Raw genomic sequence first — 71,373 nt, 5'->3', positions numbered from 1 at the left:
ACGTGAGCCACACACTCCTGGGGCCGTGACCGGGGTGCGCAGGCGTGAGGCAGCGTGCTGGGACGCCGCTCCACCACTGCTCCCTGCTCAGCACCAGGAACCGGGGCTCCAGCCACGGCACCCGCTCCCGGCTCTGCCAGATCAGGCTCTCTCCGCCCGCTGCCCCTCACGCTTCCTGAAGGCCCTCCCCATCCCACCCCACCAATTCCACCCTCTCCCCGCCCCACTCCCAGGGCAGCGAGCTGTGCTGGCTGGTCCCTGGAGAAACCAACTCGGCCTCTGTGCCCCGCGATGGGCACGTCACCACACCCAACTACAGCTGCCTTCTCAGCGGCCTGGGACGCCTCAGCCACCCCCCCGAGCTTCCCAAGGCCAGGCTCGGGCCACATCCCTGACCCAGGCCCTAGCATCCCACACACACCCTGCAGAGCCTGAAAAAGCTCAGATCAAATGCCTGGGAAGAAGGCGACAGCGCGGTGCCCGGGGGGCCTGTCTGCGGGAGGCGCTGGGCTCATCTAAAGAGCAAATGGTGCTGCACACACATCACGCAGCCTGGCACTCAGCCCCCACCCCACAACGAGGCCTTCCAGTCACCCCAGAGCAGAAGCTGAACGTCACGGACGCTAGGGCCACATCTCCAGCTCAAGTGGTTCCCCAGGGAGCAGAGGAAGGGCTGGGGTGAGGGCTCCATGAGGGACACAGAGATTTCCTTGGGTGATTCGAGGTGAAAACCACCCAGGGTCGCCCCGGGGTCATCATTGCATCACCCACGCAGCCCGCAGCGGCCCAGCGCTGCCAGCCAGCCTCACTCAGCTTCGTGCACAGAGCGACAGTGGCCCACCCAGTCACAAGGCCTGTCCTCGGGTTCTTGCCAAGCCTGAGCCCACCACGTGACCACTCAGACCAACACCTGAGACACCCGCCGCAGAGGAGTGACAGGTCACGTCTCGGGGACAGAGAAAAGCTACCTGGTCTACAGAGATCACACCTCTGACGGGAAACTAAATGTCCCTGATGGCGGTAATGGATCCGCCAGCAATTCCCCAGTGCTGGTGTGTGCACCGTGCTCGCCAATCTTTGCAGAGACCTCCATGCGCTGGTGCAAACTGTCCTCTCTTGGGAAGGACAGGTCTTTATTCCAAGATTATGCAGCCTTTTTTTTTTCTTTTTTAAATATTCATGTATTTCCCATTCTCTTATGAGAGGACAGTGACCATACATGGTCATTAAAAAAAAGTCTTTGCTTGCTAAAATTAAAAGTTAGCAACCTACGTCTGGCACCGAGATTAAAAAAATAAATTAAAATTCCAGCTCCGTGAGATTCAAAAGTCTGGTACCCGCTGGGCTGCGCTTCCACTTCAGGACGAGCCCAGTGGGACAAAAACAGTTTCTCACGATGACTCAGTCCCAAGCGGAGCTTCCGTCCCCAACCCTCTCTCACTTGAAGGAACCTGTTCACTGGCAACTGCGTCTCCGGCTTGGTTCTCTGATTCCCCCAGGGGGAGGGAAGCCAGGTTAGGATAATTTCCGCTCCTTTTTCGGCAGCGACTCCTACCTGGCTGGTCTTGGAACCCCCTCCCATCCCCTTCTGCGTGTTAATTCTGACAAGAGAACAGATTTTCCTCCCTCCTTGGCATGCGGTGGGTCTGAAATGTAACTCCCACTCCCACACGCTCCCGGGCTTCGGGAGCGAGCGCTCAGCTGCATACACCAAGTCCAAGCGGGGAGGTGGAGGCGGAGCAGGACACAAACGCCGCCCGGAAGGGAGCCAGCTCTGAGACGAAGGCGCGTGTGCCTCCCGCCAGCCTACCGCACGTCGGCCACGGAGGAACCCCGAGTCTCACGGCAACCGAGGACTTCTCTGGACAGTGCTCGGCAGGGGCTCTGGGCAGCCAGCCCAGGGACCCACAGAGGCCCTCACCTTGGGGGTCGGCTTTCTTGAAGGCGTTGCCTGCGTCCACGAAGCAGGTGGCCGCGTCGTGCTTGCTCTGGAGCTGCAGGTGCAGCTGGGCCGCCTGGCAGAAAGCATTTCCGGCAGCTGCAACAGAAAAGAGGGACCCTGGCCTTAGCGTGGCTCCGTGCTTTGTAAGCCACTCAGACGCTGCCCTGGGAGCTGGCCGAGCTCTCAAGAATGTGGCAAGAGTCCCTGAGAGAGGAAGACACCGGCCTGGGTGAGCTGAGGTGGCGGCCTCGACCTCAGGCCTCCTGACCCCAGTGGTGCCCCCCCTGGGGAGCCTCGAACCACAGGGCTGGGAGCCACCACTCAGAGGCCGTGCAGGCTGAACCACGGGCTGGGGCCGGAGGGGGAGTGGGGAAGGGAGAGGCAATCAAGACCCAACTACACAGCACTTCCCCGTTTACCCCCCCTTTCCGAGTCTGATTTCTTTTCCCCACGACTCCCAGCTCCTCCTAACTCCCCTGACGCCTCTGCCTCTGTCCACAGTCTAGTTCTCGTGCAGTCACTACTAGTTGCGTAGGCAAGACACTATGCTAACCGTGAGGCACATGGGGGACACACAGGGCCCGCTCCCTCCAGGAGCTTCACGTCCAGAAAGGGAAGCAGGACGCGGACACCAAGAACTTGAGTGCGTGGGGACAAATGCCCAGGGAGAAAGCGGAGGGCAGTGGAGGCCACACTTGAAGCCCAGTCTGTCCTGTACTCGGCACACTGTCACCTTCCACGGGTCCCAAGCCATTCTGCTCACACACCTCCAATCCTGAACTGCCTTGCAGGAGACCACGGGTCTCTCCTCCTCTGGGTGGGGGGGGGCTGTGCTAACTGGGAGCTCCAACAGTCACCTCCAGCTCAGTTGTGAGGCTCCTTCCCTTCCTTCTCCTCCAGCTGAATCCATATCACAGATTCTGGAGCCGGAAGAGGACGAGAGGGCCCGTCCTGTAACTTGAGAGCAGCACGGTAAACAAGCCGCCCAGGTTTTCACTGTGCATGATTTCTTGATTATTTTTAAGGGCTCCAAACTTGAGTGCCATGTGCAGGAAAGGTAGTATCACTGCAGGAAAATGAAGAAATGGCCTAGGACTTTTATTTGAATAGTAGGGGGGAGGGGGTTAAGAAATTTCAGGGGAAAAGCAATATTTACATGATTGAAAAATAGGTATTCTTTCTCTAAAGGCACTTTATTAGTTTGGGAGCACAAAAATACACATAGCAGGGCCAGCCCGGTGGCGCAGTGGTTAAGTTCACGCGCTCTGCTTTGGCGGCCCAGGGTTCACAGGTTCGGATCCCAGGTGCGGACCTATGCACCGCTTATCAAGCCGTGCTGTGGCGGCGTTCCACATATAAAGTAGAGGAAGATGGGCACGGATATGAGCCCAGGGCCAATCTTCCTCAGCAAAAAGAGGAGGATTGGCAACAGATGTTAGCTCAGGGCTACTCTTTCTCACCAAAAAAAAAAAAACCCAAAAACAAAAACACGCAGCATCTAGCTTTATGCACAATATATTTCATGAAAGCTCAAACATTCTCAGAAAATGATGATAACTGATTTTACACTCTGCCTCCATGGTCCCATCCTAGGTTTCATCTCCTCCGTGGTCAGAAAGTTCGTCCCTGGGTTCCAAACTGTGTCTTTACTTGATTTCCTTGATCTAGTCTTGCTGACACTCAAAGCCACATTATGAAACCAGCGCCCAATGGGCTCACCACGCGGGCTTTTTGAACCTCTCCGCCAGGCCCTCAGGGCTCCCGAACAGAGCTCCCGCCTCTCTGACCTCAAGGAGCCCCTCCCTGCCCACCCACCTCTCCTCCGTCTGCCCACCAAGCTCCAGCCTTGCCTGAGTCTGACCACAACCTCAGAGCCGAGTCAGGAGAGCCACGACCCCGCTCACCACACAGGTCGTGGGCGTCTCAGGAGGCGCACGACCTGGGGCGCCCTCTTCCGGGGGGAGGCACCTCACGCACTGTATGACATTGTCAGTGTGAGTGTCTGTCTGCAGTTGGAGTGAGAGCACACGGAGGCCGGGCCGGGCACCCCGGGGCTGCTCCTCAAGCTGGCTATCTGCTGACTGGAGTCTCTAAGAGCTGTGTCTTCTACTCCAAATGGGAGGCGATGCCGCCACCAGGGGTAAGAATGTGGAGCTCACGGCCACCACCTTCACTGAGCGCCCACTGCTCTCCGTGGTGATGCCTGATCTCCACGAATCCCCGCTCCAGCCCCCCGGGGTCGGGACTATTACCTCCCCCGCTGTTGCACTGAGGAGGAAAGAGATTAGGAGAGGCCGAGTTCCCCAGGGTCACACGGCCAGTCTGAGCTGTGACACAACCCCAACTCGCTCTGGCTCCAAAGGTCGTGAAGCAGCCTAGGGGCACGTGGAGCACCCAGGTTCCGGAGTCAGGGTTCTAGTTTCTGAGTTCTGCTTCTGTCACTTCCTAGTCACGGCACCCTGGGCATGGGGCTAAGCCAAGCCTCAGTTTCTGAACTGACACAATGGGGACATTAATGGTACCGACCCTCACAGGGCTGCTGTGATGATTCAATTAAACAATGCATGCTGGGTGCTTAGTAGAGTGCTTAGCGCAGGGTAGCTGTGACCAATGTTATTATTGGAACCACTCGAATGCTGTCCCCAGCCCAGAATTCAGACTCTGATGGAAGCAGTAGGGAACAGCTTCCGGGGAAACCTGAGACTCTGAATTTAAGGAGAAACTCCTCAAAGAGCTCATCAATCCACGTGGGTCTATCTGGATTCAATAATCTATTTACCCTTATCCTTTACACCCTCTCTCCAAGGCCCTGTGACCCCAGTTGTAAAAGAACCCAGTGGGCTCAACACGACCAGACGCTGGGCCAGGGGGTTTGTGCTGTGGAAACGGTGTAAAAAGGGGGCTACAGGCTGGCCCCTCAGCCAGGCCTTGGGGAGGGACGCTGAGGGAAAGAGGAGAATGAGCTTGGAGGAGCTCCGGCAGGGACCACATACCACTCCAGTTTTTGGCCATTTTGAACATGTTTGCTGCTCTGGCGTAGATTTCGCATGCTTCCTCTACTTTGGACGAGCCCCTGGGGAAGAAAGGAAAGAGGAGGAAAAGATAAGGAGAGATCTAGTCTGGTGTCAAAGAGAAAGCAAGCATTCCGCCCCAGCACACACCCCCACGATTTCCCCGTGAGGCCAGCTTTCCGTGCCCAGCTGCCGCCCAGGCCTCTGCTCCGGGCTCAAGAGAGACCGAGCCCGTGGCCCCCAGCCCCTCACACGAAGGCACTGGATGCACGCTGCCTGGGCGCTCCCTGGGGAGGGCTGGGTGTCACTCAGTGGGGGACCTTTCTGGCCTCCCCACGCGCCCTGCCTCCAAGAGCCGCTTCCACTGCCCGCCCGGGATGCTCCGTGACCACTGGTTCCCGGGCTCTCTGCAAACCCCTTTCCCCAAGAGACTGCAAAACGTTCTGCGGGCAGAGCCCAGCATGGGACGCCTTGGCCCTTCCCCAATGCCTTAACCCTGTGCCTTGCACACTGCAGTTGTTCAAAGAAGATCTCTCAACACTAAAAGTGTGTCATTACCAATTCAAGACTGGACAGATACACTACAATACAGACATACAAAGAAACAGACTATTTTAAAATGTGTATATAAATAGTTTCCATTTGTGTTAAAACACAAAAAACGGTAAGAACAGAAACATATATGAAAATATAAACGTAGAATATTTCTGGAACAATACACAAAAAACTAGTTATAGCATTTTTCTCTACGGTAGGGTCTGCAGAACTGGGAGCCAGGTGTGGGAGATAGATTTATACCCCTTGTTTGTACAGTCTGGATTTTTTTAATCATTTGCGTGTTTTATCTACTCAAGAAAAAAACATATATATATTTTAAATATTAGGATTTACATTGGATCCTGTGGTCCAGCAATGAATTACACTTCTAGCAATTTATCTTAAGAAACTAATCAGAGAAGCTATACAGATGTTCAGCACAGCATTATTTAAAACGGCAAAACCACCCTTGAAACAATTACTGTGCAACAGTTGGGGTCTAAGAGATACAGAGTTGTTGTATATTTTAAAAAAACTAAAGAGCACTCTGTTTGGGCAGCTTTACCCTGGCTTCCCGACTCCCAAGCAGTGCATATGAACCTCCTCCAGAATGGGGGGACCCTTCATTATCACCTCACCCCTAAGTCCCTGCCACGTCCTTCTGTCCTTCCACCTCCAATAATCCAACCGGCTCAGCCCTCGAGCTCTGTGGTCTCTGTAACTGTTCAAACTCCCATCGCCCACACAACCAGCAGAATAAAATCCACACACTCAGGAGTGCCACCAAGATGATGGTCAGATTCCTCTCTCCACTCACACCAACGTGTGTTTTGTTTTGGAGGAAGAAAAAAAGGGGGTATTTTCCAATTACAAGCTGCACGAATCATCTTCACTGTCCCACCCCTCACCCTGGTGTCAGCTGGCCCTGGACACCTGCCAACAGCGGCCGCAGCTGCCGGGGGCCTCTGGTGTAATGTTGGGAGCTGTGTTCTGAGTGCTCCTTCACTCCACGCTGCGAGGGCAGCAGGTCAGGTGCTGGTTCTAATAACCAAACCGGAGCCCCACAGCAGCCCTCCCTGGAGACTCCACTCAGTAGTTCTGGGTGCGGCCTCGAGTCAGGATTCTTACCAACTGTTCCAGATGATTCAGAGGATCTGGTGAGTCTGGGAGGGAAAAAGCCGACCTAGACACGGCCCCTCTCCAACCCCTAGGCTGGCTGGCGGGGACTGGAATCCCAGGCTCCTGGATCCAGATCGCACCAGGTAAGGCTCTCCTTCTCTGCCTTCTGGGGCTGTACTGACGCTGTCTCCCCAGCCCTCTGCTGTCCCCAGGAAGTGCCCCTGAGCAATGCGCTCCTCCCGCACTTGCCCTGCTGGTCCCACTGTCTTCCCTCCACAGACCTCACCCTGGCTGGCACAATGCACCTCGGGCCTAGGGCCCCTGTTTGGAGTGACTTCTTCAGAACACACCCCTGGCCTTGGAGAGGGGAGGAACTGTCACAAGCTTCTGGCAGAAGAGATCTCAGAAGGCTCCCTTGGGGCCAGGCTTCAAAACCTCCCCCGTGGGCCTTCTCTGGACTGTTCTCTTAAAGGATGCTTTCATAGACCACAATCCCAGTTCTGCCCAGCCCCTGGATCCCCTAGCGCATCCTTCCCTTCTTTGCGGGTGTGAGTAAATCCTATCCAGAGCCAGACACTCTCTGAAACAGCTCAGGCTCCTGGATGAGCAGAAAGCCCATCTCACTGAGAGGCCCAAAGCTGGGTGATCAACAAGGCACAGTCAGCCCCAGCTGGCTCCTTTCTGCTCAGTGGGACAGAGTGGACACAGGACACAAAGCCTGTCAGCTGCCCAGCTGACATTCTACGACCCCAGACAAAGCTGGGCCAGCCTGCATGGGGTCAGCAATTATAACTGTGCGGTGGAAAAGCCAGAGAGATGAACGTCTGCCCAGGCCTCCAGGCCTGCCTCCTCCTTTGCTCAACACTTGGGTCCCGGCTGTTTCCACGGCTAGGCGATGACGGGGGAATCAATCTCCGGAGTTCCAGCCTCTCCTTTTAGAGATGGAAATGGAGTCCTCAAAGGGGGAAAGTGACTTGCCTAGGGTCACTGGCCAATCCTGAAGGAAAAGCCATTCGTACAGCCATTTATTCATCTGGGTAACAAATGTCTGAGTATTTATGATGTGCCAAGCACTGCAGATAACAGCAATAAACAAAGGAGAAGGACCTGGCCCATGGTAAATAGGAAATCAGCAAGCCTGGTTCAGAGTGATTAAGCACTAGATGGACTGGGGGCGGAGGGGCTTCTTAGAACGGGTAGGTTAGGGAAAGCCGCTGTGAGGATGTGACACCTCAGCTTAGTCCCCAGTGATGACTAAGGAGCCATCCACGAAAAGAGGCAAGAGCATTCCAGGCAGCAGTCACAGCATGTGCAAAGGTCCTGAGGCAGAAACAAGCTTGGCCAGTTCAAGGAAGCGAAGGGGGCCACGATGGCTCTGGTACAGGGAGTGGTAGGCAATGAGGCTGGACAGACAGGCAGGGGACCCCCATGCTGGAGGCCAGGAGAAGGATTTAGGCCCTATTCTAATATAATAGGACAGTTCTGGCAGGGAAAGAGTGACCGGAAGAAGTCCCCAGCTCCACTGCTCTCCCAAGCTGTCTCCCCACATGGTAAATCTGCCTGGTTACTACAGGACTTACCTCCCAGGTCAGATCAGCTCATGTCGCTCATCTAAGGGTGGCCTCTCTGAGACCAAAACCAGCAAACCCCCCCGAGGAGAAGAAACCAGGCCTTCTCCCTCTGACTCCGCATAAGATCCAGAAAAGCCAGCCTCTTCTCAAGAGCAGGGGTGGCAGCGTGAGCCACAGCTGGCTGTCCCTCCCCCAGGCTGCCTCTGCTCCCCTCTCCCCATCCCACGCTCTGAGCCATGCCGGGAATAGAGGGAACTGGTCTGGGCCGGCATGGAGCAGGGCTGTCTATAATTACCGCTCAGCTTTGCTCTCCCCCCTCCCAAGGCGGAGGAAGCGGTCTCAGGTCTCCCAGGCACAGCTACCAACCTCCAGTGACTGCCATATGGAGAGGAGAGCGGTGCCAGGAACGCACAGACGGCCCGGCGGGCCGCAGGCCAGGGGAGGTCTGCAGGGCAGAGTCGCAGCCTCCCTCCCTCCTCCCTCCATCCCCTGGGCACTTCCTGGCTCCCAAACACGTCACCCACCCCACCTGCAGTCTCCCAAGAACCTCAGAAGGCAGGGCAGATGGAGGAACTCCCATTTTAGGCCCTCAGCACTCCCTACCCCTCCCGTCCCTCCACGGTACCTCAGCCACTGGCCCTCGGTCCTCCCCTCAGACTTAAGGCCCTGCCCCGGGGGGGGGGGGGCGGGGGACGAACACCTGCTCGCAGACGCTGTGCTTCTTCATTACTCATTATAATGGCCGAGCAGGTGCTCCGCTTGAAGGAGCAGAGTCCCTAACAATATCCCCGTGGGTCTTACCCGGCTCTGCAGAGCAGGAAGCTGGGGCTCAGAGAGGTTAAGGGGCTTGCCCAAGCTCAGGCTGCCAGGAAGTGGCAGGGCCAGAAACAGGACTCCGGCCCTGGGGACCCAGCCCTGCCTTGCCTCTCACTCACTCAGTGATCTGGGAGGCTTCCTTCCCTGTGTCCAAGAGTCTCCTGGAAAAGGAGGTGGCGTACAAGGGTCCCTGCCTGCTCTCGCCTCTCCTGTAGGTTAAACAGCCAGTGCTGCTCGGGTTTCCCTTGTGGGAGATCAAGATTTGGCCACCCTGGGATATATCTCTTTACCTTGATTGTTTTCTCTGACGGACATTTGACCTCCCCCACTAACTGCCTAAAGAGTTTGACATAGAAGATCTGTTCCAGGAAAGAGTTACTATCTGATGGCTGTAATATAATGCAAAATAGATGTTACAATAGGAAAGGCACCAACAAGCCCATCTTAGCAAAAATTCTGTCTCTCTGGCCACATTCTCTGGATGGCCCTGCAAGGAGTTGCCAGACAAACACTTACATTTATAAGGGAAATCTCCACTTGTAAAGGTATCTCCCTCTCTGTATTGGGAAGCGGGGAGATGACCTCATTTCTAGAAATTTATCAATGTGGAAGGTGAGGCCTTAAATCTGCATAATAGCCTTACTCTTGTTTACTGTGCTTTAGTGGTAATCTCCTGTAACTGACTCCCCCCACCCCCAACATCCTCCTTTGTCTTTAGCTGAAGATGGTATTTAAGACGAGAATCTCTGCTGTTGTGTTGAGAAACTCAGTGTCCCTGGTTTCTCCCATGTATACATGTTATGAAACTTGGTATTGTTTTCTCCTAACCTGTCTTGTTAATGATTTGGCCAGCCATGAAAACCTTAAGGGAAAGGGCAGAGGGGGATTCTCCCTCTTCCCCCACACCCTCATCTGCTCTCTGCTGGAGCCACGCTGAGTGGCCTGGAGGCAAGGGAGGATTCCTTAAGCCAGCCCCCACAGCCCCAGCCTGCCTTACACTGCTGCAGGCAGAAGGCACAGCGAGCAGGCGGCCACCAGCCTCGCTCCTCTGTTGACTGCACCGAGCTGTAGGAGCCTTGGCGGTGGGATCCCTGGGCCTCTCTTCCCGCGTCACTTGCAAGCACTAAGCTACTCACTGCCTCCTACACGCCTAATGGGTACAGCTCCTGCAGGGCAGGGCCTGGGCCCCCACGGTGCTCACAGAGGCCCCTGAAACAACTGGAGAATCAAGTTTTACACACTCGCTGCCCAGCTCTGAAATCGTCCCAGGACACTCTCGTGACATGGCTGTACCGGCAAGGGGTGGAAAGAGAATGGACCTGGGGGCGAAGAGACCTCGGCTGAGACCAGTCTCAGGCACTGTGCGACCTTGAGCTAGCAATCCCTGAGCCTCGATTTCTTTATCTGGAAAATGGAGACGATGAACCTGCCCTGGGAGGAGTCCTTGTGAGGATCAGAGATGACGTATGTGCTATACCTGGCACAGAGCGCAGCGCGGAGCAGGTGCTCAAACGGCTGCTATTATAGGAAGGAGGAGAAACACTCTCCCAGGCTGCCGGCCACCTGGCGATGGGAATTCTCGAGTCGCCTGCGGCAGTGGGAAACCTCAGACTGTAGTCAGACAGGCCTGGATTCAGGCGCCGGCTCACGGCTCAGCAGCCCGGGTTCCTCATCTGTAACTGCGGAACAGACCCCGCAGCTGGCAGAGCTGCTGGAAGTGCCCGGGAGAGCGCCTGCCACATAGCAGGTGATTGGCAAACGAGAGCAGCCCTCTCATCAGGCTCGCAGGGAGAGCAGATTCTAGAAACGTTTACCTCCCTCAACACCTCAGCGTGGGCTTCAGCTCCCCGACCCCCAGATCAGCAAAGTGCCGCCCCTCCTCCGGTTTCCCAGAGCTCTGGGCCTCTCCCCTCCCCCACCCCTTGCCACATCGCGCTGACAGCTGCCAGCACTTATCTATGGGCCGTCGCCCTCCTGACTCCAAGCTCAGAGGCAGCCCGACTCTTTTGAGCCAGCTCCTGTGGCTCTTACACTGACTCCCTCTGCACCCCAACAGGATCACTTCATCCCAACCGAAGAGCTTAACGTTCCCCTTTCTTAAAAGATGTTTCAGAGAGACCCTTGCCTCTCAGTAGCCGCATCTCCAACGGGAGCGTTGAAACCTCTGTATGATCAGGCAGCGAAGCCCCATCCTTTGAGAAAGGCAGAACCCTCAGACTGCAGCGAAATGATGGCCGTGTTACCCAGAAACTTTGTGTCCCCTCAAAAAAGACTCCACTGAGACTGGGCAAGAGATGCCAGGTTTCCAGCTGTGTATCTTGGCAGCTGGCAGGGCACTGGGAATGGCCTCGGTGCCCCCTGGAACCGGCACCAGGGGTTTCTGCACGCTCTGCAGGTGGAAGGCGCTCTGGAAGCTGTCATTCCCACACCAGGCTCACGGAGGGCCCAGGTGGGACTGGTACAGGGGACACCCTCTCTGACCTTGGCACCAATTCTCCCTGCAGGAAAGCCAGCCTCCAGGCTCCTGGGGCTACAGGCCCCTACAGGTGGTTCAAACAGGAACTGATCTGTCAACATTTGATCTCTAGGACCGTGCTGTTCGTATACAGAACACCCTGGCATCTCTATTTCTCCAGAGCCTTCAGCTCAACTTCCAGTAACAACACCTAGTAATAATAATAATAGTAAGCACTTAATAAGCACTTACCAGGGTCAGGCACTGTGCTCACCACTTCACAAGCACAATCTTATTTACTCCTTAGAACAACCCCAGGAGGTAGGGATTACTATGATTTTCATTTCACAGATGAAGAAACTTCCTATACACGGTGGTATCCAAGTGGAAAGAAGTTTTTATTTTGGATTCAGGGGAGGGGGTAAGGGTGAGACGTCAGGGACGAGGAAAAGCCCCAGGGGGCTGTTCTGAATCTGTACTATCCCAAAGGGGCACCGCAGGGAAGTCTGGATCCATCAGGAGACTCGGAGCAGGAAGGAAGAAAAAGTGCCCCTCACCCCCCTCATCTCCTTTTGCCCAATTTCACTGTGCTTTACTCAGGAAGTCTCTATGTTTTTGCTTCCAGAGCAGAAGTTTCCAGTGCTGCCCATCGCCCCGCAGCCCCTCCTCAGGTGCCTGAGCACTGGCTGGGGAGCGGGGGGGGGGGGGGGGTGCAGAAGGAGCGCAGATCCAGTAACCGCCTGGCGCCGCCTCCCTCACAGGCTGCTGGCGCACCAAAGCCCCCTAGCGTCTGGCAGCCCAGAAAGAGGGAACAGCAAAGGCCCCCACATCCAAGGATAGGGGCTGCCCCAGATCCCACTGGGGGCTTTGGCCCTTTGGACATGAGCAGAGACCTGTCAATCTGGGACACTGTCATCGCTGAGGTTCCTAAAAGGGAAGGAGACGCTCGAGGAACAGGCCGAGCCACAACGCTCCATTCTCCAGTCCTCAGAAGCCAGGACGGCCTCGAGAAACGGTGGGCTGTGAAACGCTGAACACGGCGGCTCCCGAGGGGAGGACGCGCCGGGGGCGGTTCCCGCCCATGTCCTCGCGGTGCGCCGACCTCTCCATGTTCTCCCAGCTTTCACACAGACAGGCTCCCGTCAGGCCGCTCTCCCACCCGTGCCCCTGCCCTCTGCTCTGGCCTTGCTCACTCCCCTCTCAGCACCATCTCAGCTGCTCTTGGAGCTGGAAGGGACTGGAATAAACACACCTGCTCTTGCTTTCAAATGTCTGGAGAAAACTGCCATGTGGGCGAGGAGGAAGGGGGAACCAGAGGGAGGAAGTGCCCTAAGACACCCAGTCTGCCAACATGCTTCCTAAATGAAGTGCCCAGAAAGGGGCCCAGGCCTCAAGGAGAAACTAGTGTGGCAGCGAGACGGCCTTGGGATCAGACAGGCCTGGCTCTGGACACCGATCTCCCACTTACTGGGGGACTGGACAAACACACCAACTTCTCTAAACCCCCATCTGTCCACCTCCACGGGGATGCTGTGAGGATTAAATGTGAGCATGCGGGTAAAGGGTCTGGCCCAGGCCTGACTCAGGTGTTGTTGTTAGAGCTGTTGAGTGGATTCCGACTCCTAGCGTCCCTGTGGATGACAGAGCAGAACCCTGCCCAGTCTTCCTGCGCCATCCTCTTCCCTTCCGGCGCTCCATCAGACAGTGCTCCACTGCTATTCAGAGGGTTCTCAGGGCCAATTTTTCTGGAAGTGTGTGGCCAGATCCTTCTTCCTAGTCTGTCTAGTCTGGAAGCTCCGCTGAAACCTGTCCACCATGGCTGACCCTGCTGGTATTTGAAATACTGGTGGCATAGCATTCAGCATCACGGCAACACGCAGCCGCCACAGAATGACAACCCTCAGACAGATGGGTGGTGTGGTTCCCTGATGGGGAGACGAACTTGGGCCACAGCAGTAAGAGAGCTGAATCTTAACCACCAGACCACCAGGCTGGCTCAGAAAAGCACTTAATAAACATCATCTGCTATTATTACTGTCACTGCCTTCACTCTCCCCACCCAACCTCTTCCCCACACCAGCTGCTGTAGTCCTTCTAAGAGGCAAACATGAACCCTCCAGGACTGGACGAAATGCTTATGTCTCCCCAAAATTCATGTGTTGAAATCCTAACCGTCAATGTGATGGTATTAGGAGGTGGGGCCTTTGGGAGGTGATTAGATCACGAGGACAGAACCTTCATCATCGGGATTCATGCCTTTACGAAAAGAGACCCCAGAGAGCTAGTTCACCTCTTCCACAAAGCAAGGACACAGTGAAAAGCCAGCTATCTATGAGGAAGTGGGCTCTCACCAGACACCAAATCTACCCAGCAGCATGATCTTGCACGTCCCAGCCTCCAAAACTGTGACAAATAAACTTCTGTTGTTTATAAGCCACCCAGTCTACGGTATTTTGTTATAGCTGCCTGAACAGACTAAGACAGATCCCCATTAATATCCTCAATGCTCTCTACCACCTCCTCACATGCAAGCCCTTTCTCGAGACTGGGCCTCATCCCTGTTCAGCGTCACCTCCTCCTTCTGCCTGTTCTAACTACGTGCTGACACGGAACTCCCCATGTGAAGCGTGCACACACTGAGCTTCATGCATCTGGGCCTTGCTCAAGCTGGCCCTTCTGCCCAGAGAAGCGCTCCCCACCAGAGGGCACCCCCAGAACCCCTGTTCATGCTCCCAGATGGAGGCCTCTCCTCTGGGGAGCCATCCCTGGTCCATCTGGATCTCGGTTCCCCATCATTCAGGGTAGAACCTCCCCTCACGCTACACCTCTGTTCGCACAATTCCCGCTGCCGAGCACTCTCTCCCACGCCCTCACTCCACAGGACTAGGACTTGCTAGTTTTAGGGTTCCTCGGGGCCCAGCTCGCTCCTAAGAGCCTTCCTCCAGTTCAGGCCGCTTCCTCTCAACTCAGGAACTTCACACACATGATATAATATAAGCCTTAGTTACCTTACAATTTTGCTTTACTAGCGTTTGGCAAGTGTTACTCTCGCCTTCCCAACCAGATGGCATGTGTCTCGCGGGCTGACTTAGCTGCTCCCTCCAGCCACTGACCAACAGGACACTAATCCCCAGTCCAAAGGGACCCGACACCAAAAACCACCCAGGGAAACTATCACGGAAAACTGAGCTCTCGGCCCCACCCCAAAACACTGCACTTGAACTTCTCCCCTTGTGAGGGAAGAGGAAACACACACATACCCTCTCTCCACTCTCAGCCTCTAAAATAAAACACTCCCCACCTAATCAATACAATCCATGAGCCCCGGATGCCTCTCCAGACCAGATAACTCTCAGCCTTGTTATTCAAGTTCTTTTGCTAAACATCATCCAACATCAAATAACAGGCTGCTCCGTCTCCTCTCCTCTTCATTTCTCACCAATCTCCTAACACTGTCTCTCCGTGTCCTCAGGCCCTCCTCCCAGACCCCTTCCCTAGCCTTCTGGCAGATTCTCCCAGGCCGCAGCCTTCCCCAGTCTCTGCCTCTCTCTGTCGCCAGACTCCCTGCCCACCTCCACCACAGTTCTTCCTAACTCTCTACAGACCCACCAGTCCCTCTCCAGTTCTCCTCCCAGCCCCAAAGCAACACAACCCTCTCCAGTCCTCCCTTCCTCCCCTCTTCTCCCTCCGCCCCGAGCCTCAAGCCCCTTCCCCCAACTCTGCTAAGTCCCCATGGCCCAGAGTCCCTTTCCCACAACCTGTCAGCTCCCCCTTCCTCCTCGCACTCAGTCTCTCCCTCCTCTGACCCCTCTCAGACGTCCCCCTGGGCTCCCACCCTGATCCCCAACAGAAGCGTACAGGCTCCACACCTGCTGCCTTCCTGGAAGCGACGCTGATGACAGCTAAGACTCTCAGGGCGTTAACCATGTGCCAGACTCAGTTCTAAGCGCTTTGTGCGCACTCTTACTCAATACTAGCAGCAAATACCTGACATAGGTTTTACTAGTGATCCCCTTTAACAGGGAAATCAAACAACTTACCCAAGGGCATGAAGTCAGTGACAGAGCCACACTTCAAACCCAGGCTTCTGACACTCCTAAGCCACTAAAATTCCTCCGAGGACGGTCATCAGAACTAGTTTTACAGGCTAATGTGAGTCTGATGTGAAATGTCTACCAGACTGCAGGCGCTCGTTCTGTCTCCCAGCCCCGCTCGGGCCCCCCTCTCAGCACGCCAGTCATCCCGCGCACACGCCCCATCCCTACTCCATCCTTACACAGAAAGCCTTCCACTCCTTTGGCTTTCCCTCTCCCTCATCCCTCCCCTTTCTCCCTCCATTTCCTAAACCAAGCCGGCTTCACTCATCCCCCCACTCCACATCAGTCTCCAGCCCCGTAGCCCGGGCCTCCTCGGCGTTAACTCTGTCACCCCGGGGATTCATTCTTCTGCTCAGCTCTCACACGACTGTCAGGTCCTCTTACACCATCACCACCACCCAGGGCCCCACTTGTCCCGGGCACCTCCCACCCCCCAGGATCCCCTCACCCCACCACCCCGAGTTCACCCAAACCCCCCGCCCCAGGCCTTGGGAAGGCCGATCCCTGGGGCAGGTGTCCCCAGTCCCCGGCCCCACCACGGCCGTTTGGGACCCTTCAGACAGGCTCTCCCAGAGCTCCAAAGGCGACCCGGCTGCTCCCCCAGGCTCCCTCAAGCCCTCAGGCCGGGTCCCCGCCCAAGCCTCACAGTCCTCTGGCCCCTTGGCCCGTCTTCAGCCTGGGTCCCCTCTCCGTCCCAAGATGGTGTCGCCTCGGCCCGGGTGTCCTCAGCCCAAGGCCCTTCCGCCATCCCAGACCGTCTCTCCTCACACCGTGTCGCCACAGCCCGGCCCTCAGCCTGCGTCCCCTCCGCGGCCTTAGACCCTGTCACCAGGCCCCGGCATCCCCTCGTCCCGACCCGGCCGCCTTAGGCCACGACTCCTTCGTCCACTCAGCCTCGCTCCCGGCCGCCCCTCCGCGCGGCTCTCACCCGAAGAGGCCCGAGAAGAAGGACTGCGAGTTCTTCACTTTGCGCTCCGCCTCGGCCAGCAGCGCCATCGCCTCCGCCTCCTTCCCGGAGTTGTCCATGGCGGCCGCAGGAGTGCTCAGCAACCCGCCCGGGCACGGCCCTCCGAGGACTCCGCCGTCGCCGGGTCGCAGAGACGAGTCGGGGGAGCTCACAGGGCTGCGTTGACGTCGCACCGCCGCGCACCCCCAGCTGCCCCGCACCACGTGGCTCGCGCTGGCCAACCAGCGGCCTCGCAGCTCGGCGCGCGCCCCGCCGGCCCCGCCCCCCCGGCCAATGCACGCCGCCCCGTGACTCACGGCCTCCAATCGGCGACCCCGGGCTTTGACGCATGCGCACACGTCCGCATAGGGCGCCCCTCTCTCTTCCTAGTGCAGCGTACGACTGCCCACGTGACTCTGCATAAGCCAATGGTAGTCCCCACCGTCAAGGTCCCGCCCCGAAGTGCTACTTTTCTGGATCCGCCTCCACCAATCAGCAGCAGCCCTGGGTCGCGTCGTACCTCTGCGGAGAACTTGGGATCTAGTCAGCTGACCGCTGGCCCTCACGTGACAGTGCCCGGCCCCTGCCGGGAAACACGCCCCGCCTGGGTTTGACAGCTCTCTGGCGCAGCGTTTAGTCCCCGCCCCGGCTCCTGGTCGCGCGTCCTTCTCTTGAGAAGGCCTCTGTGGTAGGAAGGAAACCGTTCTGCCTTTTCTGGCGCCCTCTGCCGGCGGAGGCTGAAACTGGCTTGGGAAAGCCAGTGAAATACTTGAGAGACGGGGAACAAAACGGAGAGCGGAGGTTCTCCAACTGTGGTTTCATGAAAACATAGCCGGAGAGAGCCTGTTAAAAATTCAGGTTTGAGCATGCCTAGTGCCCACATCTTAGTTTTTAATACCCTTCTCCAATAAAAGGAACCAGGGATCCTTGGATAAATGGCTGGTTCTAGGACTGGGCAGGAAATTACACAAGATGAGCCTGGAGCATCTTGTAGCGCCAGAAAGAAAGCGTCGCGTGTGAGCGCTCTCTCACTCTCACACACACACACACACAAACACACACGACGAGGTATGTCAGAGAGACACAGGAGCCAACTGATACAGCTCCCAATGGCCAAAGCTGGAACAATTTGACCAACAAAATAAAGTAGTATGGGATTATAACCCAGTGTATAAAATACCCATGAGCCCATGCTGATATAAATGAATAAATAAATGAGGGAGAATAGACAAATATTCTGTGCAGAAGAATTCCAAATAGTTTATGTAAATACACCTTCAAGAAGGTGGAGCTGGGCCTGCCCCGCCCCGTGGCTTAGCGGTTAAGTGCGCGGGCTCCGCTACTGGCGGCCGGGGGTTCGGATCCCGGGCGCGCACCGACGCACCGCTTCTCCGGCCATGCTGAGGCCGCGTCCCACATACAGCAACTAGAAGGATGTGCAACTATGACGTACAACTATCTACTGGGGCCTTGGGGAGAAAAAGGAGGAGGATTGGCAATAGATGTTGCTCAGGGCCGGTCTTCCTCAGCAAAAAGAGGAGGATTGGCATGGATGTTAGCTCAGGGCTGATCTTCCTCACACACACACAAAAAAGGTGGAGCATAGCTCTTCATGTGTGCTAAGTGTGGCCTGTGCACAGTGATTTCCTTCCACCCAGTACAGTATGGGAAGGGAGGGGGGCGGGGACCAAGTTTACGGTGCAGAAACCTGATGAACACTGTCAGCCCTTGACTGAGGATAATGTCAGCGTGGTGAGTCACGTTGATAGTGTGAACCCTCAACAACATGTGGCAAAAAGGGCACTTCACCTCTGCGGTCTTCCTCCCAGCTTAATCGTGGGAAAAATATCAGACAAATCCCACACGAGACACATTCATCAAGATATCTAACCAGGACTCCTTAAAAGTCATCCAAAACAGGTAAAGTCTGAGGAACTGTCACAGCCAAGAGGAGCCTAAGGAGACATCACTACCAAATGTAATATGGTGTCCTAGGTGGGATCCTGGAACAGAAGAGGGGCATTAGGTAAAAACTAAGGAAATGTTAATAAAACATGGACTTTAGTTAATAATAATGTATCAATATTGGTTCATTAGTTGTAACAAATGTACCATACTAATGTAAGATGTTAATAGTAGGGGAAACTGGGTGCGGGGTATATGGGAATTCTATCATCTTCCCAATTTTTCTGTAAATCTGAAAACTATTCTAAGAAAGCTTCTTTAAAAAACTTCCAGTTCTAGGGCCCTACCCTCAATGATTCTGATTATAATAGTCCATGTCAGGGACTGGGTATGGTATATGAGCTTTTTTTAACAGGACCCCTAGATGATTAGGATGCAGATAATTCTGGGAACACCTGTTGAGAAAATGCTGTATCTGGGGATGGGGGCGGGGGTGGGCTGAGGGGGGCTAATTCACAAGAAACCTTCCCCCAACTCTCTTCTTACATTCAGAGACTCTCCTGGACCACCCACTTGTGGTTGCCACTGTATTCTGGCCACAGATCAGGTTGGGGGTGAGTCTGGATTACCACAAGCGGTTTCGGTTCCGTGTCCCTCTAAGCAGCACTATTATAAAAGCTTCCGTTTGTTTTAAGCTGTTAAATTTCAGGGTAATTTCTTATGCGGCAATAAACTAATATACCGCCTAACCCTTTAAGCCAGAGTCTTTCCTTTCCAGAGTCATCAAGCTTAACCTGTTATGCAGGGTGGGACCTAAACAATAACAGCGATAGCACGAGCGCTCATCACACAGTAGCTGCTACATTCATATGGTGCACCCTGCCAAACACGTAATTTACGTTTTCTCATTCCACAGATACGTGGGGGGTGGGCATTTTCCACCCCATTTTACAGAATGAGAAAACTGAGGCTCAAACAGGGAAAGTGACTTGCCCAAGGTCACAAAGGAAGAGGCACCAGAATGTAAATTCTGGTTCATCTGATGGCTGAGCCCTTTCTCTTAACCGCAATGCCCCAACTGCTTCAAACTCTGCTTCCTCCCCTGCCCCTCCCCCCTCCCGATCTTCAAGATTTACTGAGCTAAGTGTGGCCCCTCTGTGAAAGCTCCTGACACTACCCTCTCCCCGCTCCCCCGCCAGTCCATCAGAACACGGCACGCACTATTACAGACGCGGTCACACCTGGGTGCAACCAATCCTCTGACTGTCTCTCTTCCCCACCTGAGGTGATGGCATCTACTCAGCAGCTCAGACCCAAATCTACCCGTCCTTTTCCTTACCACCTCTCCCCGTGACGTGTGACCCGTCAACAAGTCCGAGTCTGCTTCTAAGATGCATCTCTCATCCTCGCATTTCCGTCCCTCTTCACTGCTACCCCAGGCCACCAGCACCTTACCTTAAAGCCTTCTATCTACCCTCCAGGCCAGTAATCTTGCCTCCTACAACCTCCACACAGCAGCCAGCCAGTTCTCTAACACCCTCTGCTAGTCCCCTCGGCAGAGTTGGCACTGTGCCGTGCCGTGGCCTGGAACCCAGGTCTCCTTCCCTGGCCGTCCACCTAACACCAGCTGCCACTCTCTGCTCACTCCCTGGGACTCGGCACCCTGCTTTACTTTCTTCACATCACGTTGTGGCAGTCACAAGGTCTGCCTCCCCAGGAGCCATTCCTGCCTCCTCTTCTCTTCCTGGCAAACGGAATTACAGTTTTGACCAGGTGGCATCAAACTTGAGGGAGCACATGGCTTTTTCCTAGTCCTGAAGACAAATCTTTTTTTTTAATTTTTTTTATTTCATCAGGGTTCCTCTTTTTTATTTATTTTTTTGGTGGGGAAGATTGGTCCTGAGCTAACATCCGTTGCCAATCCTCCTCTTTTTGCTTGAGGAGGATGGTCCCTGAGCTAACATCTGTGCCCATCTTCCTCTACTTTGTATACGGGGCACCGCCACAGCATGGCTTGATGAGCGGTGCATAGGTCTGCGCCTGGGATCTGAACCTGTGAACCCCAGGCTGCTGAAGCGGAGCATGCGAACTTAACCACTATGCCACTGGGCCAGCCCCGTGGAGGCAAATCTTGAATGTCTAGGGTAGCTGTGGCCATTTCCCTCCCCACTGCTGGGGATCAGTTTAGAAACAGCATGGCCTACGGTTCTGGCTGGTAAGACCTGAGGGGCCTTCTGCTGGCGGCTGCTACAGGCTTTCCTCATTCTTAAAGAGGGGCACAAGGAAGGGAGGGACGTGCTCTCCTCCCTGCACTCCCAAGGTTCGGATGCTGGTGAGGGAGGAGGTATTCTTGCTGCTGCCGCAGCCAACACACTGAGGCTGGCCGCTGCTGGGAGGCCTTGATTTCCTGGCTGAGCCGCTGCCCACCAGACGTCCTGATTGCTTAAACCTGCGCTGACTCTTCTGTTACTTGTGGCCAAAAGCATACCCACGATCAGTGTCTAAAATCACCTTCTCGCTGTATTTATTACTGCTACTTTCCCAGCCCCAAAATGTAAGCTCCGTGAGGACAGGGGCTTTGTCTCTCTGTCGTCACTGTGTCCCAGTCACGTGGATTGGGCACCGTCCAGCACGTCCGACAGCAGGCACTTGCTGAATGAACGAATGGCCCCCAGCTCCTCCAGGGCAGGGACTCGGCCTACTCTCTGTGGTTCCAGCGAGGGGCAGGCGCTCAAAAGCCTCTGCTGGATCAACGGGCCAGGGAAGCCAGAAGACAGCTGCTCAAGAACCCAATTTAATAAGATTTACAAGTCGACACGTACAAAAAAACCTAACAATGTACAAGTCACTGCAAGACCAGGGACGGAATCCGGAATGCAGAGAGACTCCCCGGCTGAAGGGGACCCAACAGGTCGGAGATCTGAAGGTATTTTCCCAGTGATTCTCTACGTCTTGGCCTTATCTAACAAATGTAACCAAACCCCCAAACTGAGGCTGAGATTTAAGAGCTACCCGGATCTAACTTGTTCCCTCCCTGAGCCTCCCTGCTGTGGGAGGAGTGGAATTAAAAGAAGGGGAGAGACTATTAGCCTAAAGAGGATGAAGCCTCCGGCACCAGCTGACGGGGACAGGGATGTCACAGTGCTCCGATGACCGGGCGCTTCTCCTATTTATGACCAATGCCCGTACTGTTTGCAGGCTGGGCTGCCCAGTGCGGGAGAGTGTGGGTGGGGGGAGGCAGAGGGGTGCCCTAACACCTTGGAGAGGCCGAAGAGAGACGTGAGGTGACGGGGCTGGAGGTCCCCTCCCCGACTTGCTGCCTCACCCCTGCGCCCAGCTAGAATCACCACTGCAGGGGGCCGATGCCAGCCCCTATCTCCTCCTCCTCCTCCTCCTCCTTCAGCTGGAAGGGCTTCACCGGCCACTTCACCCTGACGACAGGCTCCACGTGGTCCTGAAGCCGGTGTCGCTTCATGTGGGCATTTCGACTCTTGATCTTGTCAAACACCCTGTGGAGTCACCAGAGGACAGGGGTCAGAGCAGGGGGACCCAGGTCGCCCTGAGGCGGATCGCAGGGGGCTGAAGGCACCGGTACCTCTCACACTCCCTGCAGGGAAAAACGCCCTGGCCCTCCACGCTCCCTGGTGCCTCCGGGGTCCGCTTGGGGCCGGCGTTCGGGCTGGAGTTGAGGATGGACTCCCTCTTGTAACTCTTGGTCTTTATCTTTAACTCAGGGGTTGGACGGTGGCTGGGTCTCTCCCGGGGGCTGCAAGTGACCTGCAGAGGGGGCAAAAACAATGTTAAGGGCAAAAACTCTTCTAAGGGAGATGCTGGGATCCAGGGCACGAACGTCCTCTGCAGGAAAGCCCTTCCCACGGGGTGCCCTCCCCCACCCCCACTTGGAAGGGCAGTGGGCATCTGATGGGTGCTGGACTCCAGAGCCGCGGACTGTCTACCTTTGCTTCTGTCCTGTCCACCTCATCCGACTCTCTCTTGATCCTCTTTTCCAGCCCGGGGGCTCGGCTGCAGTCGAACTTGATCATTTTCTTCCAGATGTAATAATACTCAACACACTGGGCTACAGTCTTTGTCTGGATCTAGTGAAAGAACACAGAAGCCAGCTATAGGTAGCAGCTCACGAGCAGCTGCAAGAATTGCCATGAAGCCCCAAATCCTCGCCCCACGGGGCCAACCACTACTTTTTGAAAGCTGTCCCAAAATGTCTTTCCCCTTTGGCTTGGCATGCCCCTTGGCTACAAGGGGCAGAGAATCGCAAAGTCCTCCCGGGTGTCGAGGGTGTTCAGAGTGAAGCCACTATAGTCAACACCTCCTCAGCTCTGCACGCTCTGGGCAGCAAGTCCATCCCAGGAATCCTTCCCTATGGGAAGACGCACAAGAAGGTGCACCACAAGGGTGCTCACTGCGACATCATGCCTAATGGCCACAGGTTTACCAACGGGGCTAATGACAAGAGAATGCCCTCATGCACTGGACCACGCAGCCTTTGCAAGAACCAGGCAGAGCCCCACAGCACTGAGGAAAGGCACCCCCGAGAGAAGGAGGAGGGTTGAAGGGCATAGTTGGATCCCAGGGCATTCAGACCCCGCCATTTGCCCCTCTCTCCACTAAGAAGGGATCCCATTAACATCAACTTCTGCAAAACCAAGAAGGATGGAATAGTTTAATTGTTCTAGAAAGAATATTACTCAGGAAAATTAAATTGGCCCTTTGATATCGGGAGCTCATTTCAGAAAACATTTCTCCACGTGGATTTTCTTCAGCTTTGTGTGTATTCACAAACCAGGAGTCAAAACAGTACATCCTCTGCCTGCCTAAGAAATATCAGTAGGTTAAAAAAAAAAAAAAGTAGTTGGACTTCTGCTTCCAAACAATATGGAGCAACAGGAAGCAGACGTACCCTGCCACCCAAAACAATGAAGAGAAACAGTCAAAATACACGAAACAGTGGTTGGTAGGACGCTAGACATCAGTCAGAAATAGTCTTTTCTGAGAGACACAAAATAAACCACCACTGTCCCAACTTATTACCTGGAAGAGCTCCAGGCCGGGGCCTGGGGAGGGGGATCCAGGCAGAGCCCAGCGGACTCCCTGAGTTGAGATGGAGCAGAGTGTGCGCCTGGGGGGCCCGCAGGATGCAGTACAGCAGAGGAGAGAGCTGCACAGAGGAAGGACTCCAGAGATCTGGAGAGAGTCCCCTCCAGTATTCAGCCAAGTGCTGATCAGCACGTGCTTTGAGGAGACTGCCCAGACCTGGATAAAGAACCATCCAGAAGGATTAGAGGGAAAGGTGCCTGTCGCTCACACAGGCCAGGAATAGTGCCTGCTCCCCCCAGCCGGGGGGAACACCTCATAATTCATGGGGTGTTGGCAGAGTAATGAGAAGGGTTTTGCCTCAGTAATGAGGAATAATTAGACCTAGACAAAAAGCTGTTCTGGGCCCATCCAAAAAACTTAAAAGCAATACCCAAAAGGAACAAGTTGTTTTCAAGTAACTGTTCCAGAACATAGCTCAAGAATATTTATAAGAATGCAAAAATATCCAGTACCCAACAAGCTAAAATTCACAATGTCTGGAATCCTGTGAAAGATTACCAGGCATGCAAAGAAGCAGGAAAATATGACATATGATGGGGAGAAAAATCAACCTGTTGAAATCAACCCAGAACAGATATATATGTTAGAATTAGCAGAAAAGGACATTAAAAGTTATTATGACTGTATAATACATGTCAAAAAGTTAAGTAGGGACACGGAAGATATAAAACAGAACTTCTAGAGATGAAAACTACAATGTCTGAGATCAAAACTACACTGCATGAGATTAACGGCAGATCAGACATTGCAGAACGAAAGATTAGTGAACTTGAAGACACAGCAGTAGAAGCTACAGAAAATGAAACACAGGGAGAAAAAAATCCATAAAAATGAAAAGCATGTCAATGAGCTGTGGGACCATCACAAGAAGGCTGACACACATCTCCTCAAAGGAGAGACGAGCGACAGAAGAAACACGTGAAGACGTAAGGCTGATTTTCCCCAGATTTAATGTAAACTATAAACCCACAGATCTAAGAAGCTCAACCAACCCCAAGCACAAGAAAAAAAATGAAGAAAACCACATCAAAGCACCTCACAATAAAAATGCTCAAAACTAGTGATAAAGAGAAATTCCTACAAACAGCCAGCCAGAGAAAAAAGGCATGTTAAATACAGAGGAAAAAAGACAAGGAAATCAGTAGATTTCTTGTTGGAAACAATAAAAGCAAGAAGAATGTACAGTAACATCTTTAAATTACTGAAAGAAAAAAACCTGTCAAGCTAGAATTCTCTACTTAGCAAAGATCTTTCAAAAATGAACACAAAATAAAGACTCTTAATTTAAGACATACAAAAGTTGGAAAAATTCATTACTAGCAAACCTGCACTACAAGAAATGTTAAAGGATTTACACTTACTTCCTTCTGGAAAATGACACTAGATGGAAATATGGATCTACACAAAGAAATGCAGAGCAATGAAAATGGTAAGGATATGGGTAAGTATAGAAGACTCCTTATTATTTAAATCTGTCCAAAAAACAATTGACTGTTTAAACAAAAGTAGTAACAACATATTGTGGGGTTATAACATATGTAAAACAAAATGCATAACAACAACAGTGTAAAGGCCAGGAGGGGAGTGGAAACACGCTACCATAACGTTTCCGTTCTGCACATGGAGTAATATCAAATCACTTGAAGGTAGATTGTGATAAGTTAATGATGCTATAACTATAAATCCTGAAGCAACCACCAAAATAATAAAGAGTTATAGCCAGTAAGCCAACAAAGGAGACAAACCAGAATCCTAAAATTTACTACATTAATCCAAAAGAAGGCAGAAAAAGTGGGATGGGGAAACAAGGAGAGATGGCACAAATAGAAAACAAACAGCAAGACAATGGACTTCATCTAACCATCTCAACATCACATTCAATGTGAATGGTCTAAACACCCAGTTAAAAGGCTGAGTATCTCAGATGGAATGAAGAAACAATACACAACACATGTTCCTTATAAGAACACACTTTAAATTAAAAAACAAATAGGTTACAAGTAAGAGGATGAAAAAAGATACACATGCTAACACCCATCATAAGGAAGTTGGAGTGGTTGGCTACATTAATATCACAAAAAGTAGATTTTAGAGCAAAGAGTAATACCAGGGATAAAGAAAATCATTTTATAATGATAAAAGGGTAAATCAATCAAGAGGACATAAGAATCCTAAATGTTTATGCATCTAAATCAGAACTTCAAAATACGTGAAGCAAAAACTGATAGAAGTGCCGGGAAAAACAGATCCACAATTACAGCCAAATATTTTAATATCTCATTCTCAATAACTGCTAGAACAAGTAGACAGTAAATGTATGGAAGACCCAAACTACACTGTCAGCCATCTGGAACTGACATTTATAGAAAGAACTCACCACCAAGAGCAGAATACACCTTCCTCGAGTGTACTCAGATCATTTACCAAGACGTAGACTAGGTTCTGGGCCACGAACAAGGATCAATAAATTTAAAAGGATTCAAGTCATACAAAGTATTTCTCTGACCACAATGACATTAAATGAAAAATCAATAACAGAAAAGATCTGGAAAATCCTCAAATATTTGGAGACTAAATAACACACTTCTAAATAACTCATAAGTCAAAACAGAAATCAAAACGGAAATGAAAAAGTATTTTGAACTGAATAAAAAGGAAGACCCAACACACCAAAATTTATCAAAGCAGTACTTTGAGGGCAATTTCTAGCACTAAACACCCATATCAGGGAAGAAGAAAGGTCTCAAATCAATGACACCAGCTTCCACCTTCAGAAACTAGAAAAAGAGCAAATTAAACCCAAAGCAAGCAGAAGAAAGGAAATAATCAATATCAGAGCAGAAATCAATTAAATAGAAAAATCAACAAAACCAAAAGTTGGTTCTTTGAGAAAAACCAATAAAACTGATAAGCCTATAGCCAGACTGATCAAAATAAAGAGACAAATGACCAATCTCAGGAATTAGGTGACATCACTACAGTCTATAGATACAAAAATGATAATATGAGAATATTATGAACTTTATACTAATATATCAACTTAGAAGAAATGTACAAATTCCTTGAAAGGCAAAAACTACCAACAATCACTCAAGAAGACATCAATAACCTGAATAGCTCTATATCTGTTAATAAATTGAATTTGTAGTTCAAAACCTTCCCACAAAGAAAATCCAGGCCTAGGTGGCTTCACTATCAAATATTTAAGGAAGAAATAACCAATTCTAAACAAGCTCTTGCAAAAAATTGAAGAGGAGGGAATACCTCCCAACTCATTCTGTAGGGACAGCATTACCCTAATACCAAAGCCAGACGACGATATTACAAGGAAAGAAAACCACAGACCAATATCCCTCATCAACATGTTTAGGTGAAAAATCCTAAACAAAATTTTAACAAATAGAATCCAATAATATATATAAAAATACAATACACCGTGACCAAGTGGAGCTCATGGCAGAAATGCAAGGTTGGTTTAACATCGAAAATCAATGTAATCCATCATACTAAACTAAAAAAGAACAGCCATATGAGCATCTCAATGCATGCAGAAAAAGCATCTGATACAACGCAGGATCCACTGTTGATATAAACTCTCAGCAAACTAGGAATAAAAGGAACTTCTTCAACACAATAAATGATTTCTACAGTAAACCTACAGCTAACATCATACTTAAGAGGTGCAAGATGGAATGGCTTCCCTTCTAAGATGGGGAACAAGACAAGGATGTCCACTCTCACCATTTCTACTCAACAGTGTACTGGAGGTTCTACAGTGCAATAAGGTAATAAAAAAATTAAAGGCATCCAGATTGGAAAGGAAGAAATAAAACTGTCTTTACTTGCAGATGACATGATTTTCTATGTAGAAAATCCAATGGAATCTATAAAAAAGCTACAAAAACTAATAAGTGAGTTTAGCAAGGCTGCAGAACACAAGAGCGATATAAAAATCAATTTTATTTCTATACAAACAAGCTGCAAACTATTGGAAATCAAAATAAAAAGCATATAAATTATAACAGCATAAAAATTATAAATATTAGGAATAAATCTGACAAAAGATGTGCAACATCTGTGCACTAAAAACTTCAAAACATTGCTGAGAGAAATTAAAAATTTAAATAAATAGAAAGATATACCTTCTTCATGGGGTCAGAAGACTCAGCATTGTTAAGATGTCAGTTCTAATTGATCTACAGAGTCAACATAGTACCAATCAAAATCCCAGCAGGGTTTAAATATTTTTTAAAGAAATTGACAAGCTAGTTCTAAAATTCATATGGAAATGCAAAGGACCTAGAATAGAAAAAACAACTTTGAAAAAGAATAAAGCTGAAGTACTACATTTCCTGATTTCAGCACTTACTATAAAGCTACAGTAATAAAGACAGTGTGATAATAGCTTTTTAATAGACAAATAGATCAATGGAACAGAAGTGCCCAGAAACAGACCCATACGTATATGGCCAACTGATATTTAACAAAGGTACAAAGGCAACTCAGTGGAGAAAATGTGGTCTTTTCAACAAAAGGTACTGCAGCATGTTAAATATCCACACGCAAAAAATGAACTTCAATCCATTCCTTGCACCCCATACAAAAATTAACTCAGAATAGGCCGGCCCCGTGGCTTAGTGGTTAAGTGCGCGCGCTCCGCTGCTGGCGACCTGGGGTTCAGATCCCGGGTGCGCACCGACGCACCGCTTCTCCAGCCGTGCTGAGGTTGCGTCCCACAAACAGCAACTAGAAGGATGTGCAACTATGACATACAACTATCTACTGGGGCTTTGGGGGAAAAAATAAATAAATAAAAAATTATTAAAAAAAATTAACTCAATGGATCATAAATCTAAATATAAAATCTAAAACTATAAAACTTCTAGAAGAAAACATAGGAGAAATCTTTGTGACTTTGAGTCAGGCAAAGATTTCTTAGAAATAAACCAAAAGCGCAGTCCCTAAAAGAAAAACTAAGAAGTTGAATTTAATAAAAATTAAAATTTTTTCTTCAAAAGACACTGTTAAGGGGCCAGCCCCGTGGCCTAGTGGTTAAGTTCAGTGCACTACGCTTCAGCAGCCTGGGTTCTGTTCCTGGGTGTGGACCTACACCTCTCATTGGTGGTCATGCTGTGGCAGTGACCCACATATAAAATAGAGGAAGACTGGCATGGATGTTATTAGCTCAGGGCGAATCTGCCTCAAGGGGAAAATAAAAAAAAAAAACAGTGTTAAGAGACTGAAAAGCTGTAGATTTGGAGAAAATATTTGCAAAGCATATATCTGGATAAAGGACTTGTGTCCAGAACAAATAAAGACCTCCTACAACTCAATAAAAACACAAACATCCCAATAAAAACATAGGCAAAAGATATGAACCGACACCTCAGCAAAGAAGGTGCACAGAGAGCAAAGAAGCACATGAAAAGATGCTCAGCATCATCAGTAACTAGGGAAATGCAATGAGATACTGCCTCCAATTAGAATGGCTCAAATTAAAGAGACTGACCATATCAAGTGTCGGTGAGGGTGTGGAGTAACTGGAACTCTCGTCCCCGCTGGTGGAAACGGGAAATGGTACAACCCCTTTGGAAAACAGTTGGGCAGTTTCTTAAAAAGTTAAACATACACCTACCCTATGATCCACTCATTCCCCCGTAGGTATTTACCGCTGAAAAACAGTACACGTACATATAAAGACTTGTACATGAACGTTCACGGCAGCTTTATTTATAATTGCCGATAACTGGACACCACCCAGATAGCCATCAATAGGTAAATGAGTAGATAACCTGTGGTACATCCATACAACGGAATACTCTTCAGGAGTGAACTACTGGTACACAACAATATGGATGAACCTCAAAATCTCAAAATAATTATGCTGAGTGTAAGAAGCCAGACAATGCAAATTAATTTATAGTGACAGAAAGGAGATAAGGAGTTGACTAGGGACGGGGGTGGCAGGAAAGAGGGATTCCCAAGGGGCAGGAGGAAGCTTTTGGGGGTGATGGCTGTGTTCGCTATCTTGATTGTGACGATGGTCTTACAAGTGTACGAATATGTCAAAACAGCAAATCTTACCTTCCATCATGTACAGTTTTATGTATGTCACGTTAAAAAAAGAACAAACAAACCAGCAGGATATTAAGTGTAGTATGATCTCATCCTTTCTTAAGTACACGAATATATGTGTGTAGCCAGCCTTGGTGGTCTAGTGCTTAAGATTCGGCACTCTCGTGGCCTGGGCTCGTTTCCCGGTCAGGGAACCACACCACCCATCTGTCCTCGTCGTACTGGCAGGACAGTGGCAGCTGTGTGTTGCTGTGATGCTGAATGCTACGCCACCAGTATTTCTAATACCAGCAGGCTCACCCATGGTGCACAGGTTTCAGCCGAGCTTCCAGACTAAGACAGACTAGGAAGAAGGACCTGGCCACCCACTTCTGAAAAAATTGGCCATGAAAACCCTATGGATAGCAGCGGAGCACTGTCTGATAGAGTGCTGCAAGGGGAGAGGATGGTGCAAAAAAACCAGGCAGGGCTCCACTCTGCTGTCCACAAGGTCACTAGGAGTTGGAATCAACTCGATGGCACTAAGCAAAATATATGTGTGTGATACCTGTATGGGCAGAGAAATGCCTGAAGTGTACAAACCCAATAGTGAGAAGTCACTCAGAAGTGGGACTGCGGGGAAGGACGTGGAGGGCTTTATTTCGACCATGTGATGCATTTCTACTGTTGTTCACAACGATGGCTTTTCAAAATGATAAACTGCTTTACACTATGAGCAGAGTGTCACCCCTGAGGGGCCCTTCCCTCTAGCTCAGCTCAGCTGTGTGAGGTGAACCCTCGTCTACACCAGCCTGCCCAGGTTCGCCTTACCGTCTTGTGTATCAAGTAAAAGTCCTTCTTGTGGGCACAGAACGCCTTCTTAAAGAGCCTCTTCTCTACGGGGGTCCAGTTGTCCGAACCTGTCGGAGAAACAGCCAAGAGAGGGAAGGACGTTTCTCCTTCTGGGACCACAGCTGCAGCGGAAATGCAGACCACCCTTCTTTCTAAAGTGGCCATTACTGAGAGCCAATCATGCGCCAAGCATTCTGCGAAGCCCCTAAGTTGCTTTATTTCATACAACTCTCACAAAAACCTTAGCAGGTAGGGACCATTACTATCCTCACTTTACAGATATAGCAACTGAGGCTTCCATTGCTTGAAAGCCTTGCCAAGGGCAGGTGGGGGCCCCAGGCTGCCTGACTCCCGGGCTGGTGTGCTCGGCCGCTGACCCTGAGCCTGCCTCCACTTCTCCGGGGCCAGGAGCATCCCCCTCCTGGCTGGGCAGAGCCCACTAGGAAACCTCTGGAAAAGGGGAAGGTAGGATCCAACTAGAAGAGAACAGCGCCCACTGAGTTGCCCTGGAGAGGATAAGCCCTTCTGGAAAGGCTAGCGAAGCCCCCACGAGAACTCCAAGAGGCTTAGGCAGAGCTGGCCACTGAAACTGGTGGGTCACGGGGGCTCAGCCGGGCAAAACCACGCCAGCAGCCTTGCTCCAGTCACCTGTGTAGCGGTAGTCGGTGAGCGGGTGAGTCCGCGGCTTCTGGGGTCCTCTCAGTAAGAGGGTCTCCAGGGCAACCTGGAACAAGAGGAGCGTCAGCCTACTAACTAAGGGAGGGAAGGGGAGGTCGAGGCCCGCCCTCATGCTCTCATCATTCAAAAACCACTTACAGCCCTCGCTAAAGCCTGCCTACCCCAGGGCTACTCACAGTGCCCGTGAACTGTCTGTGGCACATCGACTACGTCACTCAGCACGCTGCTGAGAGCAGCTGACGTCATTAGTTTCAGAGCAAGATTTTCTGGATGGAGGAAGCAGTGCGTGGACTTTTTCTGGCACGAGCTCCTCGCTTCATCAAGGACCAGTGCCTGGAGCAGCACCACCCTTGCCCACTGCCCCATCTTCACAGCATTAATCACTATCTAACAGTTTTTTAAAACATATTTCCTGTTTGGCTCTCCTAAAACGTAAGCCCCATGGAGACAGGCATTTTGTCTTGCTCGCCTGTGTAACCCATCAGGACCGGCTATGTAATTTGCAGGGCCCCTTGTTCAATCATGAATAATCTCAAGACGGCAGCAGCAGAGCATTAAGCCAAGAGCGGGCCCCTCAGCTGGCCCTGGCCCCGCTGCCTTCAACATTACCAGGCACTCACTAGTGTGTGCCAGTGAACAGGTGCCGATCACTCTGCTGAGCACCCGGCCTCTCAGCTTGAGGAAAAGTGCGACCGTGGCACTGACTCTCGGGTCCCCAACTCGGGTGACGTGACTTTTCCCCTCCCACTACTCAGAGTCAGAATTTTATTTCCTAAACGTCAGGACTGTGAGAAGGGTCCCTGGAGTAGGCAGAGGCATTTCTGGTGCATCACGCATTTTCACATGTGGGTTTTTAATCAAAAAGATAAAGGTCAGTAGATAAACTAGATTAATGCAGGAGCTGGGTTGGGTCTACTAGGCTCCTCCTCCCCAGAGCCCCTGAGATAACTGCTCTGTTGTTGCCCCAGACAGATAACTAACTGGTTGACTGAGCCCACATCTGTGCATTTCCCCTACAGTTCACAGGGACCACACCAATCCCAAAGCCCCGGGCAGAAGGACAGGGGCCTCCCTTCAGTTTTCATTAACTGCAAACCCCCAAGCAGAGGGCATATGGCATGCACCTGGGGCCCCCAGCCCCAGAAGAGCAGGGAGCTTCCCAAGGCCCCTCTGAGCCCTGCCCCAGCCTCCGCCTCACCTTAACATTGCCGTGGGCTTCGTGCAGGCAGTGCAGAGCAAGCTCCAGGTTGGTGCCCCCGCCCGGCATCGCGCTGGAGCAGGCCACGTTACAGAGCTCAGTCACTGTGTTTCCAGCAAGCGGCCCCAGCGGAGTGTGAGGGAGAGGAGACACAGGGAGTCAGCGAAGGCCAGGAGGAGACTTCCCCAACAGCACAGGGTTGGGGGGGGTGCTCCTTGTCACCATCTCCCTCACATCTTGTTGAGGGCAGGCAGAGGGAAGGGAGGGACAAGGAGGAAGGCAGAAACTCTGCTCCTGGCACCTGCTCTGGACGGCCTGGCCAGCTACTGTGTGAGAAGAGGTGGGGGCGGGAGAAGGCAGCACAGGAGAAGCAATATTGGGCCGAGGACTAGCTCGGTTTCATTGACAAGTGCCCCCCGAGGGACAGTGCTTCCTGGTCAAGGCGAGAACTGGGAGGAGAAACTACTTGGAGATGGAGGAGGAAGGAGGGGCCTTGGGAACTTGGCCTCAGCCACCTCTATCCTGCGTTTCCGGGTTGGTCATCACATCTCCCCACGGCTTCCAGACCAGAGAAGCTACGTGCTCATCAATCCCAGCCAGCGATCTCTCCTGGAGCTCCGGGATCTCAGCCTGAAACCGGCTTCCTATGTTGATGTGTCTGAAAGGAGACCACATACACACAGACACGCAAGGCATACAAACGTGACTAAGACAGGAAATAAAACAGAGATGTGTGGTGTGCCCTGCTCTCTGGACACAGCCCTGCTCTACGGAAATGCATCTCTCAAACGCACTGGGTGTTCATCACCCTGACAGACACATGCAGGCATTCCAGAAACTTCTCCAGGAATACTTCCTTCCTTCCTCCAGTTTTCTTTATCACCAGATTTTTGGCCTCAGGTGTCTCTCTTGGGGTCTAGGACAGGGGAGGTAATTGCCGATACCTGGCGTGCTTCTACATCCACAGCCACATCCCTCTAACCACGTTCTATGGATACTCACGAGTCTCTCACTGTGTTATCGATTCCACCTGGAACCCCAGGGTCCTGGGCAGTCTGCCCCCATGGGCCCAACTACAGTATATCTGGACAGAAGGAATATTGAGGGAACTTCCCACATATACCTGGAGAAACCCACCACGTCTCTCCTAGGAAGGCTCAGTAACTAGACGTCATCCCCCTGCGATGAAGGAGCCCTTTGGAAAACCGACACTGGACTGCAAGGAGGGTAAACGCACCCCACTTTGGAAGGACCCTCAGGTTCTAAGTCTTTTCCAACTCACGGTTCAATGCTGATCTTGGTGTCGTCCTTCACCACACAGATGCCAAAAGGGCCATCCACTTGATCTAGAAAACACAGTGAAAAGCCTCAAGAAGACTGACTAGAAGGGATCCACAGGGCCCCTTCTGCCTGCCTTTGCAGGGCAGCTGAAAGCAGGCTCCGTAAGGTCATCTGGTACGGAGGTTCCTCAAAAAATTAAAAATAGAACTACTAAATGATCCAGCAATCCCATTTCTGGGTATTTATCCAAAAGAACAGAAATCAGGATCTTGAAGAGATAGCTGCACTCCGATGTTCATTGTAGCATTATTCACAATAGCCAAGACATGGAAACAACCTAAGTGGGACAGGTTTTGGGACAGGTTTCATTGACAAGTGAACAGATAAAGAAAATGTGATATATAAATACAATGTAGGGGCCGGCCCCATGGCATAGCGGTTAATTGTGCATGCTCCGCTGCTGGCAGCCCAGGTTCGGATCCCAGGCGCGCACCGAGGCACCGCTTGTCAGGCCATGCTGTGGCGGCGTCCCATATAAAGTGGAGGAAGATGGGCACAGATGTTAGCCCAGGGCCAGTCTTCCTCAGCAACAAGAGGAGGATTGGCATGGATGTTAGGTCAGGGCTGATCTTCCTCACAAAACAAAACAAAAACAAATAAATACAATGTAATAGTACTTAGTCTTAAAAAAGGAAATTTTGGAATATGCAACAGCATGGATGAACCTTGAGGACATTATGCTAAGTGAAACAAGCTAAGCACAGAAAGAGAAATACTGCATAATTCCACTTATATGAAATATCTAAAATAGTCAAATTCATATAATCAAAGAATGGAATGATGGTTTCCAGGGGCTGGGGGAGTGGAAAATAGGGAGTCACTTACCAATGGACATAAAGTCTCAGTTAAGCAAGATGAATAAGCTCTAGAGATCTGCTGTATGACATTGTACTTGTAGTCACAACACTGTATTGCACACTGAAACATTTGCCAAGAGGATAGATCTCACATTAACTGTTCTTATAACAATAAAATAAAATTTAAAAAAAAGACTGCATGGAAGGAGGATAGGACTTCTGAAAAGGTAGAGTAAGGAACTGAGCAAAACAACAAATTAACTGAGGAAAATTATTTTAAAAGACAGTAAGTTAAAGTGTCTGGAAGTTGTCCTAAAGGCATACAGCATTTTAAGAAATAGTCATTCAAGAAAATCAACTAAATCTTGGTAAGAACAGTGAGAGTCCATGGCATCTGCACTGTGACCTGCTCCCTCATCCAGGCAGCCCCCAGCTCTGTGCAACAGCTCTACCCAGTGCTCCACTCCCGGTAGGTGCAGCCAAGAAGATGGGGGTGCCCCACCTCCCAGCTCTCATGGTTAAAGAATTACAGGAAGGTATAATAAAATTTCTCATCAAAGAGAGAATACCATTAAGAGACAAATTATAAAAAGAGAACCAAATGGAAACTCTGGGGTTAAAAAAGTACAATAACCAAAACGAGGCTCAACAGTAGATCTGGGGTGGCAGGAGAAATGATCAGCAAACCTGAAGACAGATTATGGAGTCTGAAGAATAGAGAGAAAAAATAATGAAGGAAAATGAAGAGACCATCAGAAAAACGTGGGACATCATGAAGTGCATCAACATACATGTAATGGGAGTACCAGAAGGAAAGGAGAAAGAGACAGAAAAATATTAAAGGATTAATGGCTGAAAACTTCCCAAATTTGATGAAGAACAATATACACATCCAAGAAGCTCAAGAACTCCAAGTATGATAAACACAAAGAGCTCTACATCCTGAAACATCAGAGGCAAAATGTCAAAATCCAAGAATGAAGATAAGATCTTGAAAGCAAAAAGAAAAAAACAACTCATCACATACAAGGGCACCACCCCCCACACAATGAGATTAACAGCTGACTTCTCGTCAGACATGATGGAAGTCAGAAGGCAGTGGGATAACATATTCAAAATGCTGAAAGCCAAAACCTGTCGACCAAGAATCTTATATCCAGTAAAGTACCTTTCAAAGATGAAACTGAAATAAAGACATTCCCAAATTTAAAAAGTTGAGAAAATTTGTTGCTGGCAGACCTTACAAGAAATATTAAAAGTAGAATATTATTCAGCCAGAAAAAGGGATGAAGTATTGATATATACTGCAACGTGGATGAAACTTGAAAACATCATGCTGACTGAAGGAAAGCAGTCATGAAGGACCACATATCGTAGGATTCCACTTATATGAAATATCCAGAATAGCCAGAAGGAAACAGAAAGTAGATTAGTGGTTACCCAGGGCTGGGTGGGGGGAAGGAGTGACTGCTAATGAGTATGGGGTTTCTTTTTGAGATGATGAAAACACTTAAAAATTTACTGTAGTAATGGTTGTACAGCTCTGTGAACATACTAAAAACCACTGCATTATATACTTTAAAGAGATGAATTGTATGGTATGTGAATTATATCTCAATAAGGCTGTTATTTAAAAATAAATTCTAAAGAAAATTCTTCAGACTGAAAGCAAATGACATCAGATAGTATTCTGAAGCCAAACAAAAAAACAAAGAGTACTAGTAAAGGTAATCATAAAAGTCAGTACAGTTGCACATTTTCCTCTTTTCTCAATTGACTTAAAAAGTAATGGCATAAAACAATTACGTATTGAGGGTCTATAACACATAGAAATGTAAAATATGTGACAATAACAGCACAAAAGAGCAGAGCTGTATTGAAGTAAAGAAATAACACCATAAAAGGGGCTGGCCCCGTGGTGTAGTGGCTAAGTGCGCGCACTCCGCTGCTGGCAGCCCGGGTTTGGATCCTGGGTGCGCACCGACGCACCACTTGTCAGGCCATGCTGTGATGGCGTCCCATATAAAGTGGAAGAAGATAGGCACAGATGCTAGCCCAGGGCCAGTCTTCCTCAGCAAAAAGAGGAGGATTGGCATGGATGTTAGCTCAGGGCTGATCTTCCTCACAAAAAAAAAAAAAAGAAATAACACCATACAGTATCTCAAATCCACAGGAATAAACAAAGAGATCAGAAGTAGTAAATAAGAAGGTTAGTATAACAAACTTTCTAAGTAATACTTGCTTTCCTTTATTCTCTTGGTTTTTTTATATGATATAAAATTATATAAAGTCATAATTATGACAATGTATTGCTGTGTTTCTAATATATATATATGTAATATATATATAACAATAATAGCAAAATGGTTACAGGGAATAGGGCTGGATAAAAGCAATGTTTCGGTATTTCATTAAAATTAATTATTACACAACAGAACAGATTCTGGTAGTTAAAATGTATACATTGTAAGTTTTAAGCAACCACTAAAAAAACTGATTAAGAAAAAGTGAAAAGTTAAAGGAATTAAAATGTTACACTAGATAATATTCACTTAATACAAAAAAAGCAGGAGAGGAGGAACAGAAGGAGAAAAAGATATGAGACTTTTAGAAAATAAAAAGCAAAATGGCAGAGGTAAATCCAAGCATATCAATAATAACATTAAATGGGAAAGGAGTAAACAATCCAATCAAAAGGCACAGTTTATCAGACTGGATAAAAAACATGATCCAACCATTGCTGTCTACAAGAGACAGGCTTTACTTCCAAAGACACAAACAGGGTGAAAGTAAAAGAACAGAAAAATATACACCAAGCAAACAACCACCATAAAAGAGATGGAATGTCTATACCAAAGTCAGATAAATTAGACTATAAAACAAAAAATATTACTAGTGATAATGATAAAATTATCATGATGATGATAAATGATATCATAATATCATAATGATACAAGGTCAAGCCATCAGGAAATGTGACAATTATAAACACATACGCACCTAAAAACAGAGTCCTAAAATACATAAGGCAAAAAACGGCAGAGGTGAAGGATGAAATAAACAATTTAAAAATAATAGTTGGAGATTTCAATACTTTCAATAATGGCAGATAGTAACTAGGCAAAGATCAACAAGGAAACAGCAGAGTTGAACAACACTCTAAACTAAGTAGACATAACAGACATAGAGAGCACTCCACCCAACATCAGTAGAATACATTCTTCTCAAGTGCACAGGGAACATTCTCCAGGACAGAAGATATTCTAGCCCATAAAACACGCCTCAATAAATTTAAAAGGACTGAATTAATACAAAGTATGTTCTCTAACCACAAAAACATTAAATTACAAATCAATAAAAGAAGTAATTTGGAAAATCCATGAATACGTGGAAATTGAACAACACACCCCTTAATAATCAATGTGTCAAAGGAGAAATCTAAAGAGAAATTAACAGAAATCAGTTGCATTTCTATACACTAACAATGAAGTAGCAGAAAGAGAAATTAAGAATACCATCCCATTTACAATTGCAACAAAAGAAATAAAATACCTAGGAATAAACTTAACCAAAGAGGTGAAAGATCTGTACACCGAAAACTATAAAACATTGCTGAAAGAAATTGAAGACGACACAAAGAAATGGAAAGATATTCCGTGCTCTTGGATTGGAAGAATTAACATAGTTAAGATGTCCATACTTCCTAAAGCAATCTATAGATTCAATGCAATCCCTATCAAAGTTCCAACAACATTTTTCACAGAAACAGAACAAAGAATCACAAAATTTATATGGAACAACAAAAGACCCCGAATAGCTAAAGGAATCCTGAGAAAAAAGAACAAAGCTGGAGGTATCACACTCCCTGATTTCAAAATATACTACAAAGCTATAGTAACCAAAACAGCATGGTACTGGCACAAAAACAGACACACAGATCAATGGAATAGAATCGAAAACCCAGAAATAAACCCACACATCTATGGACAGCTAATCTTTGACAAAGGAGCCAAGAACATACAATGGGGAAAACAAAGTCTCTTTAACAAATGGTGTTGGGAAAACTGGATAGCCATATGCAAAAAAATGAAAGTAGACCCTTAGCTTACACCATACACAAAAATTAACTCCAAATGGATTAAAGACTTGAATGTAAGACCTGAAACTGTGAAACTTCTAGAAGAAAACACAGGCAGTATGCTCTTCGACATCGTTCTTAGCAACATATTTTCAAGCACCGTGTCTGACCGGGCAAGAGAAACAATAGAAAAAATAAACAAATGGGACTACATCAAACTAAAAAGCTTCTGCACAGCAAAGGAAACCATCAACAAAACGAAAAGACAACCTAACAATTGGGAGAAGATATTTGCAAACCATACATCTGATAAGGGCTTAATCTCCAAAATATATAAAGAACTCATGCATCTCAACAACAAAAAAACTAACAACCCAATTAAAAAATGGGCAAAAGACCTGAACAGACATTTCTCCAAAGAAGATATACAGATGGCCAACAGACACATGAAAAGATGGTCAAAATCACTAACTATCAGGGAAATGCAAATCAAAACTACAATGAGATATCACCTCACGCCCGTCAGAATGGCTATAATTAACAAGACAGGAAACAACATGTGTTGGAGAGGATGTGGAGAGAAGGGAACTCTCATACACTGCTGGTGGGAGTGCAAACTGGTGCAGCCACTATGGAAAACAGTATGGAGATTCCTCAAAAAATCAAGGATAGAACTACCATATGATCCAGCTATTCCACTGCTGGGTATTTATCCAAAGAACTTGAAAACACCAACGCGTAAAGATACATGCACCCCTGTGTTCCTTGCAGCGTTAGTCACAATAGCCAAGACTTGGAAGCAACCTAAGTGCCCATCAAGGGACGAATGGATAAAGAAGATGTGGTATATATACACAATGGAATACTACTCAGCCATAAGAAACGATGAAATCCAGCCCTTTGTGACAACATGGATGGACACTTCGGGTATTATGCAAAGTGAAATAAGTCAGAGGGAGAAGGTCAAATACCGTATGATTTCCTTCATTAAGTAGTAGATAATAACAACAATAAACAAACACATAGAGTCAGAGATTGGATTGGTGGTTACCAGAGGGGAAGGGGGGAGGGGGGAGGGCGAAAGCGATAATTCAGCACATGTGTGTGGTGATGGGTTGTGATTGGTATTTGGGTGGTGAACATGATGTAATCTATGCAGAAATAGAAGTATAATGATGTACCCCTGAAATTTATACAATGTTATAAACCAATGTTACTGCAATAAATAAAAATAGAGAAATTAGAAAATACTTTGAAATGAATGAAAACAAGAACACAACATATTAAAACTTATGAAATGTAGCTAAAGCAACACTCAAAGGGAAATTTGTTGCTGTAAACGTCTGTATTCACCAGATTGAGAAAAATCTCAAATCATTTATGTTCAACTGATTTTCCACAAGGGTGCCAAGACAATTCAATGAGAAAAGAATGGTCTTTTCAACAAATGGTGCTAGAACAACCGGACACACACATGCAAGAGAATGAATTTGGACCCCTACCTCATACAATACATAAAAAGTTAACTTAAAATGGATTAAAGACCTAAACGTAAGAGTTAAAATTATAAAACTCTTGGAAGGAAACATAGGAGTAAATCTTTGTGACCTTTGGTCAGGCAAAACCTTAGATACAAGACCAAAAGCACAGATGACAAAAGAAAAAATAAATCGAACTTCGTCAAAACTAAAAACTTTTATACTACAAACAATACCATAAACAAACTGAAAAGACAACCCACAAAATGGGAGAGAATGTTTATAAATCATATAACTGATAACTTACTCCAGAATATATAAGAAACTCTTACAGCTCAATAATAAAAAGATAATAACTCAGTTTTAAAAATAGGCAAAGGATCTGATACACACTTCTAAGAAGATATATAAATGGACAATACACACGTGGCAAGATGCTCAACATCATTAGCCATCAAGGAAATGCAAATCAAAACCACAGTCAGATACCACTTCACACTCACTGGGATGATTATAACAAAAAAGACAGACGATAAAAAGTATTGGCAAGGACATGGAGATATTGGAACTTTTATACAATGCTGGTGAAATTTAAAATGGCTCAGCCATTTTGGAAAACAGTCTGGCAGCCCCTTAAGTGGTTAAACACAGAGTTACCCTATGACCCAGCAACTCCACTCCTAGGCATACACCCAAGAGAAACGAAAACACTGTCCAACAAAAACTTGTACCTGAATGTTCACGACAGCATTATTCATATTAGCCAAAAAGTGGAAACAACCCAATACCCATCAACTGATGAATGGAGAAATCAAATGCGGTACATCCACACAATGGAATATTATTCGGGCATAAAAAGGAATGAAGCACGGATACTTGCTACAACATGGATGAATCTTGAAAACATTATGCTAAATGAATAAACTAGACACAAAATGGCACACATTATATGATTCCAGTTGCATGAAATGCCTAGAATAGGCAGATCCATAAAGACAAAAAGTAGATTAGTGGTTGCCCGGGGCTAGGGAGATGGGGGCTGTGGTCTGTGTGTCGTCTGCTAATGGATACACTGCTTCTAGTGGGGGTGATGGAAGTGCTCTAAAATTAGATTATGTGAGGGGTGCACAACCCTGTGAATATAATTTACAAAATGTATACTTTAAATGCGTGATTCATATGGTACGTGAATTATATCTCAATACAGTTATTTTAAAAACTACTCAAAAGGGCAGGCAGAGGGTGGTCAGGCTAAACGGCCTCAATGTTTTCTTTCCGGCTGTACAATTCTAAGCACCTAGAAAGCTGCTGGTCCCAGAGGGTCTGGGGTACTTCTGAACAGCGATGGGACCCACAGACCAGACACAGCCATGGGCCCGAGAGAAGCGCTGGACCAGATGCTGCACGAGGGAGGGGAGCTGGCCCACAGGAGGCCCACCGTGTGGTGACCAGAGATGGCCAGCCCCAGCCTCACTCACCACGCACGGTGCTGATGAGCTTGTCGGGACTGGCATGAGCGGACGTGGAACAGAGAGTGTTGAAATACAGCCCAGACCCCTCCCGGATGGGGCTGAGCATCGGGGGCGGTGTGTAGGGAGAGCACTGGAATAACCCCTTCAGGAGGCAGTCCACCAGGAACACCGGAGACCGCAGGCAGCTCTGGTGGCCTCCTCCTGGGCCTGGCTCCCCAAACGTGGGGGGAGCAGGAGGGAGGAACGGCGCCTTGGGCTGCGGGCGCTTCTTCCGCTTCCTATGCTGGCTGCTCTCCTGGCCGTCTCTGTCTTCCCCGTCTTTTTCTTGTCCCTGGAGGAGAAGAGAGTTCAGAAGCACAGGGGCTCACTTGAGGCCGCCTACCACACAGCGTTCTTCAAGATGGACCAGAAGAGGAGAAGGGTACTGGTCATGGGGACAGAGGGAATTATGACAGGCACACAGCACACGCTCCGCGTGTCCACGCCGAGCAGGGCCACCACGCCTGAGCCAGACCCCAGCTCCTAAGCCGGGCGACATTCTCATGCACCCACACCCCCAAGGAGAGGCCCTGACTCGGAGGATTTGGAAATGCGGGAGGCTAGTTTCGGTAATTGACTATTAGAGAGTGGCGGCCAGAGACGCGGTGTAACAGTGTGACAAAATGAAAAACTGTCCCCCTCAAAATGACAACAGCTCCTGTGAGATGAACGGGATCCAATCACTGAATGGGGGGACCTTTGGGTCGCGCACCCTGTCCCTGAGCACGGCATGAGCTTCTCTGGGTGGGATCCTCCAGTAGAGGCTGGAGAGAGTGATGGCTTGAACTTACAAAGCTCGCTCTCACCTTCACAGGGTCTCGCTCCTGCCAGTCTTACTCCTCCTCATCCTCCAGCTCTCAGCTCCAATATCCCCTCCTCCAGGAAGCCCCCCGACCTCCTCAGGCTGGGTCTCAGGCACCCCCTCGGGGCTCCTACAGCTCCTCTGCTCCCCCTCCCAGCCCTGCCCACCCTGGGCCGTCACTGTCTGGGGACGCGTCTGTCTACCCCACTGGTCTGTGAGCCCCAGCAGGACGGAGCTGGGGCTGTTGTGGTCACTGCAGAGTTCCTAGCGCTGCCCAGCATAGGACTGGGCACAGAGGACGCTCAGCGAATGACTAAATGAACGTGCAAACCGAGCTCTTCTGGAGTCAGGACTTTGTGCGGCATCAGGTGGGGACAGTGGCAGGAAAGAAGGGGACTGAGAAGCACCCACCCTGGCTGTGCTCCCAGGGGGTCGGTTCGCAGGAGCCACAGGCACCGACACAGGGGTCACCAAAGAGGCTGCAGCCGTGTGGTCCAAGGACTTCCTGGCTCCTGGGGGACTCTGCCCGTCCCCCTCTGGCCTCAGCACCTGTCTTGGTGGCTTGCAAAACTCCGTACCAAACAGCTAAATGTGGAGAAGAGACGGCTCTTTAAGAGAAACAGTGGGAAAGAGGAGCTGCCTCGGGGCCCGTGAGGCTGGGGGCGGGACGAGTGGAAGGCTGCCCCCTCCAGGGTGGCACAGCCCTGACTCCTGGCCCCCACCCAGGCTTCCCCCAGGAGGACGTCTCCATCTGAGATAGATGACGCCCAGCCACTTATCCCCCAAAGCCTGTCCCACACCCTGTAAGCGCAGAGCCTACGGCGCGCGCCCCTTCACCTGCCGCTCCTGCTTCCCTCGAGGTGACGGCCACTGGTCACTGTGAAAACACATGTGGCTGCTCAGCCCCTTCTCTGTGTAAAACATCTGGCTGCAGTTCTTGCAGACGTAAGTGCTCCTTGGCTCCGCCCAGTCCGCACGGCCCCCATTTTGCTGGTTACTGTGGGCAGACACGCAGGAGGGAAAATGGGAGAATGGGACTCGGTTTTTGTTTTTAGGTCCGATCCACCGAGGAACCCTAAGAAATGGAGACAGTGCCCCAATTCTTCATGGGCTGGTGCACGCCTCTCCAGGACTGGACCCTCCAGAGCTCGCTCACCCAGGCCAGCACGTAAGAACCGGACCCCTGAGGGGGGCTCCCCCAGGCGGGGTGGGGAAGGGCTTCTGAACTTACCATCCACCCGCCGTGTTCTCCTCCTTCATTGGATGGGGGAGCCGGAAGATATTTCCACCCTGAAGATGAAAACACATCTGAGCCACCACATCAGAACTGACGTATGCAAGAGCTAAAATTCTAAGACTCTCAGAAGAAAACAGAGGCGCAGTTCTCTGTGACCTTGGATTAGGAAATGGTTCCCCAGATGACACCAAAACGAAAGACAGAACAAAGTGGATTTCAACAAAACTTCAAACTTCCATGCCTCAAAGGACACCATCAAGAAGTAAAAAGAGAGGCCGGCCTGGTGGCGCAAGCAGTTAAGTGCGCATGCTCCGCTGCAGTGGCCCGGGGTTCGCCGGTTCGGATCCTGGGCGCACACCGACGCACCGCATGTCAGGCCATGCTGTGGTGGTGTCCCACATAAAGTGGAGGAAGATGAGCACAGATGTTAGCTCAGAGCCGGTCTTCCTCAGCAAAAAGAGGAGGATTGGCAGATGTTAGCACAGGGCTGATCTTCCTCACACACACAAAAAAGTGAAAAGACAAAGCACAGAAGGGGAGGAAAAAGTTGCCAGTCACATATCTGAGAGGGACTCGTATCTATTACATAAAGAACTCTTACAGCTCAATAACAAAGAGATAAGTAACCCAATTTAAAAACAGGCAAAGGATCTGAACAGACACGTATCCAAAGAGGATACAGAAATGGCCTACATCATCAGCCACCAGGAAAATGCAAATCAAACCACAAGGAGACACCACTCACACCCACGCAGGTGGCTATCGTGAAAAGAAACAACTGGACCATAACGAGCTGGTGAGGACGTGGAGGAACTGGAGCCCTCATACACTGCGGGTGGGAATGTAAGACGGTGCCACTGCCTTGGAAAAGTCTGGCACTTCCTCAAACGGTTAAACATGGAGTTACCCTACGACCCAGCAATTCCACTCCTATGTACCTCCCAAGAGAAATGAAATCATACGTCTACACAGAAACTTGTGCACAAATGTTCACAGTGACGTTATTCACAACGACCAAGAAGTGGAAACAACCCAAATGTCCATCAACGGACAAGTGGATAAACAAAATGTGGTATCTTCACACAATGGAATATTATGCAGCAATGAAAAGGAATGAAATACTGATGCAAGCTACAACATGGATGAACTCTGAGTGAAAGAAGCCAGACACAAAAGGCCACGTAGTGCATGATTCTAATTATATGAGATGTCCAGAATAGGAAGATCCATAAAGACTGAAGGTAGGGCCGGCCCCATGGCTTAGTGGTTAAGTACGCACGCTCCGCTACTGGCGGCCTGGGTTCAGATCCGGGCGCGCACCGACGCACCGCTTCTCCAGCCATGCTGAGACTGCGCCCCACATACAGCAACTAGAAGGATGTGCAGCTATGACATACAACTATCTACTAGGGCTTTGGGGAAAAAAAAAGGAGGAGGATTGGCAATAGATGTTAGCTCAGAGCCGGTCTTCCTCAGCACAAGAGGAGGATTAGCACGGATGTTAGCTCAGGGCTGATCTTTCTCAGAAAAAAAAAAAAAGACCGAAGGTAGATTCACGGTTTCCAGGGGCTGTGAGGGCTGGAGAGATTGGGGGTGACAACTAAGGGTATGGGGTTTCTTTTTGGAGTGATAAAAATGTTCTGGTAAAGAGGGGATGCATACCCAACCTTGTGAATATACTAAAAGATACCGGATAGTACACTTTAAAGTGGTGAATTAGATGGTAGTCAGTACTAAAGCTGTTAAAAGAAAAAAAAAAAACAGGTAGCTGTGGTGTCACAGGAAGGATGCTGGACCTTAGTATGTCACAAAGAGAAGTGGCCACCTGTCCGTGCCCAGGACCTCGTGGGCACCAGGTGGGGAGGAACTAAGCTAACGTTCCCCGAGCACCCACCAGCACTGGGACCTGTGACTCACAACTAGAAACGACTTGGTGTTTCACGTGGGAATATTTAAGGGAGAAGGAACTCTACCTTCATATCCTCTGAAGAATTTAAGGAGGCAAATCTACAAGGAAGCGAAAGGCAAAAAGCAAGCACAAGAAGCTTAGTGAGAAAGCAACACGTCGCAGGGCGTCTCTGACAACTCGTGCAGTCCCCGTTCTGTTTTTTTTTGGGGGGTGGGGTGGGGTGTTGATGGGAGGAACCACAATCTCTCTGAACCTCATTTCCCCCTCTGTAAAATTCCTTCTGAGGATTCACTGAGGTTAAATAAAACGCCTGAACAAGTTAACAAACGTGAAAACATCTAACAAAGGAGACTTGCCTCACGTGAGGTCAGGTCACGGGAGATGGGCCGCGGTACCTGGATTCTGTTGAGTATCGTCAGCTTGGACTTCGGGTCCCGGGGGGCATCCACCGGAGGCCCGGCCAAGGAAAAGGAGGCCATGGCTACCTGGCTCGGAGACGCCGCACAGCACACATCCATTTTCACCTTCTCCTTCCGGAAGCCCGCGAAGCGCTGGGCCCTGGCGTTGCTGGAGAAGAGCCTGTAGCCTCCGGCCCGGGAGCAGGCTGGGCCCTTTTCAAGTTTCGCGGCCCCCAAAGCTGCGCCATTCTTGGCCTGGGCCTGCCTCCCGGGGAGCTGGGCTCTGGGCGGCTCATCCCCACCTAACCGGGTCTGCCGTGGGCCCCCGGGGGAGAAGATGTCCCCCAGGTCCAAGGTCCCTTTCGAAGATCTCAACTGCTTGGCCAGAGAGACGTCTGGATTCCCGGGAGGGTCCAGAGCCGATGCTGTGAGGGACGGCGGAGCGGTGGCCGCTTTTGGTCCTCCCTTGGCATCCCGTCTCCCGCCGCCGGGGGAGGCCTCTCTGGCGCAGGCGGGCACGGTTTTCCTCCTGCGGGCTGGGGATCCCTCTGGCTCCGGGTTTCCGGGGCCAGCACGGAGAGAGTCCACAGTGGGGGCCAGTGGCTGCTGTGGCCACGGCCCCTGCAGCGGCTTCGGGGCGGCCTGCTTGCCCTCAGGCACAGGGAGCTGGGAGGAGGCGGCCGCCACCTGGGCGTGGGACAGGAGCCGCTGGGACTCGGTGATCATCCGGAACACCTGCCTCTGCTCGTGGCTCCCCAGAGGCTCCTGCGACTTCAGGAAGAGCTGTCGGAAGAGCGGCGTGGCGTCCGACGGGAGCCCGCTCGGCTTCTGGACATCCTGGAGGCCCGGCTCCCCAGGGCTCCGCCACGGAAAGGAGTCGCAGTCGAACCTGCTCTTCTTGGAAGCCCAGGGGTCGTCTTCCCCACTGGCATATCTGGGGTCGCCCGAGGCCTCCACAGGCACCTCCAGGAGCGGGGCAGGGAAGGGCAGCGTGTCCCCCAGACTGGTGCCCGAGCTGGGCGAGGGCTCCCCCGCAGGGAAGGCGCTGCTGGGCCTGGGGCCAGACTCAGAGCCCTCCCGGGACGGCACCGCAGGCGGCTTGTGGACCACGAACATGTTGTTCCCTTTGCTCTTGGGGCAGCCTGGCCGGTTCCGGAGCCACTTGAAGTTGTGGCTCAGTGGCTGGGAACTGGCAGGGACTGTCTGGCCTCGGAAAAGAGGCAGGCAGGCAGGCAGGGGGCCGCTCTCAGGCCAGCCCTCCGGGGTGGACGGGAGCTGGAGCAGCGATGGCTCCAACTCGCCTGGGTCGGGGCCGCCATTCTCTGCTGCCCTTGAGTGGACGGCTGTGAACACGTCGGAAGCAGCGGGCTCCTTCCGGGGGGCACGGGGCTCCTCGGGGACCTCAGTGCCCAGGACTCCTGAGGCCGCTGGGGTGCCCGCTGGGGTGCAGGAGGACGACCCCGATGAGGGCGGGCAGGGATAGGCCACGTTTCTCCCTTCGCTGCTGTCCGAAGGCCCCGCCAGGGCTGGGACGGGAGAAGGGATCTTCTGATGGACGATGCTGCTCACGATACAACGCAGGAGGTCTCGGTTGGGCAAGAGGGAGCCGGGGGACCTGGCTTCCGGGGGCACCAGGGAGTGCAGGCCACCAGGTGCCGGCTGGCTGGCCGCCTCATGGGCGTGGGGGGAGTCCCCACAGGCTTCCTCTTCCGGGGGGGCCTCCTTGAGGATGCACAGGCCGTGCTGGACCTCGTAGTGCCGGCGCAGGGAGCGGTAGTCACAGTAGCTCTTGCTGCAGCCCTGCTCGATGCACACGAAGGGCTTGGTCTTCTGGTGTGTGAGCATGTGCCCGGTCCTGGAGTCGCACACAAGAAGGAAGTCAGCGGGCACCCCGACTGAAGGAAGGCTCGGGCCTTCCACCGCAGACCCCAAACGTGTCCCCAGGGGGCAGAGTGCATCTGCACAATTCAGAAACTGCACTCAGTCCCCCAGGAAAGACCCCAGTGGCCCCTGCTGCAGTCAAAGCAATACGGAAGGGGCGCTCCTCTCCCTCACCTTTAAGTGAACCCCTTATCTGAGAAAAAAAATCCATGGAAGCCAGGCCGGAGGTCCCCAAAGTGGGTTCCCAAGGCACACTAGTCCTCCACGGTTGCTCCCTGAAGACTTGGGCTCAGCTGGCAAATAAGGTTTGAAAAAACACTATTTGCTCCTTGGAGGTTCACTGTGCACAGCAGCAAATTTAAAAGGCACATAAGTAGACAGATAGAGAGACATCTATTTAACTTTTGATGTCTCTCAGAATTACTGGCACACAGAAACATTTTTTCAAATGGCGCCTTTTAGCATCCTTGAGAACAAGAGTTCTGCAGAACACACTGGGGGAAATGCTAACTTGGGGATGATCTTTCCTTCAACAAAGGAGTCTTCGCTTTACCATAGGATTCCTCTAAGGAGACAGCTATCTGGAACCCCCCCAGCAAAATAAAAAAAGAAAAAATTTACAGATGCCCAATCAGTAAAAACTTTCTAGAAAGCAGCCAAATGTGCCTATAATTTCTGCAAATATAAATGAATACAAATATGTATTATATTCATATCATACTGATATCGACATTAATATATTAAAAACATAAACAAATGAGTAAGTCACCCTCTGGGTTCCCAACAGTCCTACTCTAGACAGTTCTAATAAATGTGGTACACAGGTATGTCCAATAAATAATAACCTCTCCCAAAGACTGGCCCTTGGCCTCCATCTGAGGGAAGCATCAGAGAAGGAATCAGGAGATCCAATTTCTAGCCCCAACTGTTACCAACTTGTGACATGAGCATTACGTCCTTTCCCTGGGGTGGGGGTGGGAGAGGGGATAAAATGAAATGCAGATTAATCAAACTCCCTGGAAAGGGTAGGGGAGCTATAAAAATACAAAGGATTGTCCCCTCCCATTTGCAAGTCTCTTGATTTGAAAAAAGTCCGTCTTTCTTTCCTCACTAGCAAGAAAAGCTTATCATTTCCAAGACATTAAGAAAAAAGGGAATTCTCCTCCTACTTCTTATAATGGGCTTCCTTCAAGAGTTAAAAAAAAATCAAGAGTTTAAACAAAAAAGGAGTTAAAAAAGAAATACAAGAGTTATGCTCCCTTGCCATGTTCTAGAAACAGGCATTTTGGAATCTTTCATGTCCCTGTGTTATCCCAATACTTATTCCTCAAGAAACGCAGATCCATTCTTCCCAGACACCTACCAGGGACTCTGAATATTTCCCTGTAAAGTGAGCCCAATTCCCTTCAGGACAAAATTGCCTCTGGAGCGAGCCATTACAAGCCTCTAAACCAGCAGCGATTTGCTCCCTGGTGTGAATCTGGGGGCTGGAAGAGTGACCTGTGTGGGGCAGTGCCAGACGTGCCCCGGGAACACGGGCGGTGTGTGGAAGCAGGGGTCACACACAGCCGGGGATGAGGAGGCGGGAAACCCCACAGAGGACGGGTCTGGGAGGAGGTGAAAATGCCCTGGGAACATGCCCGCCCCACCCGCCCCTGAGCAGCCGTTCCAGCCCAGGCTCCCACATACAGGTGGTCCTGACGCTTAAAGGCCTTGCTGCAGATTTTGCAGACGTGTTTCCTCTCCTGGCTGTGCGTCAGGTAGTGCTTGCTCAGAGAACTGGCGCTGCTGAACACCTTCCCACACAGGCTGCAGTCCAGGAGTGTGTGCTGAGGGGAGCCGTGCTGCCGCCGTCCTTTCCTGGCACTGCCCGAGCTGGCCCTGCCTCCTTCATCGGCCTCTTTGGGCACTTTGAGCGCCCCTAGCCCCAGGTCTAGACAGAGGGAGAAAGCACAGGTTAGAGGCGTCTGGGGAAATCTAGAGTATGGCTACAGCACTCGACAGCTCTCACAACCACAGCGGACCTCGAAGAGCAGGCCCAGGACCCTTCCTCCAACTTCTGCAGCTCTCTGTGCAGAGAAAACAAGGCTTAGGGCCAGCGAGGGAGAGAAGGGACCCTGGTCAGGCCACACCTGCAGGGCAGCACCTGGTGGCACACTTGGTGGCAGCTCTAGGTGAAGCACCTCTAGGACACGGTGACCAAGAGGGGCAGGGCTTTACAACTACATCAATCACACTCTCGCAAGGGCAATCCAAGAATATCTAATCCCAAACCTCAGGAAAGTACGAATCCTTTCTCCCAGCCAATTCTACTTTTGGGGGTTTTTTTTTTTTTTTTGCGAGGAAGATTAGCCCTGAGCTAACATCCGTTGCCAATCCTCCTCTTTTTGCTGAGGAAGACTGGCCCTGGGCTAACATCTGCGCCCATCTTACTCCACTTTATATGGGATGCCACCACAGCATGGCTTTCCAAGCAGTGCATCGGTGCACGCCCAGGATCCGAACCTGCAAACCCCGGGCCACCAGCAGTGGAGCGCGCGCACTTTGCTGCCCCACTGGGCCGGCCCCTTACTTCTGGGCTTTTAAATTGAGGAAATAAAGGAAGATCTGTAGAAAGAATTAGCTGCAAGGGAGTCCCCTGCAGCACTGTTTTCCCTGGTGAAATGTTAGAAACAACCTAATATCTGACAAGCAGGCACGCGGGTGACTGCATTCCGGTTTCAATGGTTGAGGACATAAGCTTTTAAGATACAACTGTAGAAAAACATCTGATGACGTGAAAGGATGTTCATGCCATACTAAGTGAGAACAAAGCAGCCTCTGCAAAATAGAATCATCCTAGTCTTTAAAAAAGAAAAATAAATTTGAAGAGAAAACAAACTGAGAGAACAGGATTGACAGGTAGGATTATGGGTCATTTTCATTTTCCTCTTCTGTGCATCTGGATCTTCCACATCTTCTGTATCCCTCGGGTAAAGTGATCGAAGGCACTTTTAGGAACCACGTCATCTGAGGAACAGGTGAAGGGCCCGGGAATGTTCGGGCGGGAGAGGGGAGATCTCCAATAGCTGAAGGGCCGGCGGGAGAGGGGGAGTGGGGGCAGACTGCTTCTGTCTTCCCTGAGACACAGAGCGGGGCCCGGTGACTGCAGAGTAAAGGGGAGCTGACTTCAAATCCCTGGAAACATAAGCGCCGAGGGGCGGGGATACGAGGACTCTGCAGGCTCATGCTGGGTTCCCGGCTCCTGGAATTTCTGTTCTGGCACTCATAGGCACTCAGTAACTGCTGGACAGATGAATCACGGAAGATTTTCCTGCCCCTTAGATTGGTCTTCAAGATGGATTCCACTGCCTTATGAGATGGCAAGTTGAGAAATCACCATTTATCTAGGATGCTGCAGAGGCGGGATCCAAGAATCCAATAGGCCAGGGCATGGGGTGGGGAGGGGGCTGCACTGAAGGACCCCAAATGCTAATTCTCTGTGGCTGAGATGCAGCATGAGAAACTCAGCAGAGAGAAACCTGATCTGGGAGTCTCGAGGCCCCGATTCGCATCCTAACTCGCCTCTGGCCATGGCCCATTTGTCCGTTAACTCGCCTGGCCTCATCTTCTTCATGTGAGAAATTACTGACCAGTGGTCGAAGGATTCCAACAGTTTAACCAAGGGAAAACAGGACTCCTTCAGGGGCAAGTCCTCGGCCGTGCTTAGTCACTTTAAAAATGGTCACTAAAGCAACTATTAAACTAGAAAACAAAATGTTGTTTCAAAAAATTGGCAAAGACACTGAAAAACAGGCAAACAAAGCCAATGGCCTGGGAAGCCACTGCTCTTCCCAGAAAGCAGTGTTAGAAGAGCTCTAGAACTGTCTATTCTCTGACGGGCAAACCTACTTGGAGGAATATGTTCAAAGAACGAATCCAGAAGAAAACTTGATGTAAACAGTTGTTCAGAGAAACATTGTAGCAGTCTAACAAGCAAGAATATGGTCTAACAATACAATGGAATAACTATTACAATGACAACTGAATAGTCTACCATCATGTAAGAAAGCAAACAGTAAGTTTTAAAAACTTCAAATAGAATTATACACTTAATCCATCTCTGCAGAACCATGTTTATCTGAATGGCTTTACCCATGTTTTTAAAAACCTACGTGTGAGAGCCAGGGTGGGGATTTTTCTTGTTACTGTTTTTCTTTATTTTCTAAGTTTTCTATAATAAATATGTATTACTTTTCTAATTTAAAAAATTAATATAAGCATATGCATTTATACGGACCTGCATTTAAGTTAAAGGAGTGTAAACAGTTAAAATTTAATGTTCAGTGGATTCCTTTTTTTAATAAGAAAAAAAATTCAAGTTTAAAACAAATTAGGAAAAGTTGAACTAATAATCTGTAACATTTTGGGGTGGGGGTGCAGACCCCTATGAAAATCTGGTGAAAGCTACAGTTTCCGTGCTCAGCAAAATGCACACGTATTTGCACCACCAGCATCTTTCAGGTAATTTCTGTGACCCTAGGTTGAGAACCCTAATTACTGTACTCCCGAGCCTGGCCCAGTGCCTGCAACGCCACAGATGTCCCAGGATTCCAGAACTTCGTATTTAGCCACTGTTCCAACACGGGGGCAAGGCTGTCGCCTTGTCTGCTACATCTTGTGTGGAGAGGGGGCCTCGGGAGTTTTCCATTTCAGCAAGTCTTCAGGATGTTTCTTGAGCTGCTTGTCCCAATGAACACCTGCTTGGCAAGGCCATTTCGGACGGGGCCTTCCATGCGCGTGGTGTGATTGTAAATATCAAAGAGCTCCAGCTCAGTCACCCCATCTAAGCCACTTACCCGAGAATCCACGAAGAGGGTTAAAAACCAAAATCAGATTATCTTGTGCAGGAAGCCCAAAGGCAAGCCAAAAGATTTCACCAAGGTCTTTACCTAGTCCATTCGTTCTCCTTTTGCTCCTCTACTGCTAAAGAGAAAGACTTAGAACTGAATCAGTGGACTGTCTGAAATTAATTCTAAAAATATTGGTAAAAACAACTATTATCTGTCCAGTGCTTTACAGTTTACGTAGCACTTTTACATTCGTTTCTTCCTTTGCGTCTCCCTTTTGTGGCTTGGGGGGCGAGCAGAGTGGGTATTATCATCCCCCACTTTACGGATGAAGACACAGAGGCTTAGGACGGTCTGACCACCAAGGAGCAGATGGACAGGATCCCAGTTTCTTCTGGAAACATGAAAAGGGCTTCTGAGATGTGTTAAGGGATAGAAAGTCTCCCACAAACTCCAAGGTCTGCCCACAGCACACACAAGATCAGGATATCCCCAAACACCCAAGTTTCCCAACATTATTCCCTAGGATCTGTGTTCAGTTTCCCTGACTAGGAAGTTAGGAACAACTCCCAAGCAGAAAAAAAGTGACTGCTCCCTATTCACCTGTGGAAGAGAAAAATTTTCCTAACCAGTCTGTGTAGAATCAACCGCTAGCTGGCCACAGGAACTTTCAAACAGCCCACCAGGCCCTCGCACCCAGGTGGACAGCCTCACCTGGTAAGGAAGTCTGAGACTCCGGATCTGCATACTCCTCCAGCAGCTTCACGGAGTCACCGTCCTTCCCCGAGTATAGGGACAGAGTGTCTAAGTTGTCCTCCAGCACCTCGCTGGGCATGTCGGGCGTTGGGAGGCTGGGGTCCAGGTCCAAGCCGCTCAGGTCAGCATAGAGCAGGTCTCGTGTGCTGGGACCCGGCTCCCGGGTGAGGGTGTCACTGCAGCAGAGCCCCTGGCTCTCAGAAAACGAGGGGAGGTGCATCTCTGAGGGAAGGGCACCCTCGTCCCCAAGGCTGTACTGGTCCATGGCTCTCCGCCGCCAGGTCTTGGCCAAGTGCTCCTCTCCAGACGAGACGAGCAAGGCCGTGTAAGGTGTCAGGGAGGAGAGCTCTTGGTGGTGTCTACTTCCTGAAAACAAATAAGGAGGAATCAAAATTAAGAGCTGGCAACATGGCGTGATGGACAGAGCGTGGACTGGGGTCTGTTCTCTGCCACTCAGCATGCGACCTTGGGCAAGTCACTTAAACTCCATGAGCCCCAGTTTCCTCATCTGTAAATTGGACATCAGAGTACCTCCATCATAAGGTTGCTGTAAGGAATAAATGAAAGGATTTCTGGCAACATGGAGGACTAAACTGCCCTCTTTCTCCAGCTAGAAACATACAGAAATATGAGAAAAGATCATTTTTAATACATAGCCAGGTTCAAGAGACAGGTCAAACCCCAAGTGCCAGTAACAACGAGAAAACCCAACCCCAGAGTTGTGAGCACAAGTCGGCCCAAGAGGAAAATCAGATTCAGACACAGAGCCTAGAGCTGTTGTTCAATGTGGCGGCCACGAGCCACTCGTGGCTATGAAGCACTTGAAATGTGACTGGCCCCGAACTGAGACACACAGTGAGTGCAAAATACATACTGGATTTGGAAGACTCAGCACAAAAAATAATAAATTTTTACATTGATTACATGTTAAAATGATATTTTGGCCATAGGAGGTTAAATATAATATTAATATATAAATATTAAAAATCATTTCATCTGCCTCTTTTTATTTTTTAATGTGGCTACCAGAAAGTTTCAAATTATATATATGGCTCATATTACATTTCTATTAAAGAGCACCACTCTGGAGGCTGGGACTTGGGGTCGCAACAGACACACGGGAAAAGGAAACAGGGCTTCGAGCTCACAGGAAGTAGAGACCTGGGATCCTGGAACAGCTGCACCATCCACAGGAAGACCACATAAATGGAAAGAAAAACTGCACACAAGCCTAGAGAAACATCCCATGAACTAGGAAAAAATAGGACAGCGAGAGACAACAAAACTTAGCATAAGAAAAGAAAAGGTCACTCTGGGACAAAAACAAACTTCTTTTTTTTTGGTGAGGAAGACTGGCCCTGAGCTAACATCTCTGCCGATCTTCCTCTAGTTTTGTATGTGGGTTGCCGCCACAGCATGGCTTGACGAACAGTGTGTAGATCTGTGCCTGGGATCCAAAAGCATGCAAACTAAAACTATGCCACTGGGTCGGCTCCAGAACAAAATTTTTAAGAAGAGACAAATGGAATTTCCAGAAATGAAAGACATTTAAATTCAAAACTCACGGAGGGGGGGGCGGCCCTGTGGCTTAGCGGTTAAGTGCGTGCACTCCGCTACTGGCGGCCTGGCTTCGGATCCCAGGTGCGCACTGACGCACGGCTTCTCCGGCCATGCTGAGGCCGCGTCCCACGTACAGCAACTAGAAGGATGTGCAACCATGACATACAACTATCTACTGGGGCTTTGGGGGAAAAAAAGGAGGAGGATTGGCAATAGATGTTAGCTTAGAGCCGGTCTTCCTCAGCAAAAAGAGGAGGATTAGCATGGATGTTAGCTCAGGGCTGATCTCCCTCACACACACACAAAAAAACCCTCACTGGAAAGGTTAAACAGCGGAGAGAAATAATGAACTGGCAGAGCAATCTGAGGAAATCTCCCCAGAATTCAGCACAGAGACATAAAGAAATAGAAAATATGCAAGTGGATGAGAAAATACAAATGCAGAAGCAGATGCAAAGTCTAACATATGTCTAATAAGGGTCCCAAAAGGAAAGAGGAGAGAATGTAGGAGAAGTGGTATCTTATAGTTTTTTTTTTTAATTTTATTTATTTTTCCCCCAAAGCCCCAGTAGATAGTTGTATGTCATATCTGCACATCCTTCTAGTTGCTGTATGTGGGACGCGGCCCCAGCATGGCCGGACAAGCGGTGCGTTGGTGTGTGCCTGGGATCCGAACCCGGGCCGCCAGCAGTGGAGCGTGCGCACTTAACCGCTAAGCCACGGGGCCGGGCCAGAAGTGGTATCTTAAAGAGACAATGGTGGAGGAATTTCCAGAATTGCAGAAACACATGAACCCAGACTTAAAGATACGATTCTTGAAGGTATATGGTTAATAATGGGCAAGCATTGCAAGGCAGAGCAGGATAAATTAAAAGGAATTCACTCCTCGACACACAGGAAAACTGCAGAACATGAAAGACAAAGAAAAAATACTAAAAACTACAAGGAAGAAGAGGGAGATGGTCTACAAAGGGATGATGGCTAGCCTGATGGCAAACTTCTCCACGGAAACGAGGCTGGAAGACCAGGAATAACACCGTCTGCAGACTGAGGAAAGGCAAGAGTGAGCACAGAACTCAACGCACAGGCAAGCAGGTACTGGAGAGGAAGCAACAGACTTGTTCAGACAAGGCCTAAGAGTTTGCCTCATAGACCTTGCCTCCAAGACAACTATAGGTTTTGAATCAATAGGAAAAAAGAAAGAGATAATGACTAACTTGATACTTTAGTATGCTAAGTGTAACCACCAGGCGAAAAGGAATAAACTATGTAACATCTAAACTAGTAGAATTTATCCCTAAAAAAAGAAAGAGAGAAAAAGACTCAAACTACTAAAATTAGAAATTAAAAAGGGGACATCCCTAATGACCTTACAAAAATAAAAAGGATTGTAAAGGAATACTATAAACAATTGCATGAGAACAAATCAGGTAACTTAGATAAAAATGGACAAATTCCTACAAGGATACAAGTTACCAAAACTGATTCAAGAGGAAATAGACTATCTGAATAGATTTATAAAAAGTAAAAAGATTGAATTAGTAATTTGAAAACTTCCCACCTATGCCGCCACAGAAACACTGAAAAAGTGAACTTTATCAGAACTCTGGAAGATAGTCAAAGGTTTACAGCAACCAAGTGAATCTTTATCAAGAAAAAGGTGAACGAGGGGCTGGCCCAGGGGCGTAGCTGTTAAGTTTGTGTGCTCCACTTCAGCGGCCTGGGGTTTGCAGGTTTGGATCCCGGGTGCAGACCTATGCACTGCTCATGAGGCCATGCTGTGGCAGACGTCCCACATACAAAATAGAGGAAGATTGGCATAGGGAGGGAGGGAGGGAGGACAGAAGGAAGGAAGGAAGGAAGGAAAATGTGAGCGAAACCCAGTAGGAGAGCCCTGCCCATCCCCCACTCCCCAGCACAGCAGCAGTTTTGAAGACAGCGCCCACCTTCTGGTGTGGGTTCCTGGTGTGGGAGGGAACAGAGAGGATCTTGTTCTCAAAGAACCAAGGTTGTCTGTCTTGACCTGGCGGATGGCTCCTGAAGGTCTCCCATAAAGGGCCTGCCTTGATTTTGCCTAACTTGGGACTGTCTCAGGGCAGAGAGGGGCAATAGGGAGGGCATTTGTTGAAATCATTAAAGGCAATGAAACATTTGCTACAGTCTGGGGAAAAAGATATTAACTGGGGCCAACAGCAGACATGCCACTGAAAGCTAGGGGAGAGAGGCTGGAGAGTGAGACGGCTGGGGAGTAAGGGCTTTGAAAAGCTTCCACATTGTCAGTTTCTTACAAAGCTAAACATGGTCTTACCACACGACGCAGCCGTTGCACTCCTAGGTATCTACCCCAATGAGCTGACAACTTATGTCCACACAAAACCTGCACAGAAACGTTTATAGCAGCTTTATTCATAACTGCCCCAAACTGGAAGCAACTAATATATCCCTCAATAGGGGAATGGATAAACAAGCTGTGGTACATCCACACAGTGGAACATTATTCAGCAATAAAAAGTAAGGAGCTACCGGGGCTGGCCCGGCGGTGTAGTGGTTAAGTTCATGTACTCCACTCTGGCGGCCTGGGGTTTGCGGGTTTGGATCCCGGGCACTTATCAAGCCATGCTGTGGCAGGCGTCCCACATAAAGTGGAGGAAGATGGGCACAGATGTTAGCCCAGGGCCAATCTTCCTCAGCAAAAAGAGGAGGATTGGCAGCAGATGTTAGCTCAGGGCTGATCTTCCTCACCAAAAAAAACAACAACAACAAAGTAAGGAGCTATCAAGCCACCAAAAGACATGGAGGAACCTTAAACGCATATTGCTAAGTGAAAGAAGTGAGTCTGAAAAGACTATATATTGCATGATTCCAACTACATGACATTCTGGAAAAGGCAAAACTACAGAGACAATAAAAAAATCGGTGGTTGCCAGCGTTCAGGGGTAGGGAGGAGGGAAGACAGGTGAAGCACAGGAGGGATTTTTACGGGAGTGAAACTATTCTGTATAATACCGTAAAGGCAGATACATGACATCAGACATTAGTCAAAACCCACAGAACCCACAACACAAAGAGTGAACCCTAACGTAAAGTGTGGACTTTAGTTAACTAAGCAAAAAAAAAAAAAAAAACCTTCCACATATTCCAGGGGATCTAGACCACCATGTACCTAAGGCAGGTGTATACTCAGGAAAGGCCTGAGAAGGCTCTAAGCTCTCGCCTCTGGCTGACCTTCGTTCTCAGCAAGCAGGAAGTGAAGGCGAAGGCAGAGCTGTAAACTGCCCGAGGAGCGTTGAAGGCCTGTCCCAACACTCACACGCAGCCCAACTGCAAAGATTGAGAGGTTTTTTCTTGCTCCAGGCATTATAAAGACATCTCCGCAAATCACCAGCTGACCATCAACTAACAGAACAGAGACTTCACTGACCACACGTGACAAAGAATACAGTCTTTACAAAAACAGTCTAGAAAAATCACCACACAAACAAACAATTACAACCCACAAGGAGCAGCAACAACAAACTCTGGAGTGGGGGGAGAATCTGATTCCCAGTCACCACATCATAATTATGAAGCATGTAAACAAAGTGTGGCCCATTCAGAAGGCCATCCACTTCATACAAAAGGAATCAAACACCATGCGGCCTTTCACGTCTGGCTTCTTTCACCAAGCATAGCATTTTCAAGGTTAATCCACACTACTGCATGGGATTAACTCTTTACGGATGTTCATTCCTCTTTATGGACGAATAATATTCCATTGTCTGCATATACCACATTTTCTTCATCCATTTACTTGTTGATGGGCATTTGGGTTGTTTCCATTCTTGACTATTATGAATAATTCTTTTCACACCTGGACATTTAATAAACATTAATAAATTTGATGACTCACTGCTCACAAATCTAGCGGATCTGAGAGTCACTGGAGTTTGGGTCTAGATTCCTAGGCCACTGGTTTCTACTGTTTGTCAACTTTTCATGTTGAGCTGTAATAGAAGAGCTGCAGCCCAATGTCTGAGTGGCACATGTGTAGCTACCTGTTTCTCTGTGTCTGTGGCCTACTGAGAGAGCTCGAATTAAAGTTGACTACAGCTCCACATCCTCTACCAGAACTCTGGGACCCAAGTGAGTTTCAGAATTTAGAATTTGGGGGATTTAGAAAGGTAAATCAACACACATTATAGTTTAAGTAACTCCCAGTGGGTCCGGGGCGGCACCTGTAACCACATCATTATTTCTGCACCAACACTCTTGACTACTCAGTGTAAATGGAACAACTAAAGATTGTAAAGAGCAACATGTGAGTTCAGGTTTGGCTACAAAGTGAAGTCTGAAACACCTTGACATTCTCAGAGCTTTTTGGGATTCTAAATGGCAGAGAATGGAGTGTTGACTGCAGAAGTTTATATTCTGAGGCAAAATGAATTTCTCTGCCAATTCCAAAGTTTCTTCTACAGCACTGCTATAAACTGTTTTCATTCAGGACTCTAAAGGGGAAAGAACCCATCTCCTTCGCCTCCAATACTAAAAAACAAGCTAATAACATAAAACATACAGCATTACTTAAAAGAAATATGAAGCGATGTTTTACAAAATGAAATCTGAAACATCGTCTCCTTGTCAGGTTTCACACCAAGCGCCTTACACACCTGAATTCACCCACTCCTCACAACAACCCAGAGGGCAGTTCTGTTATCACTTCCATTTTGCAGAGAAGGAAAGGGACTCTGAGAGGCGAAGGCATTGATCCAAAGTCACATACTAACAAGTGGTTGAGCCACATCTTAAACCCAAATATTTTGACTTTAGAGCTTGTGTTCTTACCCACGACACAAGACTGATTCCTTATAAATTGTGTAGACTGCACTGCACCCCATTGAACCACAAAACACAAAAGGTGCTGGGTGGGGGTGGGGCAGGAGACAGAATGTCTCCAAATTCCCCGAATCGCCTGCTTTCCAACGTGCTCCCATCGTCCACAGAACAAACTGGTCTGGTTACAGACCTCGCACAGGCAAGCCCAAAGTCCAAAGGCCATGCTTTGATATTTACATCCTTTCCCAGATAGTGAAGCAAACCCCCCTGGGCCAATATTAAACTTGCTCTTGTTCTGTCAACAGATAAATTCAATTCAACAAGTTTCACCAGCTTCTACGTACAGAGCGCCCTGCTAGTCCCTGTGGGGAGGGTTTGCGGTTCCCTGCATCTTCTGTTGACATTCCCAAGGGTCCAAATACTCTTCCCAAGAATTTTATAATTTTGCGTTTTCGTTTTGAGAATAACCTCAAAGAAGAAAATCAGTATATCTGGATTACTGTATTACCACTTTATAATCCATACTACTATTTGGTTTCAATGTCCGGGGTATGTTTACAATTGCACTAATGCTGAGAAGGACTACCTTAATTGCCACAGGCTAATGAGAAGAGGATAGCAGCGGATTTAGCTCATAACAATGTCTTTGGGCTCAACTGAAGGCCAACAGACATCGTGGTACAAATCGGGGTTTCGCTGCTGTTCAAACTGAGAGGAGGGATGGGAGAACTGGGCCATCACAGGGCCCGTTAAACCCCGAAGGGCCCAGTGTGGCCGTCTGCAAAGTGCTTGTTTCAAGGAAGCAGTTAAGGTTCAGCAAAATAGCATCCCTCTCATCAAAGCAATGTTTGTCATTTGAATTACATTGGTTTGGTTGCTTTGTATTTAATTTGCAAGTTGATTTTGGCTTTATAGCGGCACAGGAGACGCAAGCTTCAGCAACGGCTGCCTTGTTTTATCATCATTCAGGCCTTAACAGTTTAAAAACAATTTAAGTCAACACTGGGGATACAAAGCAATTTTATTTTTTTCTTTTAAAAAAGGCCCATTATTCCATGACCAGTGGAGGTAGGAGGATAAAGGGATTCTCCTGTGAAATGCAACAACCTCTCAGGAAAGTTACCTACCATACAGTTCTAGAAGGCAGCAATAAGTTCACAATTAGGGGCACTGTTTGGAGGGAAGAGAGGGAACAATCTTAATACCTACCTCTTCTATAAAGATGCTTTATTTACCCTGCAGTAAATTTAAATATTTTTCAATTAGCTTTCAAGTTAAAAAATCTGTCAGAGTTCTTTTGGACACAGCATGACTGTCCAAAAGAACTTTCCGTGCTGATGGAAATGTTCTAAATCTGCAGTGTCCAACAAGAGCCAGCAGCCACATGTGGCTAACGAGCACCTAGAGATGCAGCTGGTGCAACTGAGGAACTCAAGTCTTTGTTTCATTTAATTTTAATTAAATATAAATGTAGACAGCTACAAGTGGCTAGTGGCTACCACACTGGACACTGCAGCTCTAGAGAGTTCTCATTAAAGTAAGGCTTTCCAATTTCTATTTTAAAATTCGGGGGGCTGGCCCTATGGCATAGTGGTTAAGTTCGCACAGTCTGCTTCGGTGGCCCTGGGTTTGTGGGTTTGGATCCCAACGCGGACCTACACACCGCTCATCAAGCCGTGCTGTGGCGGTGTCCCACATACAAAATAGAGGAAGATGGGCACAGATGTTAGCTCAGGGCCAATCTTCCTCAAGCAAAAAGAGGAAGATTGGCAACAGATGTTAGCCCAGGGCCAATCTTCCTCAACAAAAAGAAAAAACATCCAGTGATCTGTCAACACTGAGTCCACAAAGCAACAACTGGCTGGAGTCGAGAAGCAGTGGCTGCCTTTAGACAGAGCATGCACTCTCCAGTTTGCCACAGTCCCCAACACTCCCTATTCTCTCACACCCTCCCACTTTACTCATTTATACGTCCTGTGAGGCCCCTGGATCATCTGAGTTTATGACTCTGATTTGTGCAGTTTCCTTTGACCAACCTCTCTTTCCTCAGTTTTACCAAATGAAACCCTTTAAAATCAGGCCTAAATGCCCCCTCCATCCACTGTAGAGAATACTTCCAGTATAACAAAGTCTGAGATTATTTCTCCCTCCTCTGAACTCTCATAAGCACTTGTCTGAGAATCCACTTAACACTTATCCCAAATGGTCTTGGAATTTAGTTATCTTTCAGTTCTTCTCGTTTCCCCAGACCATAAGCTCTAGGATGGCCACATGTGTCTGTACTCCTCACAGCATCTTGCCTGGCACAGAACTTTGATCAAAGAAGGCTCTCAGCATCCCTTTCATTGGTGAATGACAGGATTCCATGGTGCCACCTCTTTTCCTCTTTGAAGAGCCCCAACCTGTTGTTCTGTCAGTCTTCTTTTTTTTTTTTTTCAAGTGCCACCTTTTCCTTCCCCTCTCTGCATCAATATTACCATGGAGAGAGTGATCACATATGAGTAACATCAGGCTGTTGGGAGCTTGGAGAGAGGAGAGACTTGCATCTTTTACCCCAGCTATGCAAATTCTTTCCTTATTTTCTCACTCCAAATACTGTTGTAAACGATAGGCCTGTTTTGTTTGACCAACACAGTGCTTTTAAAAACTGGGTGAGTAACTGGATTTGTTACCAACCTTTTACAAAATAAGCAGATTTCAACTAAATATATGGATTTCTGACTTCTCTTGGAAATTATTAGATTTGACATTCCCTGATAGTTGACAATATGACAGTGAGGGACAACTGCCCTCACTGTGATAGGGCTATGGCCTCCACTCCCCACAGTCCTCACTTCTCTTCCTGCCCGGCCCCTATCATAATCATCATTATAATAATAACAATTTGCTGTTAGTGATGTCCAGTCAATTCCGACTCCTAGCGCCCCTGTGGACGGCAGAGCAGAACCCTGCCCAGTCTTTCTGCGCCATCCTCTTCCCTTCCGGCGCCATCCTCTTCCCTTCCGGCGCTCCATCAGACAATGCCCTGCTGCTATTCAGAGGGTTTTCATGGCCAATTTTTTCAGAAGTGAGTGGCCAGGTCCTTCTTCCTAGTCTGTCTTAGTCTGGAAGCTCTGCTGAAACCTGTCCACCATGGCTGACCCTGCTGGTATTTGAAATATCGGTAGCATAGGTTTCAGCATCACAGCAACACACAGCCGCCACAGAATGACGACCTTCAGACAGATGGGTGGTGTGGTTCCCGATGGGGAGACGAACCCAGGCCATGGCATTAAGAGTGCCAAATCTTAACCACTAGACCGCCAGGGCTGGCTAATAAAAACAACAGCAGCAAACACTTTCTGAGGCTTTATCATATACCAGGCACTGCAATCATATATCATCTCATTTAATTCCCACAACACTCCTTTGAGACACTACGTTATTCATACATTATTAACCCTACTTTACAAATAAGGTAAATCAAGTCCAGAGAAGTTAAGCAACTGCCCCAAAATCAGGGTTAGGATTCAACCCTGGGAGTCGGATGTCAAAGCCCTCACACTTAACTCCACTATACTGTGATTCCACACTTGAGACTGGGGCTCCTACCCTCCACTCCGCACCTACATTCTTAAGTTGAACAATCAAAGAAGACTCTCTCCTCTAGCCATGTAATCAATATCATTTTAACCAGAAGGTTAACTCATTTCCTCTGATCACTCATTAAAAGAGCAGACTTAAAGCTCATACTGGGAAAGAGAAAGACATGGAGGAATCAGAGGGCTATGACTGTACCTTCCAGGAAATTTTCTGACACAGAATTGACTAAACGAGGAAGAGACGTCAAAGTTTCTCACGGGAAAAGCTGATCCTAGCCGAAAATGCAAATAAGCATTAAAATCTAGAATAGCGGTTTTCACAGTGAAATGGATGGTGAGACCCTTGAAGTCCTCAAGAGTCTTTCAGGGAGTCTCTGAGGTCAAAACTATTTTCATAATAATATTCAGATGGCAACTATTAACGAACCTAAAAGGAGATATTAACAACAACACAATAATAGTAGGGGATCTTCACACCCCACTTACATCAACGTATAGATCATCCAGACAAAAAGTCAATAAGGAAATAGTGAACTTAAATGAAAAACTAGATGAGATGGACTTAATAGACATATACAGAGCACTCCATCAAAAAACAGCAGATTCTACATTCTTCTCAAGTGCGCATGGAACATTCTCAAGGATAGACCACATGTTGGGAAATAAGGCAAACCTCTATAAATTTAAGAAGATTAAAATCATAACAACCATTTTTTCCGACTATAATGCTATGAAACTAGAAACCAACTACAAGAAAACAACTGGGCAAGTGACAAAGATGTGGAGATTAAACAACATGCTACTGAACAACCAATGGATAATTGATGAAATTAAAGGAGAAATCAAAAAATATCTGGAGACAAATGAAAATGAAAATATGCCATACCAACTCATATGGGATGCAGCAAAAGCGACCCTGAGAGGGAAACTCATAGCAATACAGGCCCACCTTAACAAACAAGAAAAAGCCCAAATATGCAACCTTAAACTACACCTAACAGAACTACACAAAGAAGAACAAACAAAGCCCAAAGTCAGGAGAAGGAGGGAAATAATAAAAATTAGAGCAGAAAGAAATTAAATTGAAACCAAAAAAATAGTAGAAATGATCAATGAAACAAAGAGCTGGTTCTTTGAGAAGATAAACAAAATTGACAAATCCTTAGCCAGACTCACTAAGAAAAAAAGAGAGAAGCCTCAAATAAACAAAATTAGAAATGAAAGAGAAGACATTACAACGATACCACAGAAATACAAAGGATTATAGGAAAATACTATGAAAAACTATTTGCCAACAAATTGGACAATCTAGAAGAAATGGGTAAATTCCTAGACTCATACAACCTCCCAAAACTGAACCAAGAAGAAACAGAGAACCTGAACAGACCAATCACAAGCAAAGAGATCGAAACAGTAATCAAAAACCTCCCCCAAAATAAAAGTCCAGGACCAGATGGCTTCTCCGGAGAACTTTACCAAACATTCAAAGAAGATTTAATACCTATCCTTCTCAAACTACTCCAAAAAATAGAGGAAGATGGAACACTTCCCAACACATTCTGAGAGGCCAACATCACCCTGATACCAAAGCCAGAAAAGGATTTCAAAGAAGGATAATTACAGGCCAATATCTCTGATGAACATAGATGCAAAAATCCTCAACGAAATACTAGCAAACCGAATACAGAAATATGTTAAAGATCATACACCAGGACCACGTGGGATTTATACCAGGGATGCAGGGGTGGTTCAACAACCATGAATCAATCAATGTGATACACCACCTTAACAAAATGAGGAATAAAAACCACATGATCATCTCAATAGATGCAGAGAAGGCATGTGACAAGATCCAACATCCATTTATGATAAAAATTCTCAACAAAATCGGTATAGAAGAAAAGTACCTTAACACAATAAAGGCCATATATGACAAACCCACAGCCAACATCATACTCAACAGTGAAAAACTGAAAGGCACCCCTCTGAAAACAGGAACAAGACAAAGGTGCCCACTCTCACCACTCTTATTCAACACAGTACTGGAGGTTCTGGCCAGAGCAATTAGGCAAGAAAAAGGAATAAAAGGAATCCAAATAGGCTATGAAGAAGTGAAACTCTCACTGTTTGCAGATGACATGATCTTATATATAGAAAACTCTAAAGAATCCATTGGAAAACTATTAGAAATAATCAACAACTACAGCAAAGTTGCAGGGTACAAAATCAAGTTACAGAAATCAGTTGCATTTCTATATGCTAATAATGAACTAACAGAAAGAGAACTCAAAAAGATAATCCCATTTACAAGCACAACAAAAAGAATAAAATATCTAGGAATAAATTTAATCAAGGAGGTGAAAGACCTATACAATGAAAACTAGAAGACATTATTGAAAGAAATCGATGATGACATAACAAAATGGAAAAATAGCCCATGCACATGGATTGGAAGACTAAACATAGTTAAAATGTCCATACTACCTAAAAAGCACTACAGATTCAACGCAATCCCAGTGACATTCTTCAGGGCAATAGAACAAAGAATCCTAAGATACATATGGGACAGCAAAAGACCCCGAATAGCTAAAGCAATCCTGAGAAAAAAGAACAAAGCTGGAGGCATCACAATCCCTGACTTCAAAATATACTACAAAGCTATAATAATCAAAACAGCGTGGTACTGGTACAAAAACAGACACACAGATCAATGGAACAGAACTGAAAGCCCAGAGATAAAACCTCACATCTACAGAGAGTTAATCTTCGAGAAAGGAGCTAAGGGCATACAATGGAGAAAGGAAAGTCTCTTCAATAAATGGTGCTGGGAAAACTGGACAGCCACATGCAAAAGAATGAAAGTAGACCATCTGCTTTCACCATATGCAAAAATTAACTCGAAATAAATCAAAGACCTGAAGGTGAGACCTGAAATGATAAAACTCCTGGAAGAAAATATAGGCTACACTATTCATCATCGGTCATAAAGGGATCTTTTCAGATTCTATGTCTACTCGGACAAGAGAAACAAAAGAAAAAATAAACAAGTGAGACTTCATCAGGCTAAAGAGCTTCTGCAAGGCAAAGGAAACCAGGATCAAAATCAAAAGACAACCCACCAGCTGGGAGAAAATATTTGCAAATCATATATCTGACAAGGTGTTAATCTCCATAATATATAAAGAACTCACACAACTTAACAACAAAGAAACAAACAATCTGATCAAAAAATGGGCAGAGGATATGAACAGATACTTTCCCAAAGAAGATATACAGATGGCCAACAGGCACATGAAAATATGTTCAACATCACTAATCATCAGGGAAATGCAAATCAAAATCATGCTAAGATGTCATCTTACACCCATTAGAATGGCTATAATCACCAAGACAAAAAACATCAAATGCTGGAGAGGCTGTGGAGAAATGGGAACCCTAACCCACTGCTGGCGGGAATGCAAACTGACGCACCCTCTATGGAAATCAGTATGGAGATTCCTCAAAAAATTAAAAATAGAAATACCTTCTGATCCAGCTATCCCACTACTGGGTATCTACCCAACAAATCTGAAATCAACAATCTGAAGAGGCTTATGCACCCCTGTGTTCACTGCAGCATTATTCACTATAGCCAAGACATGGAAGCAACCCAATGTCCCTCGACTGACGATTGGATAAAGAAGATGTGGTATATACACACAGTGGAATACTACTCAGCCATCAAAAAAGACAAAATTGTCCGATTTGCAACAACATAGATGGACCTGGAGGGCATTATGTTAATCGAAATAAGCCAGAGAGAGAAAGACAAATACTGCGTGATTTCACTCATATGTGGAAGATAAACTAACACACGGACAGAGAGAACTGTTTGGTGGTTACCAGGGGGAAGAGAGGTGGGGGGTGGGCACAAGGGGTGAAGGGAGGCATTTACATGGTGACTGACAAACAATAATGTATAACTAAAATTTCACAATGTTATAAACTATTAAGACATCAATAAATAATAATAATAATATTCAGATGTTATCTGCCTTTTTCATTCTCAGTGAAACTTTCCAGAGGCTACAGGACGTATCTCAAGAGGCTGAATGCAGAAGCAGATGTGAGAATCCAGTTGACTCTAAAAATGTAAAACAATGCCACTATTCTAAGTTTTTTGTTTTCTGAAATACAGTTTTAATAAAAATGTCAATTATGTTAATATATAATGGGTTTATTAGTCCTATTTTAAAATGAATTAACAAACATTTTTAAAGCTTACCAGTTTAAACTTCTAATACAGCAAATATCAGTAAATATAGTTCACATGCCCCAAAACTCTGGGGTCTTCAATCATTTTTAAGTGTAAAGGAGTCCTAAGATCAAAAAGTTTGAGAACTGCTGCTCAGAGAAAAAGTCCTGCATGTACGCACGTGCCCAAGCCTCTGTCTATCTCTGTATGTGTGTCTAACACAGAAAGAAACGCTAAACCAAAAATTCCAAACTGGTGGCCAGCAGACATGTTTTGTAAGGGCCCCACACTGTCTTTAAACACTTAATAAATTCATTGTCAGCATTTAAAAACAAAAGGTTTCACATAAAGACACTGTTCCGGTCTCTTCTCAAAAAAAAGTTACCATTCTGGCAACACTGGCCTGGCATTTCCACTTGGCTATTTACACTGGCTGTCATCACCTACATGGGGCACACGATCTTTGGTTCAACAGACTCCGGCCTTTACCTGCCCATCCCCTGTAGGTATCCAAGTTGTTACCCTGAGCTAGAGAAGAAAAAACCTTTTTTTGTGCAACAAACAGTGAAACATTCACCAATCTAATAAATGTCTGCATTCCTCCAGAGAGGTCAACATGCACGATAAAATAACCTTTTTCCTCATCTGACTTCCCAAAGTAGCAACTTGTATGGTCTTACCATTGGTACAGAGGCTCTTGGATGGATGAGAAACCCTTCTGAGAAAGAAAGGAATCCATCTGGCAAATGGACAAATCCATCCGTCTTTGGACAAGTGCAAAGAGAGGCAACTCACCAGGAGCAGAGCAAGTGAGTGAATCTCCAGGGAACAGGAGGGCCCAGTTTAGGCCCCAAAGGGAAGGGGGTTCAGGTGACGGTCAGACCATTGGATATTTCCTCCTGGAACGCTGGGTGGTACATTCAGGATACTCATCCAACTCCTTCCGCCCTGAAAGCAGGTGGTGGAAAGGAAGGGGCAGTCAGAACTTCGGTCCCCAAAGAAGCAAGGACACAGGTGCGAAATTGGGGAAAATGGGCAATTTTTGGAAGAAGGAAGAAAGCAATACTACACTGAGGAAATCTAGGTGGGAAAAAGTGTTTTGCTGCTCAAGGAAAGTTATTTTTTCTTTTTTCCCTTATCTTTCCCCCCCTAGGAAGGGACGTGGAGGGTTTTGCTGGGAGAAACCTAACGGGGGTGGAATTGGTGATGAAAACCTAATTTTGTTGGCGAGTTAGGGAACAGGGTTGAAAAAATAAGTATCAGACGAGAGAGAAACTGGAAGGACTGAGTTGGTTTGGTATAAGTAGAAAGATATTCCAAAAAGGGGGACTCTGGGAGGGAAGAAAGGATTTTTGCTGGCAAGCGATCCCGAATGGAGGAATAATCAGAGCAAGAGGAAATAATATTTTTGCTAGAGGAAGTGCCTAAAAAGAGGGGGAGGGGCATAATCAAGGAAGAGGGATGTGTTTTTGCTGGAAGATCCTAACAAGAAATGAATCTGGGTCCTCCAAGGCGCGTCTCCTTGGGCGGAAAGAGGATGTCGAGCAGAAGGGGCCTGGAAGCGGAGGGCGGATGCAAGGCCGAGATGCAGCAAGTGCGGAGTCGGGTAGGGCCCGCGCGCGAGCTGGGGAGCTGCGAGGGGGCAGTTGGGGCCTGGGGGGCGGGGTAGGAAAGAAAAGGGGGTGCAGCGGGCCAGGGGCCCCGAGGAGAGCCTTCTCCAAGGGGGAAGGGGCTGCGGGGGTGCAGCAGGCCGGAGCTGTTGAGGTGCAGAAGGTGCGTGCGCGACTGGGGGTGAGGGGTGCCCGCAGCGCCTGCTGCGCCCCCCGAAAGCGAGACGGGCCCCCTAAGAAAGAAATATCGAAACGAAGTAGATTTGAAAAGGTTGAAAAATGAGGAAGGGGCGGGAAAGGGGGGGTAGGGACGAAGGGGAGAGGGCAAGGGCAGCAGCAACCGGGTTTTACCCGCCCCGGGGGCTCGCGCGCCGGGCCTCACGCCTCGCGCCTCGCGGGACCTCCCCGCTGCCCCCCACCTCCTCCGCACCGCCGGCAGAGCGCGCACGCGCAGCCCGGCCCGCTCCCGGAGCGCCCCGCTCACCCGCGGCGCGGCGCGCGTGCGTGGCCACGCAGCCGCCTCGCGCCGCGCAGAGCGGCCTCGCGCGTGCCTCGCGCCGCCCCGGCTCCCGGCGCGTGCCGCTCGGCCGCGCAGACTCAGAGGCTGTTCGGCCGCCGCCGAGGGGCGGGGCCACGCGAGGGGCGGGGCTTAGCGCCGTCAGCTGACCCGCAGCCGGCGGGAAAGGAGGCGGTTGGTCGCCATTTTGGGAGGAGGGCGGTTGAGGGCGGGAGCGTGTGAAGGCGGAGCCGGGGCCGGGGCTGAGGGGAAGGGCCGGCCCCCAGGAACCCCGCTCCGAGGCCGAGAGTCCGGGGGCTCCGGCCATTGTTCCCGGAGGGCGGCGCTAGAACGCCGAGCTGCAGTCTCCCGCGATGGGGGGCGCGAGAGCAGGAGCCGCCCTTTGGGGTCGCGGGGCCCATCGAGGCAGCCCCCCTTCAGTGGGTGGGGCCGCCTCTGTGCCGGTTAGCGAGAAGCCGGGAAGGGCGGTGGTCCCAGGGTGCTGGCTGGTCGGGGAGTCCGACCCCTGGAGCGGCCTAGAGGGGGCTTCACTCCTGAGAAGCGGACCCCTGAACGTCGGGGGGGCGGGTGTCCATGCGTGTTTCCTGGGGGTGGGAATGGGGTTGACTGCGAGCCCGCTCGGGGGGCTCTGGCGATGGAAAAGCCCAGATGGCGAGGGAAGTAGTCTGGAAGTGGGTTACGGCGACGGTTGCACACCCTGGGGGATTTACCAAAAATGCGGCTTCTACACTTAGCATGGGTGACTTCTCTGTAAATGATACCGCAGTCAGGTTTTGTTTTAAAGCATTGATCCCTGGGGCAGGGGGGACAGAGAGGAGAGGGGAGGGACTGGCGTTCCATTCGGGGTTCCTTCACGGGGCGGAGATTATTCACTGTTTGCTCCGTCCTGAGGTGCGGCGGGGTCTGACGTCCCGGCCCTGGCTGGTTTCTAGGGCGGCGCTGGCCGCCGGAAATATCATACGAGTTCCCCGATCCAGCCGCGGAACTTGACATTTCCTAGTAGCCATGTTTTTTTAAAAAACCGAAAAGAAGGTGAAATTAACTTTCATTATATGATTTAACCCTGGAATGTTATTTCAGCGTGTCATCAATACAAAATGTTGAATGAGATCATTTACATTCTCAGGACAGCTCAGTTCAGACCAGCCGCATCTCAAGGGCCCCGTAGCCACGTGTAGCTGGTGGTGCTGGTACTGAACAGCCCACCTCTAGTGGGGGACAGGGAAATGCACTTAGAATGCAGTGGGGTTGTACCTGAGAGACCAAGGAGGAAAGAGGACAGAGTGTCAGAGGATGCTATTTTATACAGGTGGGGAAAGGCGTCTCTGCTGAAGTTACACTGAGCAGAGACCTGAAGGAAATGAGGGAGGGAGCTAGAAAAGTATCTGGGGGGAGAGCAAGTGCAAAGGCCCTGAGGCAGAAAGATGCGGGATGCATCTGAAGAATAACAGAGACCAGCGTGGCTAGAAGCACAGGAGTAAAAGTGAACTAGGCACAGATCATGTACGGCCTTGTAGGTTAAGCGAAGACAGGCATTAAACACCTGCCTTCAATTTAGGAGGGATTCTTCATTTATTTAGCAAATATTTAAAAATATTGAGTTGCAACGGTGTGGTCTGTCCCCTTGATGGAGGGCATGAGGACCCTGGCCACTGGGTAGATGAGGGTTTAAAGAACAGGACTTAAGCTCCTGAAATAAATTGACATCTTTCTGTCCTTCGACAAGCATGGAACACTTTATGGACA

At 48.7% G+C, this 71,373-nt stretch overlaps 2 protein-coding genes across 4 annotated transcripts in view; both read right to left on the bottom strand.

Annotated features, from left to right (window-relative positions):
• Positions 1-16,703, bottom strand: part of NAPA (NSF attachment protein alpha) — a 26,156-nt gene extending 9,453 nt beyond the window's left edge. Inside the window, exons 1-3 of one of the 2 annotated variants that reach the window (XM_004440198.3) lie at positions 16,477-16,703; positions 4,936-5,015; positions 1,922-2,038 (exon numbers count right to left, since the gene is read on the bottom strand). In XM_004440198.3, coding sequence (XP_004440255.1) covers positions 1,922-2,038; positions 4,936-5,015; positions 16,477-16,574 — 295 coding nt within the window. In that variant the 5' untranslated portion in view covers positions 16,575-16,703. Of the gene's footprint in view, positions 1-1,921; positions 2,039-4,935; positions 5,016-8,981; positions 9,094-16,476 lie in introns of those variants that run through there. The other variant, XM_087421451.1, reaches the window with a different exon arrangement.
• A 5,039-nt stretch (positions 16,704-21,742) lies between these two features.
• Positions 21,743-53,578, bottom strand: ZNF541 (zinc finger protein 541). Of its 2 annotated transcripts, none has more exons than XM_004440199.3 (15): positions 53,272-53,578; positions 49,418-49,661; positions 45,845-47,702; positions 43,535-43,593; positions 43,141-43,300; positions 42,715-42,888; positions 41,469-41,793; positions 33,579-33,642; positions 32,812-32,954; positions 32,297-32,400; positions 31,069-31,144; positions 30,400-30,488; positions 22,356-22,496; positions 21,995-22,176; positions 21,743-21,908 (listed from the first exon to the last, which is right to left on the bottom strand). In XM_004440199.3, exons 1-15 carry the CDS (start codon positions 53,576-53,578, stop codon positions 21,743-21,745), a joined length of 4,092 nt encoding a protein of 1,363 aa, XP_004440256.1. The 2 variants fall into 2 exon arrangements, with proteins under 2 accessions (XP_004440256.1, XP_087278410.1); XM_087422284.1 differs by having other exon boundaries at positions 42,721-42,888.
• Positions 53,579-71,373: the final 17,795 nt, after the last annotated feature.

The sequence above is a fragment of the Ceratotherium simum genome, chromosome 33 (assembly GCF_057802395.1).
Source record: "Ceratotherium simum simum isolate JZ-2026a chromosome 33, ASM5780239v1, whole genome shotgun sequence".
NCBI classification, from domain to species: Eukaryota; Metazoa; Chordata; class Mammalia; order Perissodactyla; family Rhinocerotidae; genus Ceratotherium; species Ceratotherium simum.
The sequence above is the reverse complement of the archived record's forward strand: the minus strand, read 5'-3'. Positions and strand labels throughout refer to the sequence as shown.

Bases quoted from the DNA above. Each gene is read 5' to 3' on its own strand.
- ZNF541 (XM_004440199.3), bottom strand. From the start codon at position 53,578: ATGGACCAGTACAGCCTTGGGGACGAGGGTGCCCTTCCCTCAGAGATG. The intron at 43,301-43,534 runs GTAAGTTCAGAA...GTCTGCCCACAG, and splicing joins GAGAACACGGCGGGTGGATG to TAACCAGCAAAATGGGGGCC. The intron at 33,643-41,468 runs GTGAGTGAGGCT...TGTGTTTTCTAG, and splicing joins GCTCATCAGCACCGTGCGTG to ATCAAGTGGATGGCCCTTTT.